The sequence below is a fragment of the Manacus vitellinus genome, unplaced genomic scaffold (assembly GCF_001715985.3).
Source record: "Manacus vitellinus isolate BGI_N305 unplaced genomic scaffold, ASM171598v3 scaffold_16_pilon, whole genome shotgun sequence".
Taxonomy (NCBI): domain Eukaryota; kingdom Metazoa; phylum Chordata; class Aves; order Passeriformes; family Pipridae; genus Manacus; species Manacus vitellinus.
In genome coordinates, this window is record NW_021939189.1 from 12,378,940 (window position 1) to 12,437,748 (window position 58,809).

Here is a 58,809-nt window from a genome sequence, read left to right on the forward strand (position 1 = left end):
CAATCATTGTGTGCAGCCACAATCATTGCTGCTCTTTGTCTGGTGCAGGCAACTCTGCTGGGGCTGGGCTTGCTGGGGCGCTTTCAGGACACTGTGAAAAGGGAAATGCTTTTCAAACCTCTTCTTTGCCTGCCATGTAGAAACAGACAGAGATAAATGGAGATATAGTCAGAGAGTGTCCCTTGCACTTGCCTGCCTGAGTTCCCAACTACCTTTGCCTTGCCTAGATGCAGTGAAACTGTACTTTCATGTTACAGAGCAGGGAACTGTGCAAAGGCACTGTCACATGGGCTCAGACAAACATCAGTGTAGCCAGTAAGACCCTGCCAAGTGATTCTCTGACCATGTTCAGCAGAGGTGCAGCTACAGCTGAAATTCTGGGTCTGGGTTTTGCATGCACTGGTTGAGGAAAGTGATGGGTCACACGAGAGAAGAGCTGCATAAATAATAGTGACAAACTCCTGCAAAAGTAATTGCAGCACTACTCCTCCCACACCATATTCTGCATGGAACAACTGAAATAAGGGTTGTCCAACCTAAAAAGGACAAAGGATTAAAGAGGAAGAGAACAGGATTCAAGTGTCAAGTTGGGGCCATACGACAGGACCTGCTCCCCAGGTTCATGGGAGATCACACATGAAAAAATGGGCCAAAACTGCAGTGAGAAGGGTTGGCTTGAGGAAGGAGGAGCCTAGGTCTGGACTCCTGCATTTCTGCTCCAGGGAATCCAGTCTTCACAGTATGTGCAAAGCACTGTCTTCCTCTACCTGAGAAATGGGGATAAGGATTCTTCCCTCCTTGCACGCGGGGACCCTGTGGGAAAGGGCACTATGTGACTGTCAGCTATGAAACCTGCAGGAGCAGCTCTGCAGTAGAAGAAATAAAGGCTGGTTGCTTTTGTCCCAGCAATCCACCTGTTTCTGAACTATATGAGTGCCGTAGAGGTAGCAGGGAGCTCAGCTAAGCATTGCACTTGAGCAGCAGCTTGTGTTTATGGTGTAAGGCTGTAGCTGGTGAGGGGGGGGGGGTGTGTGTGCCTGTCTCTCCCGGAGCTGATGGCACTCTCAGCACACAGCAGATGCTCCCTGCATGTACAGCCACACAAGCTGGTGGCTGCATCCTGGAGAGCAAACAGAGAGCAGCCGGTGTTTTGTCTTGTGACTCTGTCAGCGTGGCTGCTGGCATTTCAGGTCTGTTTTAAAGTGTGGCAGAGGGTTGGTGCTGTGTACAAGAAGAGTTTGATTTTTCTGTCAACAGGCTCCTGCACTGAGCTCCTCGGGGCCATGAGGATTTATGCAGCCAACGTTGTTGTCTCTTGTGTGAGTCTTGTGAATTGTAGAAACGAGGCCCAAAGCAGGGATATGTGGCTTGCCTTTCATCTTTCAGAACTTCCTCAGCCACATGCACAGACAGCTTTATCAGCTCTTGAGACTCCATCGTGAGTCTCAAGATGCCTGATAACTTGGCAAAGAGACAGCTCCTTGATGCACAGTGTTTCAGGGAAAACTAAGTCTTTTTTTTACAGGGAAATGAGGAAGGAGGGATGTTTCTTGCTCATGTGCTTGCAGAAAGAGCCCTTCATTAGGCTTGTCTGGCAAGCTGAAGAAGAAGATTTACATGACTCATAGGATGGCTACAGGGTAGAGAAGTGTGATGGGAGAGGGAGAGGGATGGTGCTGGGAGAGGTTGTGAGGGACAGAACTGCCACTCTGGGTTCCCTTGTAATCACCACTGTCTTGGACAACTAGCAGCATGCTTGCAGCAAGGTTTTTCTGTGTGTGGCTCAGCACAGTCCCCATAAGGTGAGATGCTACTTGCTGACATGTTTGCTCTCTTTGTCTTTACCTGAGTGCTTGGGTTGGCTCCAGCTCCCAGCAAAGCCCCTAAAGTCTTTTCAAGGCAACTGGATTGCATGCTTCTACCATTCCCTTCATGAAAAGACCTGAGTACCTTGGGTCTGAGGGAGAACTGAGGTTTAATTACTACACCAGTGCTTCCAGTTTATACTTCTGCAGCCCTCTTATAAATAGCAGGAAACATGGTCTTTTCAACATGCTTTTCTAAACCCCTGATTACTCACTCTGCAGTGCAGCATCTTCTAAAGTTAAGGCCATCTACAATTTCTAGCCTTGACAGCCTTGACCATGACCTGGCTGGAGTCAGACCTCTCTAAGCACTGCAGGGCATCCTAGAAGGATGCTTCAGCTCAGATCTCCTCCTGCCTGGATTTGATGGCAGAAGAGATGAAAGCTCTCCATGCAGATTGCTCATTGAAATGCAAACCTCATCTCAGTAAAGCTTCTGTCTGCCAGCATCCCATTATCAGCAACCCCTGATAATCCATGATAATAGAGAATTTTATCTCCATTCTTAAACATCATCAGGCATGATTATTAATGTCTTCCTATTGCACAATAAACAACACAGACCCCTCAGCTTTCCTGAAAGTGGGAGACATGCAAGTTACATCTGCACTGTGGGTGAGCTGTGCATTTACTGCTTCTGCAATCAGCCAACAAACCCCTCCAGATTTCCTAGGCCAGACTGTTGCAGCTGGCAGCTTATCTCCTTACTCAACAGCAGAGTAGCCTCTCAGGGTGAAAAGCCAGGCCTGTTGAAATCAGTGGCAAAGTCCTCCTTGCTTTACTTGGGTCAGGATTTCTCACTTGATCTCTTTACTTCTGAGTGGGCAGAGGAAAAGGCCCTTTCTTTTCTGAATGCCTTTTTTGAGAGTAGTCTGTGAAGATGTTCTGCTTTTGCCTGTGCAGAAGGTGAGCAAGGTGTTGGAGGTCCTGCAGTCCTGTCCTGCCCTGACTGTGCTGTGCTGGGAAGGCAGGAGCAGGAGGATGGGATCTGTCTGTGCTCCAAAGCACGGCACATAGCATGTCAACCTGAACATCATACCTGGTGTTCATCCTGTCAGGACTGAAACACATACCCTGAGATTTCTGGTTAGGGTATAGGCCAGGAATTTCTTTTTTTGGATCCTCTGGTGACTTGTGTGACCCCTTTATCTGATTAGACAAACAGATTTTTTAGTGCTGCTAGAATCAAATTCGTAGCTCTCTTTGCCAACCATGACCTTCACCAGGGGCAGCCTCCACCTGCCCACAGGTAAAGTGCCACTCTTGTGTGTTATGAAAGTACCACCTTGTGCCACCTTCCTTGTGCCACTGCTGCAGCAGTGACACAGCTGAGAGCTCAGAGCTATGTCAGAGTCTATGAGAAATCCAGTGACTGCAACCCATCCACATACATGTTTATGGTCAATTTTGAATCTGACAGAGCCCTGGAACTGGCAGTTCAAAGGTGATTTCTGACCCAGCACAGCTCTAATACCCCCCTGTGCTGGATCTAACTGGGAGTAGAAACTTACATAACTCTCAACTGTGTTGCTTGTAATGACGCACAAACAGCATGTGCACTGCAAGGGGCCATGGCAAGGATCCTGCTGCTTTCCAGAGAATACTCTGAGCTGCCAACTGGCTGCTTCTGGCTTCAGTGAACAGAGCAAAGTCACGGCAGCCAACTGCCCCAGAGGCCAATGACCCTGCACCTTGTCTCTCAAGCACTGCAGCAGAACTAGCTTTTCTGTCACAGCTCCTGAAACCTGCCCTGGTTTGCCGTCTAAAGAGCAATTACACAAGCCTTTATCTCATCTCCTATATTTTGCCAAAGACCTCAACTGCTCCTCAGGAGCAGGGGGTTGTTGCTATTTTTCTCTCCTTTTTATCTCCTAGACACTCGGATGAGTCTGGCCCCTTGTTCTTGGGACATCACCTTGATCACAGAGCACCTTCCAGATAATTCTCATTGTGTTGTTTTAAGGCATTTTTCTTTCTCTCTCTTGTGGTAAACGTTGATAGAGCTCTGCTAAAACACTGTCTGAACCTCTAGCCTAGTATGAGTCTTTGCTTTCTGAGAAATCCTACTAAGATGTCTTTTCTTGTGCTCCAGAGTGCCCATAACAGAATCTCAAGTAAGATGCAGGCAGGAGGAATTTAGCTGTGAGTAACTGTGCTTGCAGTGATGCAGAGCTGGCTGTTTCTGACCTGACTGCTGCCCAGTGCCTGCACGTCTGTGCTGCACCTCTGTAGGGCTGACGTGGACTTGAGTCACTGTAAAGTCTGCTTCAGGCACAGCCTTTGTCAAACTTGATCAAACAAAGATAAATAGATGCAGAGGGCAGAGACTGGCTTCTCTGCAGCATAGGTATTGCCAGACTGTAGACTGGGACTGCAGAGGGAGAATCCAGCAGCTCTGCTTACCAGTGCCACAGAATGGGGCACTGCTGCTTCACCTTTTCTATTTTTCACTTTTATACCATTAAAATAAACAATGTCCCCATGGAGATGACTCATTTTGCAAAGGTGGCAGGAGGGCTTTCCTCTCGACGCTGTGAGGGCCTGGTCTGTTCACCTTTACAGGGTGAACAGGGGCTTACAGGGGCTGGACAGGGATCCCCAGAATCTCACCAGAAAAACCTGGGGCTTTTTGTGCCTCCTCTTGGGAATGGCCTGGGAGCTGTGCTGGCTGCTGGTAGCAGGCTCCCGGTGCAGGTGGGACATTGGCTCTGAGTCAGAAGGAAATAGAGTGAATTATAAGTAAAATGGTCCCTAGCTCTTCCACAACACAGCCTATTCAGCACTTGAAACAGCAAGGTCTGGTCTCTTGTCTCCAACCTCCCTGCACAGGACAGGTAACATGCTCTACTCCTGCTCCTGGCAGCAGGCACAGATCATCCCCAGCCAGGCAGGGCAGGGATGGGTGCCCCTGGAAGCTGCTTCAGGCTTGTCTCAACCTCAAGGGATTGATCAGCCTCCTTGGGCTCTCTTTGGAGGCAACATAACAGCATGCAGAGAGCAGTCCTCACCTTGGGTCACTGTTTGGGTCTGAGCCTGGTGCCATGGCAGACTTTGCTGTCAGGAAGGTGATACCTGAGATCCCAAGGTACCTGGGGGAAAAAGACCTGCAAACAAGCTCAGCTGAAGGCCTCATTTTGATACCTTTTTTTTCCTTAGCAAAACTAATATTGGAAGCTCTGGGATATACCACCTGTGGCTTGATGCAGTTCACACAAACTCACCTGGTCTGTGGATGCAAGAGAAGTTTCTCCCTGTTCCCAGCAGTGCTTGCACACCCCACCTCCCCGGGATTCACAGCAATATGTGCTCAGGAGGTAAGAAATCCAAGTAACCACTGGGCTGTAGGAAAATCTTTGAGGTATTTCATTTTTGTGGGAAAAACAGAGAAGTGCACTTTCCCATCCTCTCACCTTTCACAGTGGCCTGTGTTCAGCTGGTGCCTGCCTGAAAGAGCAGGGCTGGACAGGGCTTGAGAGAGATCATTCCTGCTGCTCCTCACTCAGCTGGAGGCACTGGTGTTGAGCAACCCAGGGCACACCTTCACCCCAACACCCTCCCTGGGCACGAGTCAGCACCTGGCCATGGCAGAGCCCTGCCACCACCTGTGGTGCCACCAGTGATGTGGTGTCACCATCCCCATGGTGCCCCCAGCCCCGTGGCCCTGTAAGACATCTCTCAGCAGAAGCAGCAGAGCTGGGGATCTAAATCCCAGCTCTGCCTGGCTGACAGAGCTGGGGATGCAAATCCAGCAGCTGCTCCAGCACTAAGGCTGGATACAGTGCCAGGCACCTGCTGGAGTGGTGCTGGGCATGGTGATAGCACTAAGCAGGACCTCCCTTTGCAGAGAAATGTGTGTATTCCTGTGTGTCTCTGTGAGCACTTGCATGCCCAAGACACCAAACTGGTTCATTTAGATTTGGATTACCATCTATTTTCATGCATTTAAACATTGCCAGTTGTGTTAATAATGATGGCTGCAGCACATCAGCGACTTCTGTTCTCTCCCTGACTTGTTATTTTTCCCACTGGTTATTCTGTCTATTTTGTGAGAGTGCTACAGGGCTGTTTCTTTCACACAGTCTCAGGTAAGAAATTGTAGTGTAGCCTATATATTTTAAGCATTACTTAATTTGGACTGGCAAGATCCTGGGTTTGTTAGAGCAGAGAGAGACCCCATGGATGGGATCATTTAGCTACAGAGGCTGAGGCAGACTGAAAAAACCCCCAGTGTATTGTCATCTTTGGGAGATTTAAAAAACATATGCCTCCTCTCCACTATTCCAGACTATTGAGCTTTATCAGTTTTACTGCAAAATACAAATGCTTTTTGTGTAATGACAGCTCTTTAATTAGAACTTGGAAGCAATAGCATCTGCTGATTATAGCATGGTCCAGCATGTTCATATTCCTCAGTTTTATTTCCAGCTCTGCAATTAAATTGTTGCATGCCTCAAGGCAAGTGACTTCACCCCTCAGTGTCTGTACTTCCACAGATGGAATTAAAACCTTCACTGGAGTTCCCTGGACAGAACTTGCTCAAATGGCACAGTCTTGGGTTACTTTTCCACCCTGTGCATGTTTGGGAACCCATGTGGGTCCAGCGGATGAGGATTTGGGATTTACCATGTCCAGGCATAGTCTGTGAGACATTCCAGGTTTGAACAATGGAAGTTTTATAGGCTTGAGTTATAACTGGCTGGGCAAGAAAAAACAGCTTCTCAGTAATGAGTCCTCACTTGCATGGAATGCCATTTTGTGTCTGATCTCTCCTCACCAAAGTGAGATATTAAAATCTGTCAATGCCGAGTGCATTTCTAGAGGGATGAAAAAGGGGAAAAACCCTTTCAGTCTGAAGTGATCCTCAGTTCTTTATGGAAAAGGTTTTGTTTCCCAAAAGGGATATTATATGCTAGTGATTATGGAAAAAATTAAGCAATGCAGTTCAGAGACAGCACAGCTAATTCTGCTTTCTGCAATCTTTCCCCTCACATTGGTGGGGACACTGGTGGAGATGGAGGAAGATGACAGTGGTTGGTGTGATGCACCTCTTTAAACCCTTAATTTTGTGATTGCCAGTTTGAACAACAGGAATAGAATATCTACCCTTGCAGCTAAAGGTAGCAAGGTGCTGTTCAGTCTGAAAGTCAATGCAGTCCCTTCATTGGAGATTTTAAATGCAGGCAATGGAAGACTTTTTAAAGTAGCCCCAGTCACTAGATAAAACTGGTGGAAAAAGTCATAAGGGATGTACACAAGGAAAGGAGGTTGAGTCACACAGAGCAGTGGCAGAAAGGACAGTAAATTAGTGTTATGTGCGCTTACAGGCAAGCAGTGGGGTAAAGCACAACAAGCAAGTTGCAACTTTTTTTCTAGTCTTACTTAAAAATGTTCCCAGAATCTATGAGTACAGCATCACAGAGTGCCTGATATTTTGTAATTCCACAAACACTGACCTTAACAGACACCAGAAATCTCACTGGGAGTTTCATCCATTTGCAGTGGAAACATGAGGTCTTTAACAGTAAGAATGTTTCAATAACTTTCTGGGATTTTTTTCCACTTTGGCACAGCTGTTCTCTGACAGATTGCAAAAGAGGGGAATTCAGTAGTAACAGCTTGATCCTGCAGGGTGCTTAAGTCTTTCTGTCCTGAACTGCGTGCCCTCAGCCCCTACCCAGAGCAGCTCAGCGTTGCACAGGATTACTCAGCTTTTTGCAGCCTGGAGCCTTTCTTACCCACTTGGCCTTGCCACCAACATTTCTATTTCTACTTCTATTTCTATTCCTGCTTCTATTTCTATTCCTGTGGAAATGAGCTGAAACCAGTGCCATTCTCTGAAGAGACTCATTAGCCTTTCTGTCTAGGAAAGGGCTTGGTGTTGTCGTAGGAAAGCTGTGGAGCAATGATATGTCTTGAAAATTTATGCCTTAATTTCTCCCTCTTTGAAAAGCAGCACCTTGATGTCAGATTTAGTAACTATGTCAGCATAACTGAATTGTTTATTATGTTGTATTAAGGTTATGTAGAGGAAATGTCAAGGGAAATGGCTTCCTCTACCTGTTTCTAAACTAAGTATAATAACACCAAATGGGTGTTTATTCTGATAGAATTTAACAGTTAGAGAAGGGGTGGGGGTTTTGCTAATTAAGCAGAAAAAATATGGTATCTTTGTTATGGCTGGCATGATCAACATTAATTAAACCTCTTATTCAGACATAAAATATTCACTATTGCATAAACAGTGCCTGCACTTTCCCCATACAACACTAATAGAGTCAGTGGTAAAGTTCTTGTCAGCATCAGGAGGCCAAAGGGGTTTCATGCTGTTCTGGCCCTTCCTGGTATTTGCTGCCTCACAGATTAGTGTATTGCAGAATCCTCTGTTCAAAAGAAGGCAGAAAACATGTTTTCCCTCTCCTTGCCCTGGCCTTTCCTCATCAGAACAAGAGAGAAAAGCAGGAGGCTGAAGCAAAACAAACATGACCAGGGCAGGATGGGACCAACTCAGGTGCAGTGAACTGCTCACTCATTTTATTACAGCTGCAATAGTCTATGTAAGAGAAAGCCACCTCCACTGCCCAGCAAGCCCCCCAGGCTGCTGCCACTGCACTGGAAGGGCTTTGTCCTGTGCAAGGGGGTGCTTTCCCCAGAAGCAGACCCAAACTGCTGCACTGTGTTGTGGCTTTGTTCTTTAGCTGGTTCAGCGCCCAGAAATCCCACCTCTTTGCAGCACAGTGTGTCGATCATGGCTTTGGCACTGATGTCAGATTCCCTGCTGTCAGAGCAGCAAACCAACCCCTGCCCTGTCTAGTTCTGGCAATCCCATATCTTGTGCTATAAAGGCCCCTGAACAGCCTGTGCTGCAGGAGACTGGACGGCCACACCAGCATGGGTGACCCAGCTGTGGTGGTGGGGCAGTGCTGGCTCCCTCAGCAAAGACACATGAACTGCAGTTGTTTGTGTTTCCAGTGCACAATCAGGCAGGACATCCCCAGTCACCTACAGGGAGTTTCAACTGATCAGGATGCAACTTTTCGACCACTGGAATGGTAATTTTTTTAATTGCCCCAACTTGATTGCATGCAACCATCTGCCCTTCAAGGAGAAAATGCAAGGAAGGATGTTTTAACACTGAGGTCAGCCTCTTCCAATTGCTCCTCCAGGCCTGCTTTGCAAACTTCCCATTTGACCACTGCCAAGACTCAGACCAGTATTGATCCAAATGGAGGCTGCTTTTGCTGCCATTCATTTATCTCTTGGTCATTAACTACAGAAATTAATGTGGACTTTCAGTTCATACGTGTATAAAAAGCAGATATGCAGCACCATGTTGCATTACAGACCCCTGCAGTATATATGTCACCAAGGGGGTCAGGTTCTACAGCACCGTCCTTCCTGATTTTTAAAGCATAAAGCCATGTGGAAGCAACTTCAAATCTCAGCCTTCCTTTGGTTCGTTTGGGGTTGGTTTGTTGGTTTAGTTTTTTTCTTAGTAAAAAGCTTTTCAGGAATGATCCACAAAGCCTGGCCTTGAGGCTGTTGGTCTGATGGGAATCGATGTTGCACCGATGGAGATTGTGTGGGGCTGGGAGCAGCCGGCCCTGGCTCGGGTGCTCCCAAGGACCTGCCGTCCCCTCTGCAAGTCTTCCTGCTCCCCTAGCACTCATTTCCTGCCCCTGAGGAGCAGAGCTTGTCCCTTCCCTCCTCCCAGCAGCAGTGTGACGTTGTGTGTTTATTTTGAAAAGCTGTCTGCAAAACTCTTCAGGGTTGCTCTCTATTGTAAGGGGAAAAATTAAAGTCAAGTGAAGTCTCCTCTCTAAAAAAACACCAAAGCAAGTGCCTTTGCTTTGTGTAGCAGGGTGCACTGGCTTCTGCATCTGCAAAGGATAATGGTTACAGATTTTTCCAGCATGAAATGACTTATAGGTTAAATTTGTCCCACAGGTCTTTAAGGCCAGGCCCACATTAGAAGCTTATGATAATGAAATGCTGGTTAAAGAAAAAAAAAGTTATGCCATTTCTGTATTATTAAAATGCCATTGTAGGTATATATAATTAAATCAATGTAATCTTCTTCCTGTTTAGGTTATTTAACTTACTGAACTGGGAGATGCTCTGCCAGCAGAACTACTCTAGTAGGAAAATTTGTCTTTTTTACTGTATTGAGAAAATCTGGTGTTAGAGACAGGGCTGTTATGTCAAGGCTTTTTTTTTTGTCTATATTGTGTCTTCAGAGCAGAGATTTAAGAGTATTTTGAATAGCAGATAGTTGCCAGACTGCATTTAGCTGCCTGACTCCTGGGGACCAAATCTGTTGCCTGTCAGTGTCACTTCAGACAAGGTGACCGTCTGTTCGTACCACCCAGCAGCATCAGTCTTGCCAAATTAAAAATGAAATCTTTTAGACAGAGGACATACACTCTTTCCTAAAGAAATATCAGCATCAAAATCATGGGAGGAAAAAAAAATATTTATTTCATTTGCATGTACAGCTTAAGTGAATCACATAGCTGAGGTATCAAAGCAACTTTTGAGTGGAGAATCTGAGTACTCTTTTGATTCTGATTCAGCAAACTGCTTAAGCATATGCTTATCTCTGCTATAGATCTGCCTGGTTAAAAAATAAAAGAGAGAGCTGTAGTGTAGTAGCCAAATCTCCAATGCTGATTAAAGGCTTTTCTTTCCTCTGTGGTTTTCTTTTGTCTGTGGCTTATGAAGGAAAAAAAAAAAAAAGAAAAGAAAGCAAAGAGGAGCTTCTGGCTGACCTGGCAGCTCTAAGAAGTGGCTGAAAGGTGCAGAATGGCCTGTTATCCAGGGTGAAGAACAACATATCCAGCTCATAGAGGGGAAGAGTTGTTCCCACATTCTCCAAGGCTTGCAGTGGTGTTTGTCAAGCTGCAGTTCCACTCAAGGAGCCAGGGAAGCTATTCCTGACATCAGGTATTCCATCCAAGCACTGGTGTGTCCTACGTTCTTAGCATTGCTGAGTTTATAACAGATATGGAGAATAGGCTGCTAAAAAGAGTAAGTGAAGTAGGCTCCCAGCTTGGATTACAATAGAGAGGGAAGGCACAAAGTCATGGCTGGAGCATGAGCAGACTGCAGAGTGGTCATGAATCAGGAGGAGCAGAAGCTCGAAAATCACTCATGCAAGTGTTGGAAAAGTTTACAGTCCTTATTCCCAGTGGGCAGCAAAACAGATGTGGTAATTAAGGCAAAGAACTTCATCATCACATACAGGGACTGATGTTCAGAAATGCTGACAGCTCAGAGGAACAGCTTTGGTGTTCAAGCAATAGATGTGCAGAGCTGCTGGGTGCACTGGGTATGGGCTGCTGCTCTGGCAAGCAGGGCTGGGCTCCCAGCTTTCCTGCTCTCCCTCTGCCTTAGGCCTTCCCATGGAGGCCCCCAGCTTCTGTTCTCCTCACCAGCCTGAAACCCTGTGCCCTGCCCACAAGAGAGATTTGAATTTTCAGCAAACCTGTGCTAAGGTAGTTATTTTGGGCAGAGCTTCTGTAAAAGTCTGTGGTTTCAGCAGTTTTACTTTGAGTTTTGGGTGGAAAACCTGCACTTAACATGGGGTTCACATGCTGCAAAACAATCAGGCAGAACAATCACCCGACTTCTGAAAGTTAAAGTTTCAGGTTTGTTCAGCCCCAGAATACCCTCTTTTCTGTTCCCAGGGTGCTGGATTGTAAAGGTGTCTCTCAGTGAGAGCAAAGTCAGTGTGCATCCTTCTGCTTCTCACCCTTCTCCCTCTATAGGAGCTTTTATCTCAGGGACTTCCAGCTGGTGTCTGGATCCTTCTCCCAGCAAGGGCACCACAACCTTGTCTGCTGTGTGTGACACTGAGACCCCACAGCACAGTGCCTGGTGATGCACTGGCCATCAGCTCTCTCGGGTAGCCCTGGCTGAGGAGCTGGGAGAGACAGGACCTGCTGCTCAGCCTCTGGAGGGGCGAGGGGGGAGAGAGGCAGGACAGAGTGGAGGTGATCCCTCTGGGGGAGGTCTAATCTGAGGCCAGGGGAGTGGCATGGCTGGGTGCTCTAACGGCAAACAGGGTGGCAGTCTGGAATTTCAGTCCCAAACTTCCCTCTGATTGCAAGAGTGGTGAACAGTAAAGGCAGACATCTGAGAAACATGGGGAATGGTCAACCCTTTGTAGTGGGGATGATGACACAGAGTGATGGCATGGCCTGAGGCAGTCCTGCTGCTTATCAGTACAGTCCTACAGACTTCTTGGCCCTTTGGGTGTGTGTTGAATATAATGGTTGAACCTTAGAGACTCTTGACGTGCTTCTCTTTGGCCTGGGCCTGTTGCTGGTTCCCAGGTAGTCACTGGTCCTGCTTCGTGGGCAGTGTCTGGATTGTTATCAAGCCCGGATTCTGAGAGGACTGTATGTCATGGAGTTCAATCTCTATTTCAGTGCTAATCCACTTGCAGTTCAAAGATGCAGTTTTCTTTCCCTCCCCTTGTCCTGCAGTCCTAATTGCATGCTGGAGGATTTCTCCCTGTCCTTTGAAGGATGAGGTTGTGGCTGTGCCCCTTATTCTATGACGAGCTCAGTATATTTTGGAAATGCCTGTTCTGAAATTCATGGGTAAGGAAAGAAGTGGCCCAATGCAAGTGGGCTCCCAGCCCTCCCTCCCTTCCGTGTCTTCCCAGCCCTGAGGAGAATCAGTACTGGTCTCAGGACTCAGTGTGATATCTGAATTCATGAAATAGCTCTGTCTGTACTGGGATAAATGAAGATCCAACTATTAATACCACAGAATGTTGGGAAAGCCTGTCTGATTTGAGATCCAAATGAGCATCGTGTTTCTATGTGTCATTGTTTTTGTCCACCCCTAATGCCACCCCCTCTCCCAATGCACAAATGGAGCATCTAGAAGAAGCAAGCTCTGTGACTTCTCAGGCTAAGGACAGACACTGCTCCATTTGTCCTCCTCTAGTGTGCTTTGCATGTAGGAGCTGGAAGTCATTAACTGGCATGTTTCCACCTACTTTGCACTCTGATCTAAGCTTATTATGGCAGAGTTTCCTCTTTGGATCTGTACAGTGCTGGTTTTGCTGCTGCTCTGATAAAAGAATAGCTGTTTGGTGGCTTAAACACTACCCTTTTGCTTCCACTATGCCCTTGTGGCCTGCTCAGAAGATATGGGCTTAATAATGCAGGGTCATGGGTACTTACAGTCCCACCTGCATGGTGGGAAGGAAGTGTGTGCCTGTTTAAATGGGAAGCTGTCTGGGATACAGGAAATCTGCTCTGGAGCAGGCAGTGCTGGGAGGCCCTGGCAGTATATATGAGCCATATGTAACCTGGAGCATTATTAAGTATGTTTCTAGTCCCATGGGACAAAGCGAGGAAATGAGCCCCATTCATCTTTGCAATCAGTGAGATTTTGTCTGAGCCAGTGGGGTGGAACTCAAAATGTTGACTAACCTTCTGGCAAAAGAAAGGATTGAAATAAAAAAGGGTAATACTGCACCAACCTTGACTGTAGTGAACTCAGCAGATGGGGACAAAAGGTTTAAAAAGTAAGAAATCAAAAACAAATCTGTGGCTAGGTGGTCCTGGAGAGATTTAATTGAGGGATATCTAAACTGTTTATCTGTTCCCAGGGGTAAGGAGAGTCATGAATAAACCTGTGTGTGCTTTGATGGACAGTTAGTGGCTCATTCAGTTCTGTCCCTTATCTCACCATGAGAAATGGTTATTGTACAAAGCCATATCCAGCCTGGGTGTATAAATGTATTAAACAGTTTTCATGCGAACTTGATATGCTGATCTAAAGTACTCTGTAAGTATACAGGTACATACCACCAGTGAGAGTAACTGGTTCAAAAAGGAAAAAATATGGCATCCTTCAGGCTGTTGTTATAATCACTGAGGGCAGCTGCAGTTTCCCTGAGAATAGCTGCTATTTCATTTTACTGCAAGAACATTTGTATAAAGGATTTTATGGCACTTTAAGCTGCCTGATCCTCACTCACAATATAACCTCTGTTGAATTTTCTGCCTTCCCTTTTTCCCTTTCCTCTTCCCTCTGTTCTCCCTCCCTGTAATACTTCTGTTTGTTCCACAGTTTGAGCTTCTGACAGAGGTTTTGCTACCTTCACCAACATTGGGCACTGTTCATTTACAGGGTCAAGACTGAGCCAGCTACAGTGAGGACATGGCAGGAATATTTCCATGTTTGGGGTGGTGTATCTGTTGTAGATGTTATGCTTCTAGTCTCTGAATATACACATCCAAACCTCTTGGGTCAGGTCCATAGGCAGCAGAGTGAATCACTCCTTATGGATTTACCTCTCATGGTTGGGCATGTACAGCAGGCACTGACATCTCTTATGAACAAACATCTATCTTCAGAGAGCTCTCCCTCTGCACTGCTGTCATGAGACCCCACCTGGAGTGTTGCACCCATCTCTGGGACCCCCAACATAAGAAGGACATGGACCAGTTGGAGCAAGCTCAGAGGAGGCCACAAAGATGTTCACAGGACTGGAGCACCTCTCCTATGAAGACAGGCTGAAAGAGCTGGGGTTGTTCAGCCTGGAGAAGAGAAGGCTTCACCAGGAAGAGCTCAGAGCACCTTCCAGTATGTAAAGGGGACTACAAGAAAGCTGGAGAAGGACTTTTGACAAGGACATGTAGTGGGACAAGGGGGAATAGCTTTAAACTGAAAGAGGGTAGATTTAGATTAGATATGGGGAATAAATTCTTCACTCTGAGGCACTGGCACAGGTTGCCCAGGGAAGTTGTGGGTGCCCCATCCCTGGAAGTGTTCAAGGTCAGCTTGGTTGGGGCCTTGAGCAACCTGATCTCATGGAAGTTGTCCCTGTCCATGGCAGAGGGGGTGGAACTAGATGATCTTTAAGGTCTCTTCCAACCCAAAGCATTTTGTGATTCCATGATTCTATGAATTTGTAGGACTCTATAAGGATAGCTGTATCTGAGCTGCCCTGTTACAGTTTCCTCCCAGCTGTGACCTTAAGACTAAATGTTTTACCATCCAAGTTGCTGAAATTACTTTAGGTTGGCCTAGGGAAGGCTGAAGGGGAGGCTGAGCAGGTAAAGCAGGTAGAGCAGAGTGCTGAGTTTCTCAAGCAATATCTCAGCCTGCTCGAGCATCTCTATATGAGAGTTGCTGATGCTGAAGGCAAAATAACGAGAGTTTGACCACAAGCTCTGGAGGGAGATGCCAGACAAGAGAGTATCCCATAGACAGCTCCACTGACAACTCTGTCATGCTGAGCCAGCAGAAGGCCAAGGACTGGCCAGGTGGCCAGCACCCAGCAGGCAGAGCAGCCCACACAGGTGGCAGGGCTGAGGCCCTGGTGCCAAATCTGCAGTGTGATTAACCTCAGTGGTGGGCACTCCAGCCTCAGGTACCTGGCCTGGCAGTGGCAGCTCTCATAAGTAGAGGTGCTAACTGGACATCGAGACAGCTGAGGGCCATATGGAATTTTCCTTTGTTTTTTTCCTGCCGAGCCTTGGAGGTCAGTACTGGACACCTCTTAATGAGCATGCAAATGAGCAGCCCAAAATCTGAGCCTCCAGAAGCACAGGGCAGCTTAGGGCCCTTTGTTACCTTGTCCCTGGCAGAGCTTGGCCAGGACATGGCATGTACTTTGTTCCCTGTGTCCCTCAGGATCTGCCCAGGGCCCCTGGGAGCACAAGCTCCAAAGAAAGCCAGGGCACAAGGGGGAGAAGGACCTGCCTGTGCCGGACTGGTCCAGCCCTGGTGGAAGCCAGGGGCCCTCCCAGGAGCTGTGGACTCTGAGCTGTGTGAGCTTGTTCCCGTACACTGCCCTAATCTCTCCTCAGCTGTCCTGCCTGTGCACTGACTGGTGTGTTCAGGTTGCAGGGCTGACTTCGGAGTAGGAGTGGGGCTTTTTGTTTGTTTAGTTTGGCTTTGTTTTTCCTCCTAGGGCAGCACTGTCAGGTCTGGGCCAGCGGGCAGGGCTGTAGCAGCCTTTCCGCAGGAGGCTGGGCAATCTGCTGACACTGAGGGAAAAGTGGAGTTTGGTTTGGTTTTTAATGAAAAGAAAAATCTTTCTCTTCTGGATCAGTGCTCTTTGTAAGAACATTAAATTGCCTTGTTCTTCCTCACCCAGCCCTTTCCACAAAACACTCTTCTCTATATGTCTCTTTTAACAACTTCTCTTGTTTGAGTTAATCATTCTAATTACAAAATAGCTCTGGGCTGCTGGTGCAGGCTTGGCAAAGTCATGCAGCTCTCCTGAGATGGATCCCTGTGCAGGGCAATGCCATCAGGGATAAAGCTCCTCTGGAAACCTGGCTGGAAGGGAGGTCTGGTGTTCTGCTTGGTTGGCACCCCAAGAGCAGGGTCCTGAACGAGGCTTTCTTTTCTGGGCTTGCTGATGGGACTGAACAGTGTGTCGTGGGCTTGCACAGCCAGCCTGTGTATTATGACAGGTGGAGCAGAGAGAATTGTGGGTGTGGAGAAGTGTGGGTGTAAAGAAACTTACTCAGTGGAGGGGTGAGGTAGGAAGGAGTGAATAGGGAAGAGCCAGAGGCATAGGTGTCAATTAGGATACTGATGAGGTGGCTCCTGCTCACGTGCTGCTCTGGCATCACCCATGACCTCCTGGGCAAACACTCTCTGTGGGGGTTGTTGGAGTAAGGAGAGGTCTCCCAGAGCATCTCACCCTCTGACACCCTCAGGAATTAATCACAAGGTCCTGGAGCTCCATGGAATGACAGCCCTGGCATCTCCAGTGTCACAGTTCCTGTCCAGCAGCAGTGGGTACAAATTCGTGCTCTGTTTGCTGCAGGCACAACTGTACATGTAATGGCATTCAAACATGTGGTGCCCATGTCACTCAGCCTTAGAAACCCCTGAGGTGACAGTGGTGCTACTGGACTCACTGGTGCTCCTGATTGCTGGGCATGGCTGTGTCCAGGGAGCTCTGTCAGAGATGAGTGTTACATCACAGGGGGTGACCACAGCCACCTGGTTCTGCAGTTCCCTCACTCTCCTTGGCACCATATTTTTCCCCTTCCTCCCCAGCCCTCAGCTCTTCAGAGTGTGCAAAGCAGCCAGGTCCCCAGGGGATGGCAGGCAGAGCCCCTTACACCAGGCAGCACCACTGGGGGTGTGTATCAGGGAAACTGAGCATCCTTGGATGAGGAACAGGTGTCCTGGCATTATCTGCCCCACTCTCATCGTATATAATGCTCAGTAGAGACAAGGAAGAAATGAAAGTTGCTGTTTCCCATCTGCTTCTTTAAATATAGGTGCCATGTAACTGAATCCCAACTCTCAAGGAGGTGTGCTGAAAATACAGGAGTCCACGGTGAGGTCAGTCATGGGTCACAAAGCATCAAAACACAGTCTCTGCCACCACGAGACAGGGAAGGAGGTTAATGTTTCACAGTATAGTCAGCTGAGCAGTGTAGCTCTGTCAGTGTTTCACTTGGTAGAAATTATTTATTGACAGTCAGGGTTTCCAGACTGTCCCAAGGAAACAGTGTAACTGTTGGTATTTCTTCCAAGTTAAGCTATGAGGAACATGAGTTGAAAACTTACCCAGGGATGCACACTCTTATCAATCAGTCACATTTAGGAAAGGAAAGATTAAAAAACTCTGAGGTAGAGCCAAGCACTTAAAAGAAAGAATTCTTTGCACTGATTCCAGTGGTAAAATGCCAGGACAAGCCTTGTGATTTCCTGGACCAAAATCAGAGAAATGAAAAATATGAATAGGCCAAATACTGAGATCCTCATTACAGAAAAGGGCCACTTGAGGTTACCTAAGATCTGGCCTCTCATCAGGGAGATATAACAATTGAGGCAGCTCTGGTTGCAGTCCTCAGCCATAGCCTTGTGCTCAGCATCCTCAGCAACCTTCTTCTTCCTCATTTGCCAGCTTTCTGTTCCCATGCCAATTAAAAAAAAAAAAAAAGGAGACGAAACTACCTGCTCTATTTTTAATCCTGTTTGTCTGTAGATAAACTGTGTGTTAGATGATTAATAGATCTTTATCACTCCATAAAGTTTAGACTATAAAAAGCCTACCCCTCTCTTTTGACTGCTAAATAACTATGTAAGCCTTGCTGCTGTTACTTGAAATCTAAATTGACACAGCACTTCTGAGAGCATTTCTTAGTATCTCAAGTGGACCACGTGGCCTTCGCAGAGCCAGAGGGGAGTTTGTCCTCTTGTGTGGCCTTTGAGAAGCTCGACTGCTTCCTTCAACTAGGAAGACAAACCATGGAGCCTGTCTGATTAAGAGAAATTTGGGAATGGGTGCAGGCTGTGTTTGACCATTCCAGGGGCTGTACCCAGCAGTTTGCACATGGGGGTTGTACCTTTAAGCCCTAGTGATGTTAATTAAATTAGAATTTGCATATGATGAGTGTTTGGGGATTGTGGTGCCAGCGTGGCTCTTCACATTGACCCCTCTGTTCCAAGGGCAAATGTGATTTTGCCTTTTTTTTTTTTCCCTTTTTAACTAAGAGCATAGGTTGGAATGATGTGGCATTTGAGCAGACATTACACAAAGCCTGAAAAAGCCTTAACCTCAAAGGTACTTCTCAACAGAGGCTGTAGCCTCTTATGAACCAAGCCCATGGATTTGGATTAAACTCGCAACTTCTGTCACTGAAAGGAGCAAATCTGAGCCTGGGCTTCTGTGCCTCCTCAAACTTTGTACACTGATCCAGTAGCCACCGAGTCCAGCTGGTAACTGATGGTTACCCACAAAGACAGTTATAAAAGCTGTTACAATGTTGTGTTTTACAGAAGCTATTAAATCTGTCATCTCACCCAGCCTGTATCTGAAAATATTTATCTTCCATCACACATTCACCTTCAAGTAATAATTCAGTGGTTGCAAAGACTTTTTAGCCTTTGTTCACCAGTTTTTCTTCTAATTTAAAATGATATATCAGCCTAGGTGCATTAAGTGGCTGATTCCAACCTCATGTATCTGTCCTACTCAGGAGGCAGGAGCAGTGGTGGAGCTGGAGGGAGGGCTCTGCTGGGGATTAAAGCCAGCGTGGCAGGTCTGTTCCTCCAGCCCTCCCAAAATCCAGGAAGAAAGAATCCAACTTCTGCAACTACTGTGTTAGTGTAATTACTAAACCAGAGAAGAGGGTATCTTCCTGCATCCTCTTGTCATCTACTCAGTATTCCCCATTCCTCCAGTTTGTCCAGAGGTCTGACTCTGCTTTATGTACAAACGTTTGCAGCAAGCTATGGAGACCGGTTTTAAATGGTTTGTCTTCCAGGACATTGACAATGGTTGTGGAGAAGACCTGACAAGTGGTGTTTTCTGCAGTGTATTAATAACACAAATCCTCTTGTACAGATTGCAGCAAATAAAACCTTCATATCAATCAGCTAAAAATAATATCGGTGTTAACTCAGATTGTTTGCAAACTTGATCATGGAGGATTAGGCTAATGAAATGAAAGGAGGGGGGAATGCCTTTGCTTGAATAGGAAAAACCAGAAAATTTCTGATGAAGATTTTACCGTGGTGTGCTGAGAACTGATGTTACTGCATGCGTTTGGCATCTCCTAATGGTTTTACTTTGTGTACCCTGCTGAGCACTGAGCCAAATGCTTTTCTGTGGATTTGTTCTGTTACAAACTATTTGTTATTTAGCCTCATGGCCACTTCTGGAGTCTGTGTCTGTATGTCTGATTAAATGGTTGCTTATTACCTTTTTAGAGCTATACAGCCAATAAGGCGATGCTCAGCCAGGGCTGCCACAGTAACACTCTTTCTCTAACAAGGAGGAGGGAGTTGTACAGAATTAAAAAAAACAGTGCCAACCCTCCAAAACCCAGCATGTGAGAGGTGTGTTTATATTGAATTATTGGATACAGTTGTGCAACCCTCTATGCAACCAAGTGTAGTCAGGCTGCCTCTCCTGCCAGGGATGCCACCCACATCTGTCTGGGTTATGCCTGCATCAGCTGTTTCCTCCAGCCCTCCACCTCATGCTGAGCCTGCTGTTGCTGGGTGTTGCTGCTCTGCCTCCTGCAGCTCCCCCAGGTTCCCCGGGGCTGAGGCTCTGCTCCTCACAACACCCCAGCCTGCAGGGAGCTCCTCCTACTCCTCCTCAGGTCTCCTGAGCGTGCCCATCCACAGACCCTGATGAGCCAAGGTAACACAACCAGCCTGGAGGTGAGTTAGCCACCATTAAAGAAATGGTTTTGTAAATGTGTCTGTAGACAACAGCAATTCAGCAATTCCCTGCAAGGAACTGCCAGGCAAGACTCCTGCAGGCAGCTCTTTGCAGGAAGTGTAGAAGCTTGCTGGAAGTACACTGAAATCCAAGAAACACCACATGCAGACCTGGAGCACTGGTTGCTGGATCAATTTGTTCATTAGGTAATGGCTGCTTCTGAGAGCAGAGACAGAATTTGAATTGCAATAGTAAAAGCAGGATAATTTCTAGACTTCTTCAGGGACCAGTTTGCCCACTTTTATTCATGAGGTAATGAAAACAAACCTTCCCACTCTATAGTTCCTAATGCTCTTTCTTTATTGGTGGCCTATTTTTCTGCTTGAGGACAGGGAGGGACTGTTGAGTCACACACAATCTCGTGCCCTCCTCCTCCTCCTCTCATTTAAATATTAATATGATGAATTATTACTAGAGTAACAGCTGTGCACTACTCATATCACAGCCACATAACCTTCCCCTCCTCTTCGGAGCACAGCTATTCCTGCCTCACGCTTTCTGATTGACCTTCTCACTTCTTCTGGATGACTTTTGAAAAATTACTGTGGTAGTTCTGGTGTGGTATCATTAGGATAATTGTTTGTTCTGTTCTTTCTGCTTAAATATTAATGATACTGAGGAAGTCAAAAGATAGCTGCAGTAATGGTAAGTTAAATGTCTGTGTGTATTCTCCCCTGAGATCTGTTTGTTTAGAGAGACAGAAGTATAAAGGATTAAGATCAACCTTTCTAACTAACACTTAGAAACATTTCTTTCTCTTTGAGAATTGCCAAAATAATAATGTCTTTTAGAGAAATAAAATCATTGTATATTAGTCAGCTAGCGCCTCTAGATAATTCAGAGGAATACCTAACATTGTCCCTAGAACTATTAATGCACTGCATTCTCTGTAGATAAAATATTATAAGAGAGACTGCTAATAGAACTGTGAGCCAACTCTGTACAGAATGCTGAAAATAAATATTTGGCACCAAAGAAAGACAGGGAGTGAATAGGAAGGAAAGATAAAATACCATGAGTTAGCTCAATACAACTGGAAACACCAAGGTATTCCTGGGCAGATTTGGAAATGTTAGTAAATATTAATTTAAGTTTTATGTGTAAAGGTCCTCCTCTGCTGAGCACCTTTTGCATGGTTCTTGTGTTTGTGCATGTGTGTGTGGTTTACAAACCCACAGGTTTTTTTCTCCTTGAAAATGTCACTCCTTACAGTACTCTGATGCTGCACAAGGGTGTGTTGGTTTCTGCACCACTGTTGTGGAGAATGTAATGCCAGCAGGAGTGTAGAAATCAGGTTTACTGGACCTCATATTTAGCATTGGATGAAACTTTTAACTCACTGCTCTTGTTACCTAAGGGAGAAAAAAATCTGAAATGCTCTTACAAAGACTTAAAAATTAAATGTCCATATTTTCATTTGAAAGTTTTCATTTTAAAATTCTGTTCAGTAAATAATTGTTCTTAAAGTCCAGCAAAATGCTTTCAAGTTGAATAAAATATTGTTTTATTGCTTAATTGGGGTTTTTTTAGGAGCTTATAAATGCAAAGGGAAACGTAAAAAATTAATCCAAATTTATAAATGATGCCCTTCTTTTCCCACCCCTGAAGAAATCAGTAGAAACCTTTTTTCTCCAATCAGCCTTACCAGTGACAGGAGAAAGGGAGGCAGGAGGGCTCTCCTGCTGGAGAACTCTTCCTGTTCAAAACCATTGTCTAAGACTGTGCCTGGTTAGGGGCTGGAGAGAAGAAAGACTGAAAAGAGAGTACTGCAAATTGTGTTTCTAACTCATTGACTGATCTGATGTAATGCTAAAAGTAGTGCTGTAACTTCTTGAATAGTTTTTCAACTCTTGCCTTTTTCTGAACAAGTATCTAGTGGGAACAAAGAGCCTGATCCTGATTGTTTGCAATTCCTGCTGCAGTCAACAAGAGTAAAGTCATGGATTGAGACATGCTCGGTGCCACCTATATACATATATATTTCTTGGGGGGGTTTCCCTTCATGTTCTGTCCCTCCTAAAGTTTGTGGGACTTAGAAATATTTTTTTTTTTTTTGCCCCTCAGTTTACTGTTCACATCAGGGATTTCTTAATTCTCACGCAGGCTACTGCACCGCAAATTATTTGGCAAAAATTCTGCTTTTATAAAAAGCCCTGATAAACTTGTAGCATATGCCCCAGATAAAATCTCCTTCCAAACAGTCCCTTTAGATGATTATCTGCAGTGATTGCAAATGAACCTTGTAGCAATCTCACAACAACTGTCCTCGTGGACGGAAGAGAAACCTGCTGTCAGAACTACAAATAATTTACGTAACCCAATTTAAAGCTCTAACAAAATGTTCCCTGTTAAGAGGATTGTTATACTTAATGTGTGAGATGAAAATGCTTTCTGAAGGTCAGGAATGCACAGGAGATAGATTAGATCTCTCAAAAAGACAAAAAATAGTTTTTTACTAGAAGTTTTTCCTCTGTCAGACTTTCAACTTGGCATTCTCAGAAACTTATATAAGTGCAGCTTTATTCCTGCAAATACTGTGTTTGCTCTGCAGAGGGAGAGGAGCCTCAGACCTTCAGCTCTGCACATGGAAAAATGTAACTGAAGGTAGACTGGGGACTCAGGTTGTTTTTTGCCACCAGCAGCACAGCATAAGTAAAAGTTTGTTTTAAAGAACACAAGGGCAGGTTTGGGGACATATTTCCTAGACTGTGCCTGCCACAGCAGCCAGTGCTGTGCTGAAGGGCCCCAGGCAGTGTGTGCTCCTGCCACAGGTGAGACAGTCCCCCAGGGCCACGGGGCCGGACCGGGAGAGGTCCCACAGGTGACGGTGGCGTGGGAGTGGGTGGGCATTAACCCGTGGAGCAGGAACTGTGAGGCAGAGCTGTCTCTCTCTTTGGGGTCTTCTGCTCGTGCCCAAACCTTCTGCTGAATGACAGAGGGGTGGGACAGACTCTGCTGAGGCTGGAGATGGGGGCCCTGAGAAGTGCACCAAACCCAGGCAAGGCATCGTGGCAAGGAGTCTGTGCACCCCTGGTGTTCAGGGACCTTCTGCTCAGCTGGGATTTAATGTAAAACTGTCAAACAGAGCCACAAAAACCTGAATTTGACACACTGGAAAACAGCTTTGCAAGATCTAGCTTTTCATAATAGGATCTAGGGAGTGCAGAAGGACTTGGAATGCTTTTCACACAACATACAGTGGAAAGAAAAAGAAATTACAGCCTCTGTAACCATAAGAAAGCTGGGCTAATGTTGCCATTCTCCTCATCCCTTGCACACAGTTGCATGTGGTTTCCATCTCTCCAACCAGCCAAAACCTGAGATTACAGAGAAGCTGATGATGGAGATTATATAAATACTTAGCTCCTCATCTCCTTCACTGTTGCATTCCCCTAACACTTGGGGTTTCTCCCTGTAGTTCTGACTCCTGGCTGCCCTACAGCCCTGTAACAGCAGCTGCAGTGAGGAGGTGCAGGGTCTGCACCCAGGACTCTGAGGAAGCAGCAGGGTTTGGGTGGCAGGAGAGCCTGTGTGACCACATATTGGAGCAAAATAATAGGAAAAAATTTGTCCTGGAGCGTGAGATATTTTCTTACAGCCTCCTGCTTTGGACTGCTGAGGTCCTTTTCCCCAAAGAGATTTGTGAAGGGGAAGATAATCTTGAATAGAGTGCTCTGCATCCCAGCAGTGAGTGCCCCACGCTCCCTGGCAACCTGTGCTCCCCCACAGGTGAGAGCTGGTGCCTCTCACCACCCCAGGGCACTGACAGGGACATTTCTTCCCAGAAAGTCTCTGGGCCACTTTTTTTTTTTTTTTTTTTTTTTTTTTTTTTTTTTTTAGAAGAGGAGGGCATTCCTGGAATCCAGAGTCAAAGATGCACGCTTTATCTTCGTGGAAAATCTCTTAATGTCTATGAACTGGAGACCTCAGGTTTTGCAGACTGAGAGATCTATTAGCAGATAAATTCCCATGCTGTGAGTCCTAGGTGTGCTCCAGCCCAGACAACTTCTGAACAGAAATTTTCCTGTGACTGCATCCACAGGCTGCTGCAGGCTGTGTTGGGATTGAGCACCTTAATTGAATATAAGTGGACTGTTCCTCCCATACACTGCTTCTAGTGGCTCCAGCAGGAGCTACCTGACTCATGAGGGGAAGAAACAAGGACCAAATGGGCAGGGAATTTTTAAGAAATAGGTTGGGAGAAAAAGCTTGTAAAAATGAGATTTTAATTGGACAGGAGAAAAGAAAATAGAAACCAGGAAATGGGAAGAGACCTGGAGACACTAGATGGGCAGCTGAGAGGGAGTGGAGAGAGTGGCATGGAGGGTGTGCAAACAGAGCTACTTGGGGTGTACAAGCACAGCTACTCAGGGGCTTCTGGTGCTGCAGAAAATCAGAACTGCCTCGACAAAGCCTAGAATAACTTGCAAATATCAAGAATTCAGAGCTTTGGAGGTATGTACTTAGTGCCAGGACTAAGCACTTTGAAAAGTGGGTTGAAAAGTTGAACAGTGGAATAAGTACCAATCCCTTGCAAAATTCAGTTCTAGTAATCTTAAACTGTGCATCTGCTATTCAGGGCTACTGTGACCTTGATCTTTGTGACTCAGTTCAGGACAGTGGAAATTATAATATTCTTCCAGATTGTAAAAATTCACTTAATGGTTATTTGCAGAGCCCGTAAACCCTGGTGATTCTGTCCTCAAACTGGAGCAATATGTGATGAATAAGACACAGGGCAGGACACTGATTTTGTTTTTCTTGGTATCCATTTGCTGGTAATCAGGTGAGCACTGTCTTATGCAATGAATCAAGCAGAGCAGTGAGCACTTGTGAGGAGAAAAAGAAATATCTGCTCATGTAGTAAAGCTGTATCAGAGCAGATAGAGCTTGTTCTGGTTACTGTGATTGTCATGTCACACAGAGTTCCCCTCCAAGGTCAGAGAAGTTTACGAGCTGCCATGAAGGCCCATATTCCCATGTTCTTCTGCTATCTGAAACATTACAGCAATCAGAAAGATAAATCTTCTTGTTCCTCTGTGTGAAAAGGTTTAAAAGTTTCCATCACTGCCCTGCTGTTTCCCTTGATTTCAGCAGTTACCGCAGCTTCTTTGTTGAAATTTTCCTTGATGACAGCAGCCTATTCAAGCCCTGCCACTGATTCCCTGCAGCCTAGCAATGGTTACATTGGTATTGTTTACTAGCAAACATCTTTGGACCTGGGATGATAAACATGGGGTACAGGGTAGTACTTTGATCGCAAATTGTACACTGCAATTTTACTACGAGCAAATGAATTGCCTTAATTATTTAAACAGGGATATTATCACAAGCCATAATAATCTCTCTTTACTCTGTACTTCTAGGAAGTATCTAGATAGCCCATGCAGTTGTGGAAATACCAGCTTGGGTAGTCTGTCAGGAGAAAATAAACAGCTGACATCTCAAAACCTTTGCTGGGTTGAGTGGGAAATCATCACCTTGGTTTTGATGAATATTGTGCTGTTTTATGAACTCTTTGTGAAGCATCTCTGACAGACAGGTTTGAGAGTGTTAAGTTTTCCTTAAAGTTGCCCTTGGAGCAGGATGGTTTGGGCAGTGGTAGTGAGACTCTTAGTCCAGCCCTGGCAGGATGGTTGAACTCTGAAAGCAAGGGCTGACACTTGTGTCCATCCTTGATTTCTGGGATATACCTTTTCCAACACAATGTGTAACTAGAGAGGCTATCCTGGAAAAGTTAACAGCAAGAAAAAGATGAGAGGTTTGTAAAATTCAGTCTTATCCCTCTGGGCCACCGTTTCAAAACACAGACTACCAGGAAGAGTTTGGTCAGTGTTGTCTGGTGGCTGAGCCTGATTCTTCACTGCTTTGTCAATGAAGTGAGAACTGCCTGACCTTGTCACAAATGGTCTCCCACTCCAGACCATGAGTGAAAGGATTTGTGCACCTAACCTCTGTGATAATGGATGCAAGGGAGCAGAAGAAGGTCTGTCAGCCGGTTTATAGTGCTGTGAGCTCCTGGGGAAATCAGATTACAGGTCAGAAGCATGTAACAGCTCTTGCTGCCATCCAGGGCAGTGCTGGAGTAGCTCGTGGAGCACACGTGAACACTGTCATCCTATTGGAGTCTGCTGAATTGCAGCAATCATGAGAACTAGGTAAAGCAATTAGAGCTGGTCCAAAGGTTGGAACTCATCTTCTTTGAGTCATCTCGATTACTTTTGTTTTGGGAGTGTCCAGATTAAACAATAAGAAGAAATATGAGATAATGGTTAGCAACTTTTTGCGTTTACTAAAATAGGTTTATCAGGAATTGGTTTTATTTTAATTGAGATTTAAATGGTTCTCCAGTGTTTCATAAAACACAAAGAACAAACCATTCTCTTGTAAAAAAATATGGCTTTAGATGTATATGGTATCTCTGAAGTTTTCATTTAACAGGTTTTGGCTGTTAAACTTTGCAGATGAAGACTGTTTAAAGACGCTTGAGATAAAAAAATGCTGACGCACTAAAAACCAGAAGATTTCTGGTTTTAAAAACCAGAGTAAATCTTGCTATTTAGATCATGAAAGAACCTCTAGGTATAACTATAGAGTGAAATGTTTACCTGTATGAGATGACTTTCTGGGTATAGGATTGCTTCTCAGCGATTCCTCAGCACTAGGGTGCCCTATGGAGGTATTTCTGAGAAATGGGTTTGCACAAGCTCTGTACAGGGACAACGTGTCCCTGTGGAGAAGGCTCTCCAGTGGTGAAGTAGGCATGTGAGATACGTTTCCTCCCAGGTTACAAAGCAAAAAAGATATACAACATCTCTTTCCAAGTGCAGCAAAGAATGAAGTCTGGGTTTACAATTCTAGGGGCTTTTATGTTTGTGATCCTTAAGGTCAGTTGGACCAGTTGGCACTGGAGCTCTCACTGAGCTCTGCAAAGCTGACAGCCTTGTCCACCTTCTCTCACACCCTCCTCTCCTGCACACACACAGTTATGTGAACACCCACTAGCAAGTGGATTTGTTTTTCTGTCCTGCAGTGTAGGGACAGATATATTCCATTTCCATTTGCATAGCCTTTAACTGAAAAAGTTTGGGATGGCCCAGTTTCAGCACTGTTGTACCTCTGAGAGAGGTAATAAATCTTACATTTCCAAAATAACAAAATAACAAAGATTCAGTTGGATCTAATGTCTTTAATGGAAAAAAAAAATTGAGTTTGTTGTTCAGGCTTACAGAAATGTAGATCATGGGTAAAATCAGTTACTCAGTACAAAAGTTAAAAAAATGTGTCATGTATTATTTATTCCTTTCCTAGGTAGGAGTGCTTCTAAGGTCTTCTGTCTGTCAAAGGAACAGATAACTCAAAAATCCTGGGTAGAAACCATCCACTATGAAAGTAGGATGCCTCTGAGGTATGGTCATGAGAGGGATCAAATATGCCATCCTCTCTTAAAGTAAAACCTCAGCAGAAGTCTCAGGCAGCCTGGCTCTGGGGGAGAAAGTACTGTGGGGGCTCATGGCAATGCCCTTGTGCAGACACGTCGTGTGGTTACACGCTGATGCACTTCGAGTGCCCAGTGCAGAAGGGAGACTGGTCTGTACTTGCCTTGAGGCCCCCACAATGCTGAACTGTGGTGTGGGAATGCAGAGGGCTTAAAATGCATCACTCCCTGGACTGACTGACTGAAAAAGCACATCTGCTGGGAAGGTACACTGCCTACTTCTCACTCATGTGAATGGTCCTCCACGTTCACCACAATGCTCAGTCACTCGCGGTGTCAGAGTGTGGCAAGGAGCGGGCTGAGAGGGGCTTCCTGCTGTCAGGAAAAGCAGACAGCCTGGTAGTGGAGGGGAAGGCTGGAGCCACTGAGTTAAGGTTACATCTGTTCAAAGTTTTGTCACAGACTTAAGAATGCTGAGGGTTTACCCCTATCCCAAATAAAGCATTTATTAAGGGTTAAGTTGCTGTGCTTTATCTTCATGGAGGCTGATGGAAACAGAATGAGACAGGGAGTTAATGTTCCATTCTGTATTGCTGTTGCAAAGAGTAACAGAGAGTTCTTGGGATGAGATGAAGAGACACAGCTTAACCTCAAGGCATCTATTATTGGAGCCCATTTAAAGCACTTTAAGTTGGAAGAGCCTTTGCTGGAGATGATGGGAAATGCCAGGGTAGGAAGATGATCCCAGTGTTTGGCATCAGTCAGAGCTTGGAGAATCTCCAGTGTGTGTGTTGGCATTTATAGCATGTTAGGAAAGTGTCTTTACTCCTCAAGAGTAAAAGACAAAGCGAGTTTAGACAATTCTGGTCAGTTTTTCCTCTTCAAAGGAAAAAATAATTTCTTGTTTTTCATTGTAGTGCAGTTGCAAGCAAATAGTTTTTGCTTGAGCTGCAATAAGAGATCTTGTGTTTCATAAGCAAATGGTGCTTCTGTGCATTAATTTTTCCCCCCTGTTTAGTAGTCAATGGTGCAATTCCCTCTTTCCTCAGCACTTCAAACAGTTGTCCTCTTTAGAATGGCCTGAGATCTTGCATCATTTCCTGTCATCTGTCCAAAGCTATTTATAAAACGTCTGCTGATCCTGGCACATAAGCAAAATCCAGTTTTCATGAGAAAACAAATAGTTTTGAAATGTAATTCCTCCCAGCAAGTGTCTCAAAGCTATTGAGAAAACCTAAAACAACCCTGAAAATCTTAATGAAAGCTAAGACATAATGGTGTTGGGGAATACAGGGAATTGAACAGTCCCTTATATTTTTAGTGGAAATCTTTAGAAATAGATGGTGCAACATGAGCTAAGAAAAAGTTGCAGAGTATTAAGGAAGAGGAGGTGTTTCCAAAATATATTTGTTAGCAAAATAAAAACTTTGGGTTTTGATGTCTGAAGATACAACAAAAGTGACTCAGGGTAGCTTTTGCAATACTGAGTATTTGCCATATAATTTGATGGTAGATGTTCTATAAAATCCCTACTTTTTGGTATTTCTTAGGTTTTCCATCTCTGGCTTCAGGAGAGTGACTGGGGTAGGAGTCTGGCAGGGACAGTTGCAGTCATTAGGCGAAGCAGTGTGCTTCCAGTCAATCTGCTGGTTTTGATAAGTGCTATTTTGGGAATCCTGAAAAAGCATTTTGGCCACAGACGAAACACACCCTGAGCAACAGCACTCACATCAGCTTCCCACAGGCCTGTCCTGACCCTGCTGGCACAGGGCTTCTTGGCTCTTTAGCTATTCAATATCCTGCTTGCTTCCGAAACCCCAGCGTCCGTGAGCTCGGGACATTTGGAGACCACGGTGTGTGGGGCAAATTGAATCGGAGGGTGGCCTTGGCCTGAGCAGCCACAAAGACACAGTTTCTTAATATATCTCCCAATGCAGCTTGTTTCATCAAACCACCATAAGAGGTACCAGAGTGCCACAGGTTCCCTGGGCAGGATTGGAGTCCATGTCTCACTCACAAAGGCCTCTACAGGGTACAAATCTAAGTAGCAGCAGAGGTCTGAGACTCTTCCACTACAACCAGTTGGTATTGCTTTTCCAGCCTCCAAGTTTCTTGTGGCAGTAATGGATCATCTTCTTTATGGCTGACTAAGATTCCCTTCTGGCCCTACCATTTGTATGTAGTTTATTGTAAAATAATATTTGAAAGTGTTTGAAAGGCCTCAACTCACTGCACCTCCCTTGTCTCCTTGTAAGCTTGTAGAAAACATTGTTGGTACTTGAGATGTAAAAGTTGTGCAGGTCGAGGCTGCTAAAGCAGTGTATTAGCTGGTGCCCGTGTATTTGTGTTGAGTTTTGCCCCCTGTAAATTTATTTCGAGAGGATTCTGGTGTGGGTGCAAATATTAGTAAATGTTCATCTGATTTTTTTTCCCCTGTAAATTACAAGCTCTGCAGCACCAGCTGTATTTACAATTGCACAGCAGAGGCTTCATCTCTGTAATGCAATAGGAATCAGAATGCTGCATGTAGGAAAGTGCTACGGGAATGAACAGAAATTCTGAATAGCAATATGTATAGACCTGCAATTAAATGCAATATATCTACAAAACCATAAAATTGTCCTACATAAATCCATCATCAGGCCTTTATAACTTCTGCCCAAGAGCTGATGTATTTTCCAGTAGGGGTATAAAACCCAATGCATTTATTGCTGAGAGCACCCAGTCCTGCTTCCAGGACATTGCTCCACATTGGAGTACTCAAGGTATTAGAGATATTTAAATAATATCTGCTGCCTTACAACTCTAGCAGCACTGCAGCTGATGTGATAACCAGCACAGAGGCCGTTTAACAATTACTCTTGTGCCACTTCAATTGGCAGACGTGTTCTCCTAACTACTTCACTTGAAGGTTTGGAGGTGAGGATGAGAGTGGTGCCTTCCTGCAGGTCTAAACAGGGGAGAAATGTCGCACACAGAATTCTCTTGCACCTGAAGTGTTGAGACAAAAACATTTGGTGCTTCTTGTTTCTACTTCATCCCACACTTTGCCTTGCCCTCTGCTGTAGAATATTTTTCAGCTGTAGATTCATCCACTGACTGGATCACTGCTTGATTCCAGCACACCTCCCATGTCCCATGCTGGAAAATTACAAGCCACTTGGGTCACTTGGGGAACCCAAGTGTGAAACTGTTGGTATTAGTCCTTCTTTAAAAAATTAAACCTAACACATCCTGCCTTAATTGCCTACCTTAGTAAATTTCTCTACATGTTTGCTATTCTGTGCATGAAATACTGATAGCTATCTGTGCAAGGAACTAATGAGGAATCAATGAAAGGCTGCGAATCTGGGAGAGCTCCAGCCCTGCAAGTCGATTGCACTCACAGAGGGCTGAGGCTTTCAGTGATGACCCAGCTTTCCAAGCTTTCCCGTTCTCCCAGCATTGACACGGCTTTGCCAACTCCTACTTCAGGCAGATGTTCTGTCCCCTGTGCTAAGACTTGTTTTAAACATAGAAAAAGTAGGCAACGGAATTGCCTGACTTAATAAAACTGTGTGATATTAAGCAGGGATCCTGCATGCTGTACCTAAGTGTCCTAGATTGCTGATGATCTACCAAGGGGGAAGAATGACTTGTTCTGTTTTAAGTGTTTAATGACTTTTTGTCCTCCAGAATTTCCAAAGTATGTCACGTAACCAATTTATTTCTAACCTCAAAGCTGAACATCTTCTTTGACTTCCTTCTTCCACCTCCATTTGCCCTTTGTACTCGGTGGCCTTTGGTTTGAATTGGTCTGTTAATGGTTTGTTCTTTCCCAGTCTGTCTATTGATTCACACAGGAATGAAGATCTTAGGGTTTGCTTTTTTCCTTTCTTCCAAGTTCTCTAATACTACCATAGTTTCTTTCCTGATTAGAATGTAGACAGTATAAATCTTGCTCTAGCAAAGTCAGCCCCATCCACTGAGTGCAAATGAGGTGATAGCATGCTGTCTGTGCTCAGGTAGCTGTGGCTACTGCCAAGTAGACTTAAACTAAAACAGGATTTTGATGCAAATATTTCTTAAAAGTTTGTAAGATGGCAGGTGGTTACCTGATAATAATGCTGATATAAAGTATATTTTAAGATTTATTGGGAAAACTTTAAAGTCTGCAAATCCAGAGAGCGCTCGTTAGAAAAATATGTTTGTGTTAGAAAGAACAAATAAAAATACCCCTGTGTCTAGTATAGAAAGGTACAGTCTGACCTTTTCCAGGAAATGGAGGTGCCCAAGAAGTGAAGACACTTGAGCTGTCAGGTTGCCAGTGGAACTCATATTTATCTGAGCTCTTTGTGCTGAACGTCAGCACTATGAAATTGTAAGCTGGAAGAACAAGTGATTTGTAAAGACTTTGCTTAACACCTGCAGGGAACTAGGCTGATTGGAGGAAGCAGCAGTTAACAGAGATGCAAACTATTGAAAACTCTTGGGATCTGTGCTAGGAAAACCAAATCCTACTTCAGGGCCCAGAGTACAGATAAGCAGGAACAGGCCAAAGAGGCAGCAGAAACTGAGTGTTTCTTGGACCTCTCCCCATCCCCTTTTAACAAGTGGATTTTTTTCTCTAAACCCATCCCTATCCCCAAGCAAAATCAGTTTTAGACATCGGTAAGAAACATGGTCAGTCCTTAAAAATGTATCCTAGGACAGATTTCCCTTCCTCTCGGAGGATGTGTAAGTTGAGCAGGAACGGCCTGGTGGCACCCTAGGTACTGGCTGCTGTCAGAGGCTTCCCCTGTGTGTCCTGGCAAATTCAGCTGCCCAGGGAACTGATCCTGCAGACAGGCCAAGAGCCAGGTAACACCGTTGATACCTTAATCATCACTGGTGGTTGAGGCTGCCTGCTGTGAGGTACACAGTAAAGTTCAGAGCCTCCTCTGAAAACACTTGGAATCATTAGAGAGGGCTGCATAATGCCATAAAACAAAGATTTCCTGCAGAAAAGCCCAGTGAAGCAGTGAAACTGAGACAAAAGCCTGAAGCTGCCAAGTTACCTTGGGCAACCTTTTCAAACCATCTCCAAATCTTTCTTCCCTTGCCAATCATAATGGGTGTGGACACTTAAAAATACTTCATTCCCTTTTATGCCACAAGGAACAATTCGCACACAGGACTGAACTATTACACTGGAAATTTACTGTTTGATCTTTTTGAACTTGGATATAATAAATGAATCATTCCTTCAGTTCTAATTATTTTTTAATTGCTGGTCTTTATGAACTTTGAAATGCAGTTCTTTTTTTACTCTGTGTTTCAGTGACAGTTAATATCTGCAAATGTTTTAGAATGGGTTCATATCATATAACATGTAATAAAACATCATCTACGTGCTATGAAAATGCATTCTTGTGGGGAATATTGAAAAAGTTTGTCACAGTATTTTATAGCCTAATCAATAGGATATTAAAAATCTGAGAACAGATTAACAATAGTTATAAATTGCCATGAGACACACAAATTCTCAGCAACTCTCCTGTGTACTATAATTCTATAAAAAATGAGACTGAAGTAACATTCCTGCACCATGCTCTTCCTTGTCAAATGATCTTCCTCTAGATTGAAGCATCTCATTCACTAGATCCTACTATAGACTTGGAATTGCAGAAAAGAATTTGGGAGGGAGGGGAGAAAGTAGCTCTTGATTTATGAATTAGGAACCCAGAAAATGGTGGCACTTCTGAACTATGTGAGATTTATCAGAGAGTATGTGCTACACAGGTGACGTAGCTTGCTGCTTGCTTCAAACCGCCTCTGTGTTTGTTAAACTACTTTTGAAACAGTCTGGGCTGCTGCAGAGCAAACTTCATGGATGTGCAACTTCTCCACCTGACTGAAATGCCACTGTGGGTGTTGGCATATAATCCCAATGGGCACAGTATGATGGGCTCTCCAGGTGCTGTTTCAAGGATGTAATGTAACATTTTTCTTACTGCAGCATCCTAGAATCTGAGGATCAGCTTGATCTTTTGTTTCTTATAATAAAAATACTTCGTATGGATGGAGGGATTCTTTAATTAACTAAGTAGCTCTGGATTTAGACATGCAACCACTGCTGCTCCTGCCTTTTTTTAACCCCCAAATCTCTTCCTTTAGTTCAAGTGAAAACTCCTCTGTGTCTTGGCTCTGGTTGTTGTCCTAACATCACCTCTTCCAAATATGCACTACTGCAGTTTTTTCTTTATAGAGTGTATTTAAATACAGGCCTTCTGGAGCACACAGTGCTGTAATCTTCCAGCTCTGTTTTGCTGGGTGGGCAGAAGAACTGCAGCTTTGTTACTGACTTTTCTGCACTGTTGGCAGCATGGTGAGCTGCCTACCAATTAGCAAACATTGTAATGTAAAGTGTCAGTTTGGTTACTGACTTCTGTATGTTTGCTATTAGTACAGTTCTGCACTACCCAGTGCTTGGTTCACCTCTCCTGCCAGTGGGGTCAATAGCAGAGTTAGCAATGCATCTGGCTAATTGAAACAGTTAATGTTTGGCTGCATAATTGAGAGAGTTTAAAAGTTATTTAAATAACTTTAGAGAAGCCGAGTAGGGAGCTCCCTGGATGTTGATGTATGACTTGTTTATTTTTAAAAACTGAAGTTACATTATTTAAAAGTGTAAGGGTCAATTGGATGCTTCTGTCCAGATGGCAGCAGAGCCAGCTGTAGAGCCATATCACACGTGAGTAACTTCTGTCCTAGTACTAGCTAAAAATAACCTGTTTAACCAGCAAAAATTAATATTAATTTTTTTATCACCTTTTGAGTCATCCAGGCTTATAAGAGATGTACGAAAACTGTCTTGACAGTTGTACCGAAACTGGGTTAGTAGAAGCATAAGGCTCTTCTGATACCTAGAGGCCTGGTGTTTTCATACCTTTCTGTCCCCACTAAGACTGCTGTATGAAAGTCTTGGGGGTAAAAAATGTAAAGTTTTAATTATTTTTCTTTATTTTGTTGCATTAGTTGTGATTTGGGGGGAAAAGCAGGCTCTTACTGCCTCTGCCTATGATAGTTAAGGGAGGTGCAATAGCAAGGCAGAATTCCTTTCTGGCATATGCAGAGGTGACAGCAATGGCGAGGTGTTTGTAGATGTTCGTGAGGAGAACATTCAGGTCCACCATGGCACTCAGAACATCAGAGCCGAAGTGTCACCTCCGTTGAAGGGAACCCTGCCTGCGTTGTGCTGCCCGCTGCCTTCCAACTGTGTTTGTTTCTGTCCCATGAGGGACGTTTGATGACGGGGCAGTTGAACTGGCCCCACACAGGCTGTCGCTGCCGGACCCGCACGGTGACAGCTGCGGGGACAGCGCTGGGCCTCCCTGTCCCACCGCTCGGGGCCCGCCGCTGCGGGCACACCCGAGCCCCGCACACCGCTGCCCCTGGCCCCCCTCTCTGATGTGTTTGACCCCGCTGGGCCTCGACAGCGCTGAATTCCTCAGGCTCACTGGGCACACTGGGAGCGCCGTGTCTTCGGGCCGCAGGCGAGGCGGTGAGGCGGCCGGGAAGGGGGTCGGCAGCTCCCGGGGGCTCGCGGCGCTTCCCCCCGCAACGGAAAACACCCGGGCGGTGCTTCCCCGCCGCCCGTCCCGAGGGCCGCCCGGGGCCGCCCCGCGCGGGGGCGGAGCCCGCCGCCGCGCCGCCCTCCCTGCCCTCCGCCCGCCGGGGGTTACATGGCGGCGGCTGCGGCAGCGGCAACCCTGCGGCGAGGCGGGCGGGGCGCCGGTCGGGAGGCCGGTGGCGGGGCCGCGGGGCGCTCGGCCGTGTGAAGCAGCGCAGCCCCCGATGAGCGCCTGGGAAGGCCCGTGAGTGCGCGGGGGGATCGGCGGCGGCGGGGGCGGTCCTCGTTCGCCGCACGCGCGGGCCCGGTCCCGCCGCACAAAGGCGCTTTGTTCCCTCCCCGCCGGGCGGTGGCGGCGGCGGCGCCCCCGGCCCGGCCCGGCCCGCCCGTCCCGCCCCGCTCCCCCTGCCGGGGCTACTGGCCCGGCCCCTCAGCACTGCGCGGCCGCGGGGCCGCGCGGGCCTGACTTGGGCGGCGGGGCGGCCCGCGGCGGGGGCGCTGCCCGGCGGCTGCGGCGCCGGGCCCGGGGGCCGCCCGTGCCTGTGTGCCGGGGGCGGCGGGGCGGCCCTGAAGGGCGTTTGAAGGTAGGCGGGGGGCGCTGGGCCGGGGCCGCCGCCTCCCCCGGCCCGGCGCGCGCTGGCGGGCGAGGCCCGGCTCGTCCTGGGGGGGCGGCGGGAGGAAGGATGTCTTTTGCCGGGGGGCCGGCCCATCCACAGCCTGCGGAGTTTTGCTGCTGCGATCGGCGCTGCTCTCCAGCCGGGAGAGAGGGCACAGGTACCGCTCGCTCCGGCTGCCGGGCGCCCGCAGGATCCGGTAGCCTTTTGTGGGGAAAAGTGACTTAATACTCTAATAAGTAGCTTGAAACGCCGGACGGAAATAGCTTGAAGAGAGACTGCTCGAGTTTTGGGATTTGGGAGAGCAGGGACCCCTTGCCTGGGCAGGCAGGATGCTCTCACTTGACATATGTAGGATGTGTCTCTTTTTCTGACTAATTCAGGGACCAACCTGACAATGGCTGTTAATTGTGTTGTGGGAAAAGAAGCGGTGTTCGGCATGTTGTTTTATGGCCGGTGCAAGCCTTGATAACAGTGCTGTTGGCAACAAGCTTTTTATGTGTATATATATGTGTATATATATAAATAACATTGTCATGTGTTTATAAACGAGCTACAAATTCCGGAAAGTAGTGGCTTAAAATAGAGGTACATTTTGGTTTGTTAATTGCGTTCAGAAAATGTATTTAGCTGTAAAGCTAAAATAGGAACTTTGATTTCAGCCCCTAGCTCGGGCTCAGTCCTTGCTTGTGTGGTTGTTATCTTTAATTCACTCTTGGCTGGTTAACTGTTCAGTGGAACACCAGACTGTAGCAGGTCTGCCGAGGTGCAGGAGGCTGTGGTAAGCTGATGGTCGGCTTTTTCAGCTGGGGAGTTTCCACTGAATTACCCAAAAGGACGGCCAGACCATTTTTATACACAGTACAGTAAAACGCGCTTGATTCTTGTGTGTTTTTACAGATACTTCACAAGATTTATAAACTAATAGTAACATTTGCTTACTGCCAGCACAGAGTTCCCTAAACAGTGTGGGGAGCAAGTAGGAGGCTGTAGAAAAGCGACAGTTTCGTGAGTTGGACGATGACTCACTCTGCCTACTGACTGCAACGTGGCTGATCTAAAAAAAAAAAATACTTCTGTGCCCCGTATTTTTATAGTCAAAGGGATAGTACTTAGCAGTTGTATAATATGTCATTAGTCATTCTTGGTCTTTCTCTTGTGAGTAATGATTTGATCATTATATGATCGGCATAATCATATTAGCTGGTATCTCTCAGTCTTATTTGTATTTCTGAAAAAGTAAACATCTCATACCTGACTGATTCAGTGCACATCCTGTTTCCTGAAAACTGTGATAAATCCACGTGCAGAAGTTGAGCACAAATTGAAGGGGCTGCTTGCGTAATACCTGAAGCTGGTCATGTGTGACGATGTCTGCTGGCACTAGGGATGATTTCAGAGGCTCTCTGTGGGTCACTTCTGTTGCCCTGTCCCAAGAACTGGCCCATTTTAAAAGCATAGTTGTAAACCACTTAACAAAACAGTATCTTTGTGTTTCTCTCTTTAAACTTTGTAGGAGGAAGGAATAAAAGTGTCACTAAAAAAAAAAAGGTAGTCTTGGAAAGGGGATATCCTAAATGAAAACGTCAGTGCCTGCGTCAATAGCCTGTTAAGCGCAAGTTGGGGTGATGAACCCCCCCTCCTTTTTTATACTGTAATCTGTGATGTGTTTTAAGTGGTTAGAGCGGGTACACAACTGAGGAGAGTTTGTTGGTTTTGTGTATTTAGTGTGTATTTTCAGGGTAGACAGTTGGACCATTGAAACTGAAAATTTATAAACTTCTTGCTGTTATACTTCTTAAGTATTAGTGTCTAGAGAAACCCTGCATCTCATTATTTTCTAAAGTTAAAAGCCACTCTAAAATGCAAAGAAGAAAGTTACTTTGAGCTCATTTTTTTTCCTTTGAGAAAAGCTTTAATTTCTCCTACTTGATTACCCTTTAAGTAATTATCATCTTAGAGGAAGGGAAAGTTTGGGGTTAACTTTTTGGTTCAGTGAGAATATGTGAACCTGCTACAGCATCGGCATCTGTTACATTTCTAAAATTGAATTTTCTGTGGCAATAAATGAAAGATCACTCTCGATTACAGGATCTTAATATGTTTCCATACTGGAACATTTTTGCTAGGACAGTCCCTGACTGTCCTCACCATGCTCTTGTGAGGGTGCTGTATGTGTTTGGTAGATGGGCTGCCTCTTGGTCAGCTTCCTAGAACTAGGTCCTGGTTTGAATGATAGCTGGGCCCTGCTTTTACTGAGTTTGGTATTAAGTAATTTGCTCACAGATAGGAAGTTTGTATGAGGATCAGGTCAAATTGAAGGCTGCAATGGGTTGCTTATGTTGCCAGCATTTGTTTTCTTAGATAAATCACTGTGATTGTGGAGATCATTACATGCTCCCTGGAAACACCGTAATTAGTGGTCACCTGGTGCAAGGAGTTATAGTATAAGCTGATGGTGAAAAATGCATCATTTCAGAGATTCAGAATGAAAATTTTAGGGCTCCTGCTTCAGTAAGCAAGTGGGCCATAACTCCCTTTCTCCCTGAAGCAGTCAAGTCATTGCTGCAGTCGTGCTGCACTTCTGCTGCTCCCCTATTCAGTCATGGCAGTAGGGGGTAAGATTTGAGTTAGGGTGAAGAGATCTTAATCCTTGCTGTTGGTGATCATTTTTTTGAATCTGTTCCTGTGCTGTTTAATGGAACTAGCTAAAAGAGAGGTTCCAGATGTGTCACCCAGCTGGTGCAAACAGATTCAGCATTGCTGCATATTGAAGACATCAGCATGTAAAACAATAAGCCTAATTATGAGGAAGAATACAACTGGTTTTAGATGGTCCCAAGGATATAAAATACGGTTTACTGCAGGGTGTTTGAAGAGAGGCCTTGGACCTTAGCACAAAATTTAAAATGTTATGGAAATTCATTTTTGTAGCTCATACTAATTTGAAAGGGGAGGTGTCGGAATGAAAGGAAAATGATGTGATGTTAGCTGTTTTACAGTCAGCAGCTCAGAATGAGTGATCCTGAAAGTGATACATCTGAGTGAGAAAATAATTTTAGGTGTAAAAGTGTTAATAATCAAGAGGCTAGACTTAGTTGTTTTATAATTGTAAACAGTGTTGGATAGTCACTGATGCTGTCCTCTTAAGGATAAATTTTATTTTTGTTCTTTAAGTGAATTCATGAGTATTTTAAGAGAGGTCCTCACTTTGTCTTAATATTGATAGAAAGATAGAAAAGATAGTTTTGGGAAAAGTAATAGTGCTACCTCATTATGTTTGTACTGAGGCTATAAAGCCTTGTAAAACACTGTTAATAATTAGGACTTGCCAGTGCTCAAAGAAAGGAATCCCAAGGCAATAGTTCCATGTACTGAGTAGAGAAAGCTCTGAAGATCACCACAGCGGAGGACAGCTCAATGCTTTTCAGTTTAGAAATACTGCATTTGGTGATCTTCATTTAAAAAGAAACTGAGCAGAGAACGGCATATGTTTCCTCCTTTCTGTGTTTGTCTTGTGGCTGTGTAAGTACCTGGAGGCAGGTGGTGTGTGGGAGGAGAGTGTGAGTGAGCCCAGGGCACTGGGGCTGTGTGTTTGGTGACAGTGAGGCTTGAGCCTAAGGAAAGGCAATATTTAAATGTGTTGAAACAGTCTTGTTTCTGTTTGCCAGTGTGTCTTTCTTTCCTTTTTTTTCTTTTTCTGTATACAATTCTGATTACTTTAGTGAATTTAGACCATTATTTAGAATATGTTAATAACTTGTCAGCTGCTCTTGCTGTTCTGTCAGGATTTAGGAGACTTGTTTTGCTTGCTCCCAATTGTCCCACTGAAATCTTAGCATAGTTTTAAGGAATAACGCTCTTAAAATTAATTCTGAAGTGTTGGGATAGTTTAGAGACCTTTACATTTATGTAGAGAGCTGGGCGAAGAGCTGAAATTTGTTAATCTAAGATTGAACAGACAGCATTTAGTGGTTTGATATGACCTATAGTTGTTGGGGAAGAACATACAAGTGACTTGTAATGGAATTGCCCAAACCTTACCACACTGTGTAAGTTACACCTTTGACTCTTTGTGGCATTTTCGAGCATTTAAAAGAAAAGAGGATGTTGTACGGAAATCCAGCATGTGGTCTTTATGACTGCATTCTGCTGCTGCTGACAGGAACTTACTGAGAAAATTACCAGTTTGTTTGCTTGTTTGTTTTTTCATAAACAGTAGGTGAATTCATTACACTATTAACAAATAAATGATGTCTGAAAGTGCCATGTGTCAGGGGAAGTCGTTGTAGAATATATCAGTTACTCTGTAAAATGTACGTGCTGTTAGTTTTTCTCTGTAATCTAGTTGGATAAGTGTTGAATTAACTGTTAAAGTAATAATATTTGTCTAATATGTATGAATTACCCCTATGATTCCTGTAATAATGAGTCTCTAGAGGCAAAGTTATTATTTGAGATGTGGGTAAACTTTATCCAAAATCTTTATAAGCTTTTAAGGCACTGGATGTGTGCTGTATATTCTGGGAAGTCAGTAAATACTGGGAGTGCACAAGCCTTACCCTTTTCGTGTGAACAGTACCCAGTTATTTCTTATGATGGTGAAATAGTTTAACCTGATTTTGTCTTTGAGTAAAAATTCATTGAAAAGAATTACTCCAAAATTTAGTGACTGATGTTAAGGATATTGTTGTGTCTGAGTTGTCTCTTGGTAATTCTCCAGTAGAGATGTTTTCTTTGTTATGCCCTTCTTTATTAAGATTCAGGAGGATTTTTCATTGTGTGCCATATATTTTCAATAGATTATATCAAAAATGTTTTAGAAGTGGTGGTTGGTCAGTATCGTCAGTTTTCTACAAGTATGAAAACTATATGTAATTTCTAATTAGTTTAGCTTTTGTGATCACTTTGTATTTTGTAACCTGACAGCGAATAAGTTGTTTATTTGTTAACTTAATGAGCTGGGGGAGGAGGAAGACTTTTGTATTTGCTGCAGCACTGATGTATTTTTCTCTGCTTTTCAGGTTGTCACGGAGTAAAATGGATGGTAGCTTTGATTGTGATTGTGGTGAGCTGGAGCCACCTGATCATTAACAGAAGGCATCTTTTGTAAATCAAGAGCTGCCAGTTTCCCACTTAACTAGACTGTAAACAAAGGAGAGGAAAAGGAGGAAGAAGGAAAAAAAATAGTGCTTACCAGCACCATAGAATGACGCTGCTCAGGACCAGTCCAACACTGAATGTATCTGCACTGTGAGGAGGAGGATGTTAATAGAAGCCTATTATGTGCATATTTATTCACATTTTTGTTAAATGTTAACCAGTTTAGCACAGTAGAGCTGAGTGCATAGTATGTCATTTCATTCCGTTTGAGTTTCTTGTGAGTATTTTCTTCAATGTCTGCAGAAATGCTGCACCTTTCTTGAACTATGAATGCTGCAATCTTTCTATCTTATGCTCAGTTTGAGTTCTAGAGCTTACAGGCTCTAAATTCACAAGGGGACACAACAGGCCTGGCTGGCTCATAATGAAATGAGAGTGTCAAGAAACCATCTTGCCGTCAAAGCCAAGTGTTTCTTCTCCCTTTCTCTAAGACCTTTCCTTCAGATACCAGTGGAAGTGTCTCCGTGTGTTTACAGAAGCTTAGTAGTTTGAGGAAAAAGAAACGTAAAGAATTTAAAAATGGCAGAAAAATTTGAAAGTCTCATGAACATTCATGGTTTTGATCTGGGCTCTCGCTATATGGACTTAAAACCACTGGGCTGTGGTGGAAATGGCTTAGTTTTTTCTGCTGTCGATAATGACTGTGACAAGAGAGTGGCTGTCAAGAAAATTGTCCTTACGGATCCCCAGAGTGTTAAACATGCTCTACGTGAGATCAAAATTATTAGAAGACTTGACCACGATAACATTGTCAAAGTATTTGAAATTCTTGGTCCCAGTGGAAGCCAGTTGACAGATGACGTGGGCTCCCTTACAGAATTGAACTGTGTTTACATTGTCCAGGAATACATGGAGACAGATCTGGCTAATTTGCTAGAGCAAGGCCCTTTACTGGAAGATCATGCCAGGCTTTTCATGTACCAGCTGCTACGTGGGCTCAAGTATATTCACTCTGCAAATGTTCTGCATAGAGATCTCAAACCAGCTAATCTTTTCATTAATACTGAAGACTTGGTGCTGAAGATTGGTGACTTTGGTCTTGCACGAATCATGGATCCTCATTATTCCCACAAGGTATGCAGAGAGGGGGAATATCTAAGTGATATACTGACAGCTGTGCTTTCTTAAAATAGCGTCTTCTTCCCTTTTCCACAGGTAGACAGGCTGTGGAAGGCCTTGTTAGCAGGTGGGCTGTCATGTTAGGGATCATGCAAAAGAACTGGAATGCTTGCAAATAGAGTAAAACAGATCACTGAATGACATGTTTTGTCTCAGATAGTTTTATTTTATGCTTGCAGTAGTCCTTTTTTTTTTTTTTTACTAGTTGTGTTCATAAAACATAACCTGAGATTAAGAGCAACATTTAGAGGCACAACTGTAGCAGCCTTAGATAAGTTTATAAGAGGTGCACTTGCAATGTGCAAGTGTGGCTACTTCCTGGGATTGGTTTAGAGATAACTGTCTTCCTGGTCTAGATGAGGTTTCACAAGAGAGTTCAGTATCATCTCTGCATTAATTTGGCACCTGGGAATGAGAAAGTTTTGCTGCAGTACCTCATTTAACTAATAGATAGTGTCATAGTTCTATATTGCTGCTGTTCGCTCATAAAGATACTTGTATTTCATTTAAGAAGGTAGAAAGGTGTAGTATGAGGCATGTGGTACAGTCCCTGGGACCTTGAGACCAAGAAATCTTCTAGTAGTGCGTTTAAAAAACAAGAAACAAGTAATTAAAAAGAATACGTCTTAAAAATCTAAGTAATTTTTTTTCCTTTTTTTTTTTCCCCTTTTAATTAATTTCCTTAGGGCCATCTTTCTGAAGGATTGGTTACTAAATGGTACAGATCGCCCCGTCTTTTGCTTTCTCCTAACAACTACACTAAAGCCATTGACATGTGGGCTGCAGGTTGCATCTTTGCTGAAATGCTGACTGGGAAAACCCTCTTTGCAGGTGGGTAGAATGAAAATATGTGTGCATATTCCTAAAAGGAGTGGTACTGCTTAATTATCTTCCCCAAGAAAGATTGGGTTTTATGGTTAATATCAGTAGTCATTGACTGTCAGAATATGCTATATTATTGTGCAGTTATATAAACTATAAATAGATGTATTTATAAAGCAGAAGACACTTCAGTTTTGTTACTTGTGTTGGTGTGTATTTAAACAAATCACAATTAAATGCAATAATCATATATGGTAAATCTGTCTGCAGTTATGTTAAGCTAAATTTATTGGATGCCTAAGGTTCTAATACGTGTGTGAATTGGGGAATATTTTAGGGTTATGAATGCCCTGAGTATCATGTGCATAAAGATTATTCTGTTTAAGGTAGTCAATCTAATCACTTCTGCTTCTCTATATTTTAAATTATGAAGTCCCAGTGGTATAGATTTAAGGTTTAAAAATGTAAAATTTAGTGTGACATAGCAAGGACATGTGCAGCCTTCAGCTGTTTCTGGTAAGACAGGAAGCAAATGCTCTGGTCTCATTGGACATGTCTGTATTAGTGCTTTGGTTAGGACTAGGAGGAAATTTCTGAAGCAGATCTCTTATGGCCATCCTGTACCACATTGCTGACTTAGCTCAGTGCACAAACAGGAGCCTTTTAGATGAAATGAAACTGTCATTTGCACTGTAGGAGGTCACCAGTGTGCTCCACCTGCTGACAGGCATTCAGTCCATGGGAGCAGATGAGCTCTAGTCTGCAGTAAACCTGAAATGCTGATTTTGTGTGCACCCTGGGGCCTCAGCAGCAGCTGTATTATTCAGGCTTGCTCTTGGATTTGCTCCTGTTGGTCTAAATTACTGGAGTAATACAGATAAAACCCCAAAGAACTAAATTTAAAATATGTGTGGACTAAGAGGACACCTCTGCAGTAATTCTTAGTGTTGCATGAAAAGGTAATGAAATCACCTTTTTCCAATTAAGTATTATTAATGGAGAACAGTCACTTGAAAGCATTATTTGGTAGAAATCAGTGATTAATATGTGCAAAGGTTTTTCTTAATTTGCAGGGAGTTGCTCACTCTTTGAGTTTCGAACTACTGGAGTAAGGTCCACAGTGTATTAAATGCTTGGCTGATAAGAGATTTATTAGGTTCCCATTGCATCAAGCACTTCTACTGGCAAATAGTGAAATAGTAGGAGAAAGTCTGCACAATGATCACAACTGCCAGCATTTTGGCTTTTTTTTTTTTTTGAGCAGCATTGGTATTTTTCACAAATTTTTATTGGCCTAATAGCTGTGTAGTGAGTTAAATTTTGTTTTTTAAACTTAGGCTTAGTAACCAAATCCCTAAATTTGTAGGCTTGGTAATCGTGTTGTGTAGATCCCTAGAAAAATATTTTTAGATATGGGTGTGTCCCTCTGAAAATTTAGCACTGCCATGGTTTTCTAATCTTAAAGAAAAGTGGATTTCTTAATGTCATGCATTTGGAAAAGGAAGATGGTTGGAGATATGACAGTGATCCTGTCATGAGACTCTGAATAAAATTCTTTTGCAAAGTTGTTTGAAGGGCTTGATTTGGTTAATTTACAGCTTCCTATCTGCTTCTGAACCATCCCTTAGGAATGCTGCTCTCCGGAAAGCTGATGAGAATGGGAAGGAAGAATGCAGATTAAAATTGCAGAATACCTGGGATAAATGAGGGAAGGGAAGTTGAGGCAGAGGAATTCAGTAGCTGTTCCAAACAACTTCTCTGGTTCTTTTTACTAAATGAATATTTTAAAATGCTCATTTTGCTTATAGTAGAAAGAAGTCTGATTAATTTTTAAGCTGGCAGTAATTATACAGTAGAATCTGTTTTCCAACAAATTACAGGCACTATAAATCTGATAGATAACATATTAAGTAATTTGTAGTAGTTTGAAGCAGAAGGACAAAACAGCTTTTTCAGTCCAGTAAAGAAGTTAACAGGAGGCAGCACTGATTCATTTGGGGAACATAGGTCTCTCAGATTTTCTGTAGTGACTTTGCCTCGGCTTTTCTTTAGGTCACCTGACAGGATTTCCAATGCAGGCTGCTGAAGTGAACTGGCAGTGTGTAGGTTTTGAGATGTACAGTCTCTTGCTGCCCCCATTTATTTTTATATGTAATGTCACATGCATCAGTATTGCTTGTCATTGCCCAGAGCTGCTCGGTGAAGGAGGGAAATGCTGGCATGCAAATAATCCTGAATAGTTTCACCTGCTAGTTGAATCTCTAGGGGGCTGCATCTTTCTTGGAGCTGAACAATGAGTTGAGTTTAACAAACTCTATTTCTGAGTACTCCAGTACCAAATATAGATGCTGTTCATTATTCAAAACTGACCTGCTATATGGGCCCTTCTGGTACCTACCCAGGGAGACTTCAGGTAGTGCTAGAAGAGTACTATAATTTCAATCATAATACAGTACTTTTTTTAAAAACAGTATCACTCTGCTTAACTGACAGGTGATTTTTGTCTTGTACCTGACAGCTAATGCAAGATTTCAGAGTAGAATATTGGCCTGTAAGATCTCTTCCTGAGCTAAACCACTACTGTTTTTATAAGGAAGGGGCATATAATTCAAACTGAGGTCAAATACTGAATTAATAAGGTAGATCAGCTGAAAGGGAAGAATTGCAGAATATAGTATGTAACAAAAAGTGAGGTGTTTTGTAGAGTACCTCATCCATGGTGAAAACATCCTTGCAGAAGCTTAAGGTTAGGTCGCTTTATCTGTGAGTAGCAGCTCTGTAATTCTTCTTGCACCAGGGCATTTCTTGAGAGCTCTTCAGATTTATTATCATTTAAATTCAGAACTTCACCCTTTCCTCTGTTGTAGGAGATTATAATCTTTTACTGGAAATAGCTGCTCAGAGCACAAAATTTTGACGTGCCTTTCATGTACAGGGATCAGAAGTGTTTGAAGTTGAAATGGCAGCTTGTATTTTCTCTTTGGTGCTCAGGTGCGCATGAACTTGAACAGATGCAGTTGATCCTAGAATCAATTCCTGTTGTACATGAGGAGGACCGTCAGGAGCTTCTCAATGTAATTCCAGTTTACATTAGAAACGATATGACTGAGCCACACAAACCTTTAACTCAGTTGCTTCCAGGCATCAGTCCTGAAGGTAAGTAAATTAAAAAAAAAAAAAACTTCCCATATTTCAACGTTATAAAATAGTGAGAGCGACTTTGCAGTGCAGGTATGTGATTTTTAAAAGAATTTTGAGTTAGAAGAATCTGCATTCTCTGCAGAATGATTGTCTTCTACTGTAATAAAATAATTTGCTTCCATAATAGCTGCTTGGTGATCTTTGGAGTAGAATTGTGAATCTCTGCTGGAGTTATTTTCACTGGAATTGCTCTATTTTGAGACACTGGCCTTCTAAATATAAGGGAACGTTGGAATGGAGTCAGTGTAAAAGAACTGTCTTCCAAATGTTTTTAAAAGAGTCCCCCAACAAAAGTAAGAGCAGTGTTTCCTGGTGTTGGTGGATACTGATTCAGCTTGAAGCATTTGTCTCTCAGTATTTTTTCATGCTTTAAGTTGACCTTAGATTTGATTCACTCTTCCAGCTTTCCAGTGGCTCTGGAATGCATATTTGGCACTGTACTGTCAGTAGCTGATATTTCTCGGGTGGCTACTGTGAAGGAAGGAGAGCTCTAGAGCAAAGCACTGCACCTTAATGTTAAATTCTGAGTGCCTGGAATGTCCCATTTAATGGTAACTTTTTCTCTGCAGCGCTGGACTTTCTGGAGCAGATTCTGACATTTAGTCCCATGGATCGATTGACAGCAGAAGAAGCTTTGTCCCATCCTTACATGAGCATTTATTCCTTTCCAACGGATGAGCCTATTTCAAGTCATCCTTTTCACATTGAAGATGAGGTTGATGATATTCTGCTAATGGATGAAAGTCACAGCCATATTTATAATTGGGAAAGGTAAATTTATCATTTACTTTGGTAACATAACTGGATGGTTTTGTGCTTCACGGGCATCAGTTCCTTTTCTCTTTGTTTCTTCTTCTGAAGTTGACCTGAGTGTAAAATTTTCCCATGTAGACATTCTTATTGAGTTTATAATTCATTACACTGACTTGGAAATGCTGATGCATTCCTGAGATGCACTCAGGACTCTAGAATCTAAAATTAATCTCTCCGTTATTTTTTTCCCCAAAATATTTCTCTAGAAAATAAACTTTATTTAAAGAGAGTTTTAAGTATGATTGTCTTATCTAATGCTTAGTGCATATAATAGTAAAGAGACTCACAGTAGTCATCTTAAGTCAGTTAAACTCACTTTTAGAAAGAGGTCTGTAAATGGAGTGAGCTATTGTACATACTTCCAGACTTAAATCTTTCAGATGTGCATTTGGGGATTGCTTATGCCAGATTAAATTAAAACCTGGAAGATGTACCAAATTGAATTAAGGATAACTTTGTGTTGAATTGTCATTATTCTGTAAGGGAAATTCTCAACTGTCCCTGTCTTTGGAGCTAGAAGACAGTTTTTAGCTGCTAACACTTAGGAAATTGTTTTACAGATACCATGAAAGTCAGTTTTCAGACCATGACTGGCCTATTCATAATAACTTTGAAGCTGATGAAGTTCAGCGCGATCCAAGGGCTCTTTCTGATGTTACTGATGAAGAAGAAGTGCAAGTAGATCCTCGCAAATATTTGGATGGAGATCGTGAAAAGTACCTGGAGGATCCTGCCTTTGACACCCACTTCTCTACTGAGCCTTGCTGGCAGTATTCAGATCACCATGAAAACAAGTATTGTGATCTGGAATGTAGTCACACTTGTAATTACAAAATGAGGTCATCTTCATACCTAGATAATTTAGTTTGGCGAGACAGTGAAGTAAACCATTACTACGAGCCCAAGCTTATTATAGATCTTTCGAACTGGAAGGAACAAAGCAAAGAAAAGTCCGATAAGAAAGGCAAGTCTAAATGTGAAAAGAATGGGTTGGTGAAAGCTCAGATAGCACTTGAGGAAGCATCACAGCAACTCGTTGAGAAAGAAAGGGAGAAGAATCAAGGATTTGACTTTGATTCTTTTATAGCAGAAACCATCCAGCTTAGTTTACAACATGAGTCTACTGATGTTGATAAATTAAATGACTTGAATAGTTCAGTGTCTCAAATAGAGTTGAAAGGAATAATATCGAAGTCGGTGAGCAGAGAGAAGCAGGAGAAAGGAATGGCTAATTTGGCACAGTTAGAAGCTCTGTACCAAACCTCTTGGGACAGTCAGTTTGTGAGTGGTGGGGAGGAGTGCTTCCTCATAGACCAGTTCTGTTGCGAAGTCAGGAAAGATGAACAAGTGGAAAAAGAAAATACTTACACCAGTTATTTGGACAAATTTTTTAGTAAGAAAGAAGATGCTGAAATGCTAGAACCTGAGCCAGTAGAAGAGGGGAAGCTTGGGGAGAAGGAGAGAGAAGAGAGCTTTCTCAGTAACAGTGGCGAACTCCTCTTCAACAAGCAGCTTGAGGCTATAGGTATTCCTCAGTTTCACAGCCCTGTTGGTTCGCCTCTGAAGTCAATACAGGCCACGCTAACGCCTTCTGCTATGAAATCATCTCCCCAAATTCCCCACAAAACCTACAGCAGCATTCTGAAACATCTAAACTAAAACACTCAGCAGACATTTCTTTTATATTCATGAGATGTGTTTGTCTTTTTTTATTACTAGTGTAAGTAATTTTTTTACTTGAATCAGACGGTGTAATTTTGGTATGGATTTCATTAGTTTTCTGTTTACCATTGTTTTTACAATCCAGAATTACTTTCTATACATGAGTTAGTTTTGTTTTTAAACTGGCATGTCGTTTGCACACAAAATTAAAGAATAGAGCAAAATAATGCAAAATGCAGGAGGTAACAAAAAAAATGCACTAAACCAAGTAAAAAACATTCTCTCAGTAAAACAGAGTCCATGTTTTGCAGAAAAAGAACCTTGCCTTGAAATTTACACAGTGAGACTGTACATAATTGCATGAAAATATCTATTTTTCCCGAAACATTTTTTTCATTCATGCGTATTTTAGAGTTTTTCATACTGTACACATTTCTTAGACACATGATACCAGCAGCAACTGAAATGAATGCAGAATTTGGTACGCATGTGTTATCTACCTCAAGGTAACAGCAGTATGTGGCAAAATATTAACCACCCATAGTGCTTCTCATTATGCACTTCTATTTAGCCAGCATTATTGTAGTAGCTATTCCTATTGAAAATCATTCAATATTTATAAATGTTCTGGTATGCATTCTTTATAGTGAAGTGTTAATATGCAGCACTTTTATTTATTTTAGCAAATAAGTATATTTCTGTAATTATAGAAAGTCAACTTAATTTTTGAGTTACTTTTCAGATAAAAGGTTTTGTTTAGCACTATGGTTTTATTGCCTACATAGCTGGATATATATTAACATCGGCTTATTCTGAGGCTATCCAATACATTTTTTATTTTTTAGTTTTCATTTCAAGTAAAGCACTCACTGTGTATAGGAATTTGTAATTGGAGGTGCTTGATCTCTACAAAAGAAATTAGGAATTGCTTTATTATCAAATGCTCCTAGAAGTCTTAATTGTGTTCATTTTTTAAAAATTTTGTAATGTTAGTTGTGTGCATGGAAATAATTAAGGTACAACATTACTGTAGGTTAAAGTTCTATATGGTGAGACATTTTGTTTTTACTGTCTGTTTTTACTGAATGATTCCTGTCCCACTCCCGACCCCCCTCCAAAGCAAGCATGAATAAAATTAGGTTAAATATAGCATGTAGCATCTCGGTCTTTTGAAAATTTGTTTTACCTTCTGATTTTTTGAAATACTGGATGTATCATTGGCTCCCCTGTTTAAAACGAAAAACAAATAAAAACATGGCCAGCAAAATGACTGTTGGTTTGTGATGCTTTGTACACACTGGGAGAGACGAAGAGCTGCTCCTGTCCTGCAGCCCTGTGCCTGTTCACCTGCACTGCCTGACACAAGGTGCTCGTGGAAGCAGGAGAGACTGTCTTGTAGTCTACCCTGGAACTGCTGCTCCTGGTGATGCAACACCCTGGAAGGAGACTCCAAGGTTCTTTCTGTCCCAGTCCTTGCAGCCTGTGTTGAGGAAAATCCCGTGTAGTGGTATGGCTGTGGAAAGTGTAAGTGTACAGCAGTGTCCATAAATGTTTTTGGGGAAAAAAATTGACTTTCAGAGTATAAGTGAATGCTACTGTTTTACAAACATTTTAGACAGACTAGCATTGAAGTGGAAAAGCTGCTGTGAGTGTGTGTGTGAGCACCACTGTCGCTGGCAACCTGGAGTGAAGGTAATTGTGTGGGTTCCTCAGCCAAGAGCCTGGCTGCAGCACTCTCATGAGGAGATTTTGGGAGCATGACCAGGTAACTCCTGTGGGGTGTTTCAAAATGTGCAGGTCAGATCTCTGTTGCAGCAAGCCCTGGAACAGTATGTGTTTCTCTTCAAGTTCCTCCTGTCAGAACCGTTCCTGAGGGAGCTAATTACCCGTACAAAAGCTACATCTTTTGGCAAACTCCTACAACTTTTTCCATGACAGTGTTTTAGTTCCTCCAAATTTTTCCATCCCTGCTCCTCTGGCAGATAGCAGAGCTGCAGCTTGCCTAAAACAAGGATCTGCCCCTTCAGCGTGGCAGAAGATGGTACCTCTGGGGGAGAGGGGACAGGGTGTGTGCCCTTGGGTAGGGTCTGTGAACGTTTGTGCAGCCCCATCAGTGAGTGGGGGGGGCTGTAGTGAGGGGACTGACCCTCTCTGGGCCAGAGACTGTTCTTTAGTCTGTGGTGGGTTTTGTTGAGATTGAATGAAAACAGTGGGTGGGAAGTACATAAGAACTGGAAACAAAAATCAGCTTAAAAGCACATCTTGTGCAAATGAAGCATATTTTCTTTTTTTTTTTTTAAGAACACAAACTTAACAGTACTTACAAAGCTGTAATGGTACAAAGGGAACATTTTACACGAAAAGGAAGGGGAGAGTCAAGCGTTGAGCCTAAAATCCAGCATCGTGCTTCACTACCTTTGTCTTCTGCATTGTGCAAGGGGAGCAGGCTCTGCTGCCTGCTTTGGTTAAAACCCTGCTCATAACAGGCCCCTTCCATGGGTCACTGGAGGGTACAGCTAGACAGTCAGGATTATTAAGTAGAGGGAATTCTCTATGTGGAGACAATTAAAGAAAGTAAAAATTATTTGTAAGGACCATGCAGAGTGAAATCTACTGCTTGAAGATCAAGGTACTTTGAGTGTGGTGTTGAGTTCTCCCTTGGCAAGCTGCAGGAGTCCTGTGTTGGGAGAGCAGCCTGCAGAAACTGCGAGGTGTCACAGGGTGCTCCCATGAGGTGGAAGATGGTTTCTGCCCCACACTCATCAACCATGCCCATCCCTGCCAGAAGTAAATACGTCAGTGACATGTGTAGCCTTTGGCTGTGACCTAGCAACTGAATTGTCTTTAAACACAAAATATGGAAGAGGCTTAAATTATGAACCAGATAAAGGGACCACTGTTTCAAGCCAAGGTGCTTGCCAAGTAAAGTGGAACACCCTTATTTAACAAAAAAGCAAATAAGAACTGAGGATGTTAACTGTCTTTTTAAGGTTTCTCTATGTGGCCTTTGGTCAAAAGGCAGCATTTTAAAGTATATCTAACAAGAGCTTCAGCTAGAAGAGGTGATGTTTAGAATAGACTGTATTGTCATCACATGAGATCTAGTGATTGCAGAGTGGCCCAATGCTGAACAGTTTGTTCTGATCAAGAATTCCCAGTAACGGTCAGTTAGCTTTCTCACAACTGTATTTAATTTTAATTAAATCAGAGTTGCTATATATAGTCTCAGCTATTTTTGTAAGTCTTTGCCCACACTGCTGTTAGTGGTGTGATTACAGTGTGAGTAGCATGTCTTAGCTGGGCTTTGCTGGTGTGCTGGGGCTGTGGGCTGGACATGGGGTCTGGGAATTCACTGGGGACTGGGACAGTGGGGCAGGCCCTGCTGCTGCTGCACCTCCTCTGCCCTGCTCAGCAGGGCAGCCTGTCTCTGCAGCACTGGGTTCGCTGCCTACAGCAAAATCTGTGTGCTTTGATTTACTTTGATTTCCTGTTACCTTGCTATTGCTATTTCTGTGCTGGAGAAGCTCTTAGAACCGTGCCTGGGACATCCATTTAAAGCCTTGCTAAGTTCTTGCTTTGGTCGGGCTTATTGCCTGGAGGCGTAGGTTTATGGACAGGTTTTTAATGCATTTTTACAGGGGGGAGCCATCCACCAGAGAGTTTTTTTCCATATGGAACTAATGTTGCTCTGAAGCTGGTTTTGTTTTTTTTTTTTGTCCCCTTCTAAACTCTGTGGTAGTCAGAGGTAGCAAGTTTTTCCCCATGTGGATTTTCATTCCCTACTCTACAGGTGTGTATACTGCAAACCCAGAGAACTGTAGCTAGGGTCCTGAGGAATTCAGTGGCATGTTGTGGTGCAGATTGTTTCTGCATATCAAGTGGGAAAGCATCCTTGAGTTAAATCTGCTCTCACAAGTCTTCTTTTCTTTATTTATACTCATGTTGCTTTTTCCATTGCTGAGATCTGGAAGTGCCTGTCAAGTCTTCATTTGGGTTTTACACATAACGAAACAGTAACCTGTCCTCGTTCTTCCAAAGATGCAATCCTGAGCAACAGCAGCCCTGAACCAATTTGTTCTTTACTCCTTGAATTATTTCAGTTCTTACAAAATCCTGTAAATTCTTGTTTGCTGTTCTCCCATTGTTTGCGTCAGACTTGAGCTGAACAACCTGGGAAGTAGTGCCATGGGGTATTTAGTAACAAGCAAATAATCCAGATCACTGCTGGCACCCTGCACTCGGGCTTCCATTCCAGTGTCTCTATATTTAAAATGGTTATCTGCTTACTCTGAGTGCTATTTGAGAGCTCCTTAAAATATTGACTGCTGAAAAGTTCACTGGCTTCTTTTGGCTGAGAACTGGCGCTGGTGACATGGTTCTTTACGTGTACCAGGCCATGTGCAGAGGCAGCTTTGCCCCAGCAGCCCCTGTGGATGTGGGGATGGCCAGGTATGGCCACACTCTGCAAATAGCTGGGTCAGTAGCTGGCAGCAGCCACACATCATTGGCTTTCCTCTGGAATCTGTCCGCTGCATCCTGACTGCAGAGCAGCCCTTCTATAGTGAACTCTGATAATAAAATTCCTTTTGTAATCTGTGTGCTGGGCTACTGCAGCCAAAATTACTTTTAACCTTTAAGTCACCCAGCCTGGGTGCTATGTGTGGTATGAAATAGGAAAGTGTGTGTTTTGCAGCTGGGTGTGGGACAGGGAGCTTATGACTTACCCGGCTTCAGAGCCAGCGATACCATTGCCCTTCTCATCCCTCTCACCCTCCCCAGCCCGGGTTGCCTGGTAGCCAACATGAAGGTGCTGAGAGGTGGTTATGGCAGGGCTCCCACACTGGGCAGTGTGCTGAGCTGCCAAGGGCCTTCACTGTCCCCTGGGCTCGAGGGACCCTTCTGTGTCAGTGGGGGCTTGGGTTAATCTACCCTTACTGATAATCCGCTCAATCTGTGTTTCTAGAGCACAGAGTCAGTACTAAGTTGGTGGCTGATGGCTTGTTGGGTTTTCTTCTGTTCTAACGTTGGCAGAAGTCTGATATATTTTGTCTGGATTTGATGTAGTTCTGCATTACTTGTGTCTTCGCTTACACATTTGATTCTTCCAGATTTCTTGTAATTTTTAGTTTAAGTTTATTATAATCTTCTAGTAATCATTTCCATTTGAATACAGTCCGAGACCTGTGGGTGATCTCTTGCCTGCTTAGTTAAAGATCTCTGGCCACTCTCAGAATAGATGAGAGGCCAAATAAAATACAGGCTTTCCTTTATATCTCAGTTTTGATATGTTCCTCAAGCTATATCCTAAGGCTCTGGTGCTGTGCATTGTGAAAACTTCTTTGCCACACTAATCCTGCCATGACTAGTGCAAGGTTAGTATAAACCTAGTCATTTTTCTGTGCAATCATCTCCACAGCATCTTCCCAAAAAAGGTGTCTCCACATCACAAGTGTAGCCAGGGTAGATCTTCTGCTTTACAAGATGGTTGACTTTGTAGTTTGCAGCTCAGGCTCCAAACCCAGACTCTGACAAGGAAAGGACATTTTCTCATTCTTATTCTTAGGGATGCCATTCAGACTGGATTAGAGTTTAAATCTTCAGTGCTAGAGGCTGTAGAGAAACAATGTTTCCTTTAATGTCTGTCTTGAATTTTACCTTTTTTTTTTTAGCATTTAAAGCCATAGACCTGAGTAACTGAATGACAGATTTATTGTGACTTCTGTGTTTGTTTGTATATAGATTTAAACAGTACAGCTCTTGAAATAGCTGGATAACTATCAGAGACATTTTTAAAGCCTATGATTAAGACAGCAGATGGGTTTGGTTTTTGTTTTGTATCATATTTGTCTAAGATATTTTCTGCTAATGTTACCAAGTCTTTGAAGATCTGATGCTGACACGTATTGAACGATTAAGTTTCTTCTATATACTAAATTATCTTTTGGACCCTTACACATGATATTTTGCTGGTTTTCCATGATTCTTTTTCTTTTTACTTGCTGTATACAGAGAGAGCCTCAGGTGTTTGAGTTTCTCAGTTTTACATCACATCTGGTCCTGCGAAGCAGCAAAGTGCCAGTCTATGCAGCTACTGGAGTTCAGAGTGGACCGGAATGTCCTTTGGGATTGCTGGCACTTATATCTGTATTTCTATTGGCCTTGCTAACTGCATCACCTGTGGTACAGCATCCATTTCCAGCAAGGAAAAGTACAAACCTCATTGGTACAGGCTTAGGGACCCACACAGAACAAGGAGATTCATCATCCAGGACAGAGCAAATCCAAGAGAAAAGCAAACCCTGGAAGCCTAAGTGGAGCCATGGCAGGCTGGGCAGCCACGGAGAGGCTCACCATTTGCAGCTGCCAAAAAATTCACCACTAGCAAGGAGGAACATGAAAGATTCTGGCTGCCCATACCTGTGTGGCTCTTGGATAGTTAATCAGTACCTTGCATAATTTCTCTCATCCTGAAAAAAAGCATAATTACCTCAGCAGTGAAGCTGGTCTTTTAGTTCTTCAGCTAACGTAGGCAAAAATATGGAAGCACAGAGTTGCTCGAGCGATTTACTATCTGAGTGGACTCAAAATGACTCGCTGTGAAGCAGCTGGTTGGCCATGGTGGGGCTTTGGGGCCAGCAGCAGGTATCAGCACCAGCAGTGGAGAGGAGCCAGGCACAACCAGGGCTGAGTCCAGCTCATCCTCCAGAATGTTGCTGCAGCCCAGGGAGGAGATTTCCACCCTGCCTGCCAGGAATTGTGGTCTGCGTTGGCATGGGCAGGAGGAAAAATATGATGGGAAACTGGAAGATTAAAATAATCCTGGTGAAAACAGGATGTTGGAAAGCTGGTAACAGTGGGACTGCAGGGCTGGCTGGCTGTAGAGGGCTGCTGGGAGGCTCTCACACAGGGCTGCTTGGGGGAAAACACCCAGTTCTCATGTGGTTTTAGGCCCACACCAAAGCCCCAAGGCAGAGGCAGCACAGTTGCCAGCCTGGTACCAGTTGGTACCAGCTGCCAGACTGGTACCTCGTGCTCCCCAAAATAGGACTGATCATGGTTATTTACACCACTGTGTTCATTCACCTTCTCCCAACACCTGCCCGATTTCTTTTTCATCAGATGAAGGTCATAAACCATTCCCTCCAGCACATCAGCCTGGCATCACATTTATTTAACCGCTGCGACCTGCCAGGCGGTGGGATGGAGCTGTTCCACAGCCCGGCTGTCAGCAGGGAGCTGTATATCTCCCAGCTGATCACAGCCTGCTCTCCAAGCTGCGATCCATGGCGTCCTTCCAGCCTCAGACAAAATAAAAACCAAACGGTCTTTTTCTCTTGCTAACTGCCTCTTCCTCTCCAGGGCTGACAGCAGCAGTTACTGCTGTGGATTTATGGCAGGGGGCAGGTCCCTGTGGATGGATGAGGGAGCTGGTTCCCATCACCAGTAGCTGGTTTGTGACCTGTCAGGGGTTGTTGCTGTGGCTGGTGTTGGGCTGCTGGCCCAATGCTCATCAAGTGCCTCTCACACCCAGCACTGAGGTGTTTCTGCTCCTCTGTGAGCAGGAAAGCCCGAGTGCCACATGCTGGTTTCAACCTGGGAGAGCGTGGTGGGCTCATGAGAGGGCTCTACACTGCGAGTCCCAGTCTCCAGGATGTGTAGACCATGCTCAGAAGCAAGCATGAACTCAGTACCTCATAATTTATGAGGTCATTGCACCATTAGAAAATGCATACTAAGATCTCTGAGGCTGAACCAAACCAGTTTGTTCTTTAAAATTAAAAAAAATTGCTGTTTTCCATGAGTCCAAGGTGCTATCCAGCCTTTGGGTGAGGCTCATGTCACCAGTTTTAATCAGCTGGCTCAGATAACTCAGAGCAATTCTTTTCAGCCATCAGGTCTTCTCCCAGTTAAGCATCCCAGCTGGACAGACATTGCTGAGGAGGAAAGTTCAGTAAAGGGCAGCCTGCCCAGCACGATGCAGGTCCTGCAGCAGTGAAGCTGGGCTCCACTGGCTTTCCCTGGTGTATCTGGAAGTTGCTTTTCTCACCAGTGTTCCAGATGATTTGGGTCCTGAAGATGCCACTGTGACTAGTGTTTCCTACAGCCTCAGTTTCTCTTCTTCATGCTCAAACAATGAGATCAATTTGCTCTCCAGGTCGATAAAATAGTCAAAGTCCTGTGCTTATCCATGAATGTCTGAGATGTCCACTATATCACTTGACTTTTATGACAGGTGATAAATAATAGAAAGAGATGGAGTGCTTAAAATGAGATACATGACTGGAGTCAGTGGCCCACCTGCCCCTGGAGCTCAGGCAGTTTTCTGGAGCAGGGAGATGCCCAGCTCCTTTAACACTCAGCCCCAGCACGATTTCTGTCCAAGCAGAAATAAAATTATATATTTTTAAGCTGAACTTCTTCACTGTTGCAGGTTTTGACATCAGTTTCGGTGTCTGCAGGCAGTGTCACAGGAGAGCTAGCTTAAAACTCATGGAGCCAGAGCTGGAAAGCCCCTTGTGCACCAGGAGGGGAGTATGGGGAGCAACACCCCTGTGGCAGCCCAGAAAACAGTTCAGATTCATGATAATTTTAAATATTTGACTCCAGAAACCTCTCCATGCACCACTTCAACCCAGTGTACAGTGCCTGGCTAAAGTGAAGTATGAGAAGAATTTGCTTAAGCTATTTGAGCAGTGCTGTGCAGCGGTGTGGAGCTGGGTGAGCAGGCAGGGCAGCCACAGCACCATCCCTGGGGATGGTGGAGCTGAACAGCCAGGAGGGCTCAGGAAAGATCCAGGCCCTCAGCAGAGGCCAATGGCTGCAGGTCAGCTGCAGGTCATCTTGGTCCTTCCCCCCTTCTCCTTAAAATACTCATGAAGCTGCTATAAAACCCAAGTTGGAGATGCCACTGCTCATGCCCTTGGGTAATTCCCAGCAGGGAATGTAGCCTCTGGACATCAGGGCACCCCATCACCATCTCACTGCTCCATAGCAGCCCAGCTCCATTATCTGCCTGGCTAAGCTCACAGAAATTTGAGAATGAGATGGTTTTCAAACAGTTTAAGCCTCCTTCACTTCCTGGTGAGGGAAAACATGTCTCAAGAGGCTTTGCAGCATGTGCAGATGTTAATTGCCTTCCTCTCGCACCCCTAAGTAATTTCTGTGTTGTCTTCTCCACTTTGCAGCAGGGAAAATGGAAGATGGAGCAGTTAAACCTCATCCTACAAGAGCAGGGTGCTGACTGCAGAGGAACAAACCAGACTCCCCCAGACACTGGAGTTTGAGTCACCTTGTGAGAAGCCTTAAGGAAAGGAGAAAAGTGACTTACAGCTTTAGCTCTTACCTTGTCCCTGAAATCTCTGCAATGTCCTGGACATTTATAGAAACTAATGAACCATGCCACCTGAATATGGAGCAGTTACAGGGAGAATTGAAGCAATGATGGTGATTAAAAGTAGCATCCAGACGAGAAAGCAGTGGGAGAGCTCAGCCTTGCTCCTTTGGGAGAGCAATGTGTTTCGTGGAGGCAGCGCGTCCTGCCTGGAGACCGTACATCCAGCCTGGAGAGAGTGCTCTGGCCATGCTGCCTTGGAAAGCAAGCAGGGATGCTGGGCTGTGCTGGAGTTTGCTGGCTGGCCTTTGCAGCAGCAGAGGAGCGGAGCTTGCTGGGGGCTGTGCTGCCAGCCTGAGAAGGTGCCCCTGGCACAGGCCATGCCCACCTGGGGGGTGGTGCTGGAGGGCAGAGCGGTGACCATGTGTCTCTGAGCTCTCAGAGCTGCTCAGTATCCCCCAAGAGTCCTGTGGGAAATCCCACCAGATCCTCCTCCCTCACACTCTTACCGTCAGGGTTCACAGGGTTCCCTCACACAGCTGGCTGCCCCAGACAAGTGACAGTCATGGTGGTGTTTACCAGGACTTCTCTCTGTTTGCCTTGTGGCATTTCTATGCCTCTGAGCAGGGCTCTGCTGTTCACAGCTGCTGCTCCAGCCATTCCCCTTGAGGGAGGAGTAATTCCTGATCTTACTTTCAGAGACAATGTCAATGTGGAAAAGAAAGGCATAGGTTTGGTCCAGACTGACTGGAAAGGACGGAAGGTCAGTTGTACCTGCTATTACTGGAGCTGTGCTGTTCAGCATGACAGCACTCACAGCTTGGGCCAACAGGGAGGTCTCATGGATGGCATCATCACTCTGAGGTGGGATCTTCCACTTCTCTGTTTTTGGAGTTTCTCACACCAGGAAACCGAGATGGGAGCAGCTTAAGCACTTGTTTGCCACAGCAGTGCTGGAACCCAC

General features: G+C 44.3%; 1 protein-coding gene across 4 annotated transcripts; it reads left to right on the plus strand.

The window, feature by feature from the left end:
- The first annotated feature begins 20,534 nt into the window (after nt 1-20,534).
- MAPK6 (mitogen-activated protein kinase 6) lies at nt 20,535-49,784 on the plus strand. Of its 4 annotated transcripts, none has more exons than XM_008927142.4 (6): nt 20,535-20,736; nt 40,759-41,971; nt 42,703-42,847; nt 45,830-45,994; nt 46,609-46,810; nt 47,413-49,784. In XM_008927142.4, the coding sequence occupies exons 2-6, from the start codon at nt 41,417-41,419 to the stop codon at nt 48,509-48,511; spliced, it is 2,166 nt and encodes a 721-aa protein (XP_008925390.1). In that variant the 5' UTR covers nt 20,535-20,736; nt 40,759-41,416; the 3' UTR covers nt 48,512-49,784. The 4 variants fall into 4 exon arrangements, with proteins under 4 accessions (XP_008925390.1, XP_029814705.1, XP_029814706.1 ...); XM_029958845.1 differs by lacking the exon at nt 20,535-20,736 and adding an exon at nt 35,268-35,364; XM_029958846.1 differs by lacking the exon at nt 20,535-20,736 and adding an exon at nt 35,681-35,704.
- The last annotated feature ends 9,025 nt before the right edge of the window (nt 49,785-58,809 follow it).

Excerpts from the sequence above, each read along its gene's own strand:
- MAPK6 (XM_008927142.4), top strand. The coding sequence starts at position 41,417 with ATGGCAGAAAAATTTGAAAGTCTCATGAACATTCATGGTTTTGATCTG. Across the intron at positions 42,848-45,829 it reads TGGGAAAACCCTCTTTGCAG|GTGCGCATGAACTTGAACAG; the intron begins GTGGGTAGAATG and ends TTTGGTGCTCAG. Across the intron at positions 45,995-46,608 it reads TCCAGGCATCAGTCCTGAAG|CGCTGGACTTTCTGGAGCAG; the intron begins GTAAGTAAATTA and ends TTTTCTCTGCAG.